Source organism: Miscanthus floridulus, chromosome 5 (assembly GCF_019320115.1).
Source record: "Miscanthus floridulus cultivar M001 chromosome 5, ASM1932011v1, whole genome shotgun sequence".
Classification (NCBI taxonomy): Eukaryota; Viridiplantae; Streptophyta; class Magnoliopsida; order Poales; family Poaceae; genus Miscanthus; species Miscanthus floridulus.
Genome location: NC_089584.1, coordinates 83,542,225 through 83,614,313, shown reverse-complemented (window position 1 = coordinate 83,614,313; position 72,089 = coordinate 83,542,225). Strand labels below are relative to the sequence as shown.

At 44.2% G+C, this 72,089-nt stretch overlaps 1 pseudogene; it reads left to right on the top strand.

Moving 5' to 3' along the window:
- Window positions 1-26,444: 26,444 nt before the first annotated feature.
- LOC136452494 (uncharacterized) lies at window positions 26,445-28,410 on the top strand (annotated as a pseudogene).
- Window positions 28,411-72,089: the final 43,679 nt, after the last annotated feature.

Genomic DNA, 72,089 nt, shown 5'->3' with positions numbered 1-72,089 from the left:
TCTCCCCCTGAGCATTCACCTTGTCGGCAATCTTGTTCGCCGCCATCTTCAAGCGGTCATTCTCCGCGGAAAGGGCTGAGCAGAAAAGAAGAAATGGGTCGGTAAGCAAAGGAAGTCAGGATGACAAAACTAAATGAAGATATCAAACCGGTGATGGCGTCGCAGAATTGTTTCCGCTGGTCCTCCCATTCGGCTTGATCAATGCCGAACTTCTTGGAGACGTCACCTAGTTCCTCCCGGGCTTCATCCCTCTCCTGGCGAAACTTAAGCGCCTCCTCGTGAGAGTATGGATGGTGTGCGTCTGCTGGCTCTGCCGAACCCCAAGGATTGGAGTGGTAAGAGCTTGAGGAGCTGGAAGACCCAGAGGAGCTGGATGATGGAGTTCCCGGTTGAGCTACCGTTACTGGAGGAAGGAGATGGTATTGGCTGGAGCTGATGACCCTTATCCTGATGAATGGGGAAGGAGAAATCGGAATTAAGAGATGAATGAGGAAATTACAAAGGGGGCAAAGAACCGAATCATACCCACGACGCCGGCAGCGCGATGCTCTGCTTCCTTCAGCCTCTCCGTCGGCAGGACGCTTGCCACGGTTGCCGCTGTTCGTCATTTGCTTTGACGGAGGTTAGGGTTTCTTTCTAGAATGAATCGAACGAAGGAAATGGAAGAGACGGATGTGAGAACGCTGAGGCAAAGATGGTGATGAAGGCCAATGGAAGGGGCTATTTATAAGCCGAAGCGAAAGATCGTGGCGAATTCCACGGGGTTGTGGGACGAGAATCCCGAACGGCGGAGTAGGTTTTCTTCCTTTCGGCTGGACCGTTACTGGACTGGGCCAGGCCTGAGTTAAGTCGAACGTCGCTTGAATATCTCCATAATTTATTGGAGCCAACATTATTCGGCTATACCCTCACAGTATTTAGATTGGATTCGTTCGGCTATTGGAAGAGTGGAAACAATCGGCTACATTCTAATCGAGTAATCTAAGGGAGAATGGCCGATTGCTTTTTTCCGAACGAATGAAAATAATTGAACATAAAGTTGTTTAATCAAGGAAAAAAGGGTATCACATTTAGAGTTTGTTACAAGCCTAATGTCTACTGGTTCAGAAGATGATTGATTGCTTCTATGGCCTCAGTCCTGATTCGGCTAACATTATCTAGCACTTTTTGATCTTCATCTTCAGAACTCTGAATGCTGGACAACTTATTTTTGATCTGCTGGTCTTCTTTGATGGTCGAAGCTATCTTTAGTGAAGTTGCTTCTATGTTCTTCGGCAGATTGGCTATATGGGCCCTGTGAGACTGAATTTTGGCATTCAGTTCGGCTAGTTGAGCTTCTAGTCTGATTTTTTCATCTTCCATGGATCTCAGTTCAGGCTCCAAGGTTGCCAAAGAATTTCTCGTGGACTGGATATGAGAGTGAAGATCTTTAATCTCCAGCCTTTTCAAAGATCTATCCTTCTGCAGAGCGGCCCTCGAAGATATGTTCTTGGTTGCCCTTCTCACCATAGCAAAGTGATCATCAAGATGGGCTGCAAATTCTAGGGGAGCCTTAAGAGCAGAAGGGATATCTTGATCAATGAGTTCAAGGAGGTCTTTTATCTGGTCTGCATCCTGAACCAGACTAATGGTATCCTTATTCAGCAGATTAATTACTTCTTTTAGCCGAGTCTGATTCTCCAGTGACAAAGTTTGATGAGAAGTGATCTCTTCACCTTTCTCAGTAATGTAGTCCTCAATAGAGAAGGAGTAACTAGTGGTCGGTTTAGTGATGTTCTTCTAGACAGAGAGGAAGAAAGAAGGTGTTAGCCGATTGGGTAATTTTGCTAAAATATAGTGTGAGACAAGGCATTACCTGTTGGGCTGATTGGTCATCAGGATGGGTTATACCCTGGCTTGCTGGAGGACTTGATTGAAGATTCAGAGGAAACGGATCTGGAGATTGATCAGGAGAAGTTTCCCTTGCCAGTTCATCTAAGATCTCATCTATTCTCAGTAAAGTAAATGATAATGAGCATAAGAGATAGATGTTGTTAAAGAGAAAGGAGAAGAGAATTGATTGAACAATGTTACCTATAGTCTCATCAGGTTTATGAGCCTTTAAATCTTCAGCCTCATGAGTCTCTGAAATTTCTCTATCATGAATTTCTTCATCTTCAGTAGAGATTTCAAGGATTGGTTCTGCAGGTGCTGAGGTATTGCCCAGTGTGGGAATTTCAACTTGTGGCTGCAATAGAAGTAATGGATATAAAGGTAGCCAGGCTTACTGCTAAGTGAAATTGTTGACCTGATAAGAAAAATAAAAGATTCATACCTTAGGAGGTAATCTGGCTTTCTTGGTCCTTGGTTTCTTGGGTAAGGGGAAACTTTCAGGTGTTTTCCTTTTGCTTTTTCCTCTTGAAGATGCAGCAGCTGAAGTAGTAGGAGTTTTCATGAATGCCTTTAAAGGTGCTGAATCCAAAGTTACAGGAGTTTTCATGAATTCCTTTAAGTCTGGAGCATCAAACCTCAGAGCAGGTTTGGGACCAGCCGGATAGTACTGAATTGCTTTGGCAGGGGGAATAAACTCGAGATCCTGTGCATGACCAGATGTTAAAATAAGAAGTGGATTCAAGAGCAAGAAATGATGAGCATAATAAAATTACCTCGCTGTCAGAGGCAAAATCGGGTTGCAAGTTTTTGCATAAAGAATGAACTGATATATTGAAGATATGAGCACGCCATTCTTGCCACCAAGAGACAAAGAAGGGATGAGCAGCATCTATTAGCCCAAATGGAGATGGTTCATATATTGGTAATTCCCATCCTAATTCAAAGACCTTCTTGGCTTCCATTCCTTCTGTTATTACTTCCCTTGATTTTATGATTGTTGAGAAGAGGAATTTTGGAGGCAGTTGGCCGCATCCTAATTGTCTGGCCACCATGTTTGGATAATAGAATTCGTAGGTGGACTGTACTAATCTCCCATGATGAAATTCGGCTGGCAAAGTGCAAGGTTTGATAAAAGAGTTGAAAATCTCTGTGGATTCTTGGCCTGAGCAACCAATTTCATAGCTAAACTTGCAGGGTAGAGTCAGATCTTCATTTTCTCTGTAAGGAAACCAGAGCACATTGCCGAATCCTTTGAAAAATAGCTTGAAGAGATGACCAATGTCTATATCAATGCTTATAGATGCTGCTGCTTCCCCATAAGTCTGGCAAGCCTTAACCTTTGCTGTGCTACCTTCAGCATAGTTAACTGAGGGGAAACTTAGGTTGAGGAGGCTCACAGGGGTTATCTGATGCATATATAGTTGGAGCCACATTTGAATTAGCCACCAGGGACCATTCACACAAGAAATTTCTCCACTTTGGCGCATATGAAGGGTGATCTGATGCATCATATGATAAGCTGACCCTAAAAGATATTTGCCTAATGGGATCTGGGTGCCTGCAGCTAAGTCTTCAGCCATTGCCATGTGATTCAGGGTTGGTTCATTGGATTTTCCACAGAAGATGAATCTGCATAACCACATATTCATGAAAGCTTTCAACTCTTTGTCAGAAACGGTGCCGGATGCATTCATATAGTTCTGGATATGTTTGACCCATCCACATCCGGAACTGACGGCTCTTTGATTACTTTTGCTCTTGTACTTATGAGGATATACTGGCAATGACACATTCAAACCAGTCATCATGAATACGTCGGCTAGAGTGATGGTCATAATACCATGACCAAAGATAAAGGCATTGGTAGCGTCAGACCAAAAATGAGAAGCTGCTATCAGAAGAGAATCATTCCTGGGTGTCTCAGCTAAAGATAACTCCAGACAATGGCTGATGTCCTGACTTTCCCAGTGGCTGCTGCTCTTCTCCAACATTCTCCTGTACCAGTTGCGCCATCCGGTAATTGGGGGAAATGGCCAATTCTTGAATGTGTTTGGCCATCGGTTTGGTGAAGTAATCCCAGACTTGAAAAGAATTCTTTGGGTTTCCTTCTCAATGATTTCAGAAGGGTCAGGATTTCCCATTGGGCCGAGGAAATAGGAATCGGGGTTGGCAGCATGAGGGATCAAAATCTGGCTCTTGTACTCCTTTAGAAAATGATTGAAATCAGAGGGGAGTAAATCAAGAGAGAAGCGGAAGAATGAAATGAAAGTTGCCGAATATAAATAAAGTTTACCTCTGGGATTTCATCCTGGGTCGCCATTGAAGATTTGAAGGAGGTCCGAGGTTGCGCTGAAGGCTTTTCTTGGGCAGCGGCTGCGGTTTTGAACGGTGATGACCTAGGAGGATGAAAGAGCTTGTGGTCAATTTCAGAATAAAACAACTTTTATCCCGAAATTGAGGGGGCATGTGTTAACACTGGATTTTGGTCAATTCTGGAAGATGACAGGTAGGCCCACATGCGGGAAGAAGGGTGTTCGGCAAGCAACGCAAGCGGTCGGCTAAATGCTTGTGCGGTCGGTTATTCTGGAAGGTGGTAACTCCATTCGGGAAAACAGAAGATGGCAGGCAAGACCGATCGGAAAGATGAGAGTTGTATTAATAAAGGAATCTATAAGTTTAGGGTATGGAGTCGTAAGTTTCCAAGTTTGTTTAGAAGTTCCTTTGTAAGTCGTAGTTCTTTGGGACTCACATTTTGTCTAGGGTATAAATATTGACCCTCGACCATTGTAATAAGGGTACACACAACCAAATCAATACAACCGGCCCCGTGCCTACCTTCGAGTCCTTTTGTCGTGTCGTCGAGTTCTTCGAGAGGAGTCATCGATCCGTCGACCTCCGTAAGTTCCGACAACCTTGTTATCATGTCTAGTATCATGCGGTGGATTTAGACGTGATGCAAGTAGTCTTGTTTGTTTTCAATGATCGTGCGGCGGATCTTTGCTTGACAATCAAGAAGTCTTTGCTTATACTTTGTTTATGAGTAGATACCGTGCGGCAGGCGTTTGCTCAATATGCTTAGTGGAAGCAAGACAGTTATCGGCTCTATTAGATTACGGCAAAATCTAAATAGATTCATCAAGTTATCTTGTGTTGCATGTTTTAAATATTTTATATATTTGTAACACACTTCTGCCCAATTTAGATTGATATTGTTCGGCCCTCTTCTGTGATTTTATTCGAGCTTCAATGATTATTACTTTCATAATACCTTTGCAAATAGATAACATGCTCATAATGGCTGAATTATTTTAATCTAGATTGTCACATGTTGTGGGTTCATGCATGTTAATCACGTTTAAGTTTTTGACGAAACTAGGTGTCGTGCGGCAGACGCAGGTTTTAGATTTGGCTTAATCGTGTTTATCTACACGTTCCTTCTTCATGGATCCCAACTCGGCTGGATTGCTGAGCTTGGATATGCATTAACGTATAATCAATTTCACTTGTTCAAACATGTCTTCCCATGCATATACATTCGACAATCGGATCTTTACGTATGTCCATCCTACGATTAGCCGAATGATTTATAAACTTGTTGGCAGACAGCTTCCTATAGCTGTATGTCGTCGTAAGTGGCTTCTGGGCCGTATATGTGGAACTGTCTGGTCTCACCCGACATGTTCCGGTTTGACATTTAACTGTTTTATCCCTTGTTAGTTTCTTTCAGGTCAAACTGACTGGCACGTTCCGGATCACGAAGCACCCGGGCACCCGATTGAAGCTACGCTTTTCGGCTTGCTGTGTGTGCGGCACAGTGCGTCACATTTTGTGTCAACAGTTATGTTGCTATTCATGTGTGCAAATATGATTGTGCCTTATTCTAGAAGGACCATGAAAATGATGATCATTGCCTAGTTTGTGGTGAATCAAGATGGAAAGTGAATAAGGAGGGTAGAAAGAAAGTTCCTCACAAGGTCCTACGTTACTTTCCAATAATTCCACGCCTTCAAAGGCTTTTTATCTCAAAGCAGCGGGCACAGTATGCAAGATGGCACAAGGATAAGAGGGTAGCAGTTGAAAATGAAATGAGACATCCTACTGATGGAGAAGCTTGGAAAGAATTTGATGATACTTTCAAGTCTTTTGCAGATGATCCCCATAGTTTGAGGTTAGCCATTGCTACTGATGGATTTAACCCATTTGGTCAGATGACCAATTCATATAGCATCTGGCCAGTGATAGTGGTTCCGTATAATTTTCCACCATGGATGTGTATGGACCAATCCAATTATATGCTTGCTTTAATTATTCTAGGCAAAAAATCACCAAGCGAAGATTTCCATGTTTTCATGCAGCCTTTGATAGCAGACATGCTTACCCTTTGGGAGGGTGTCTCTACTTATGATGCATATGAAGACAAAGATTTTAGTCTATGTGCAGCGATTCTGTGGGGGGATCAATGACTACCCTGTATTAGGCACCATGTTAGGTAGAACCACTAGGGGTTACTTTGCATGTGTGCACAATGATGAGAATCCATGCTTCGAATGTCTGAGAAACAAAATTGGGTTCATAGGCCATAGATGTTTCCTCCCAAACGACCATCCCTGGAGGAAAAAACAGATCTTTCAATGGCCACCATGAAAATAGAGAGCAGCCAAGGAAATTTAGTACAGATGAGGTTATGGCAAGGTTGGATGAAGTTTCCTATGTTCCAGGCAAGAATCCTGATAAGCAGAAAACAAGAAAACAACGCCGTAATGGAGAACCAGTATGGCATCTCAAGGTTAGCTTGTATGATTTGCCATACTGGTCAAAATTGAAGCTATAGTACAACCTAGATGTTATGCACATAGAGAAAAACATATGTGAAAACATTTTGTCAATACTACTTAATACTCCAAAGAAGATAATGGACACAGTCGCTGCTAGACTAGATTTGGAAGAAGCTAGTAATTCGTCCACAAAGCCCAAAGCTTGTTACGTTCTAATGCCAGAAGCAAAGAAGTTCTTGTTGTTTGTTAGCAATGTTAAATTTCCAGATGGCTATGCCTCTAATATATCAAGATGTGTCAATATGGAGGGAGGAACAATGCATGGGCTAAAAACATATGACTGTCATATACTGCTACAGCATATTTTACCAGCTGGCCTTCGCGGTTTGGTGCGCAAAGATGTATATGAAGTAATTGCTAAATTGGGTAGGTTTTTTAGACAACTTTGCTCGAAAACTCTAAAGGTTGATGCACTACACCAGATGAAGAAAGATATGTAATTATCCTTTACAAACTAGAGAAAATTTATCCTCCTGCATTCTTCGATGTTATGGTTCACCTAGCAGTACACTTACCTAACGAGGCACTCCTTAGGGGACCGGTTCAGTATGGATGGATGTATCCCATTGAGAGAAGATTGGGCACCTTTAAGCATTTCATCCACAATAAAGCAAGACATGAAGGATCTGTTGCAGAGGCATACATTGCCTATGAGTGTATGACCAATGCTCAACATATTTCAGTGAAATTATTACTAAGTTCACTAGGCCTAAAAGAAACTTAGATGGAGCACAGAACATCTCACCCAATGATTTCTCTATTTTTGGTCATGGTATTAACCTATTGGGTGCTTCAAAACTTCATTACCAAGATAATGACTATGATTCCATGGTTTGGTTTGTTCTAAATAATTGTGAAGAGGTTGATGAATACAAAGAGTGAGTAATTGTTGTCATTTCATTTCTATCACCTTTATTCAATATTAGTGTCATAATAAACTATTTAACTTCTTCCTTTGCAGGGCAGAATTGGAACAACAACATGTCAACTATATTGAAAAAATGATGTCAACACAATTCGCTGCATGGTTCGAGAAACATGTGCGTGCAACTTTTACAACTTGGTTGAATCATTTATGATACAATAAATTTTCAAACTCACCAATTCTCTGTGTTTTCCTACAGATTACCAGATTGAAATACGAAGGCACAACAAATGTTGATGAAGACCTGTACTCACTCGCATGTTGGCCGGATAGGCGTGTGCGATCATACACAGCCTGTATAATCAATGGGGTACAGTACCATGCTATGGGTCATGAGGCACATAGGAAAACACAAAACTCCACCATCAAGACTGCAGGTACTCACAATGATGACCCTATTGACTTCTATGGGACAATCATAGACATTATTGAGTTGAATTACACTAAAAACAGCAAAGGAGATAGATCTATTATCTTATTATGGTGTCAATGGTACAATCTTGAGGGAAGGACATACCAAATGAAAGATGATGGTTACTTCAAGAGCATTAACATCGAAGGCCGATGGTATAAGAATGATCTTTTCATTCTAGCCACAGAAGCTTCACAAGTATTTTTCTTGGAAGATACAAAGTTAGGTCCATGTTGGCCAGTGGTACAAGAATTTGGCCATCGACATATATTTGATGTTGAAGAGTCCGACAGAAAACAACCAATCCATGAACAAGTATAGACGAGATGTCAGGAGGCATACCAAGAGGACAATACTTCGTCAGGAGATTGTACAATGGAAGACATTTATCCTGATATGGATTTGTTGCACATGGATAATCAACCAGGCAACCCTATTAGTGCAGACCTTGTCGAGAGCATCCGTCGACATCAACAAACACCTTAAGGTGATTGAAAGCTCTAGTTTGGTTTTGGTAAATTGATGAAACCCTAAGTGCTAACCTAGTTTATCAAGTGATCATGAGATAGGTAGCACATTCCACGTGGTGAAGCAAATGAAGATCATGACATGATGATGGTGATGCCATGGTGATGATCAAGTGCTTGGACTTGAAAAGAAGAAAGAAAAACAAAAGGCTCAAGGCAAAGGTATAAATGGTAGGAGCCATTTGTTTTGGTGATATAGACACTTAGCGAGTGTGATCACATTTAGGTTCGATAGCCGTACTATTAAGAGGGGTGAAACTCGTATCGAAATGCGGTTATCAAAGTGCCACTAGATGCTCTAACTCATTGCATATGCATTTAGGATCTAGTGGAGTGCTAACAACCTTGAAAAATGTTTGTGAAAATATGCGAACACATGTGCACAAGGTGATACACTTGGTGGTTGGCACATTTGAGCAAGGGTTAGGAACTTCACTGGCGGAGTGTCCACTCGTAGAGTGCGGATAGTCCAACGGTGCCACCGGTGCCCTAGACAGAAAAGACGGAGGTCACTGTAAGTGATCGGACGCTGGTCTCAGTTGGACCGACGCGTCTAGTTAGTGGCAGCAGAAAAAGCGTAGCGTCGGTCATCGATCGGACGCTGGCGCTGAAATGACCGGACGTTGGCTGGCTACGTCCGGTCACACTGACATGGTCACACACAGAGGAATTGCCGAGTGACCGGACACTAGGTGTGTCCGGTCGAGCATGACCGGACACGTCCGGTCGTGAAAAGTCATCTCTGGATGCTTACTAGAAACGACCGGACCCTGGGGTTCAGCGTCCGGTCACTTTGAGCTGCAGTGTTCAGTCGTCATATGACCGTTGAGATCGGGCATTCAATAATTGAAGAGAGGGACACGTGGCATGCATCACATGACCGGACGCTAAGGTCCAATGTTCGGTCAATATGACCAGAGTGTCCGGTCACCTCGTGTTGTACCTACTGAAGGGGTACAATAGCTCTATTTCATGGGGGCTTCTATTTAAGCCTCATGGCTAGCTCAAGCTCACTCTCTTGGCCATTTGCATTGACATAGCAACCTTGTGAGCTTAGCCAAAGCCCTCCCACTCATCTCCATCATTGATTCTTCATCTTTGTGAGATTGGGAGTGAATTCAAGTGCATTGCTTGAGTGTTTGCATCTAGAGGCACTTGGTGTTCGTGTTTCGCTATGGGATTCGCTTGTTACTCTTGGTGGTTGCCGCCACCTAGATGGCTTGGAGCAGTAAGGATCGTTGAGTGGAGAGTGGTGATTGTCTCTGGCTCCGATCGTGGTGATTGTGAGGGGTTCTTGACCTTTCCCCGACGGAGAGCCAAAAGGTACTCTAGTGGATTGCTCATGGCTTGTGTGATCCTCATCTTATGTTCGTTGTGTGGCACCCTATCGAGGGTTTGGCGTGTGATGCCAGTTAGCGCGTGAACCTCCAAGTGAGTGAATCGCCACAACGAGGAGTAGCTTGCCGACAAGCAAGTGAACCTCAGTAAAAATCATTGTGTTCATCATTTGATTTAAAGGTGATTGGTCTTCATTGGTATTCATTCTTGTGATTGTTTGGCTCCTTCCTCGACATGGCGGTATAACCTTCTTGCACACTCTCTTTACTTTACCGCAAACTAGTTGTCAAGCTCTTTAGTGTAGCTATTTGTGAGAGCTTGTTAGTTTGGTTAGTGTGGCTCTTTAGTTAGCCTTTGAGAGCACACTAACTTAGTGTAGTGTCATAGCTATTATATGGATAGAAACTATATAAACTAGAATTGTGGTAGGTGGCTTGCTTTTTAGTAGGCTAGCGCAACACTTGCTTCGCCTCATAATTGTCTAACCGGTTTGTTAAGTGTTATTGTAGAAATTTTTAATAGGCTATTCACCCCCTCTCTAGCCATTAGGACCTTTCAAGTGGTATCAGAGCCGAGGTCACCGTGATTTGTGGCTTAACAACCTTCAGTGTAAAAATGGCTTAAATCAACAACACAAAGAAGCCACCCCAATTTGATGGCACAAATTATCCTTATTGGAAGTCAAAGATGACCACACATATCAAGTCAATCAACAGAAAGGTGTGGAAGGTGGTAGAAACTAAAATTGAAATTGGTGATCTGGAGAATCCCACCGCTGCCGAAGAAGTGCTTCTCCAAAACAATGGCATTGCTCTAAGTGCCATTCATGATGCAATTGATGAGAGAACATTTGAGCAAATCAAGAATATTGAGATCGCTCATGAGGCGTGGAAGAAATTGGAGGAATCATTTGAAGGCACTCAAGTCGTGAAGGGTGCAAAGGCATACATTCTCAAAGAGAAGTTTGCAAGCTTCAAGATGAAGGAGGATGAGAGTGTGCCGGAGATGTTTCATAGGCTTCAAGTGCTTGTCAATGATCTCAAAGCACTTGGAGAAGAGGTGAAGGACAAGGACATCTCCCACAAGTTCTTGAGATGTTTGCCTTCAAGATTTGGCACATTGGTCACTATTCTAGTGAGTGGTTTGGACACCATGACACCAAACCAAGTATTGGGAGATATAATGACTGATGATACATATAGAGATGATGATGAGAAGGAAGAAAAGAAGGAGAAAAAGATGAGAAGAAGGATGAGAAGAAGAAGAGCGTGGCATTCAAGGCCACATCATCCAAGGGCAAGGCAAAGCAAGATACATCAAGTGAAGATGATGGCTCATGGGATGATGATGATGATGATGAGAAGATGGCTCTCTTTGTCAAGAAATTTGGCAAGTTCATGATGAAGAAAGGGTACCGTGCTAGAAGAAAGAAATCTTCATCCAAGAACAAGGAAGAGTCAAGAAGGTGCTTCAAATGTGGAAGCAAAGATCATCTTGTTGCTCAATGCCCATACAATAGCGACAATGATGATGACAACAAGAAGAACAAGAAGAAGGACAAGAAGGAAAAGAAAGAGAAGAAGGACAAGATGACCTTCAAGAAGAAGAAGGGTGGTTCATATGTGGTCACTTGGGATAGTGATGCTTCCTCAAGTGATGATGATGATAGTGATGATGACAAGACCACCAAGAAGAAGGCACTTGCAAGCATTGCTATCAATGAGAAGCCTTCTCTCTTCAACACTCCATCATGCTTCATGGCTAAGGCCACTAAGGTACAAACTTGTGATGATGATGGAAGTGGTGATGAACATGATAGTGAAAATGATAGTGATAGTGATGATGATGAACCTACTAAAGATGAATTATTTGACATGCTAGAAGATGCCAAAGAACACTTTGATATTAAGAGAAGGGAATGCAAGAGCTTGAATAAGGAGGTAAAAGCCCTTAAGCAAACCATTGATGAGCTCAAAGCAACTCATGAGAGGCTAAAGGAAGCCCATGAGAGGCTTCGCAAGGCTCACAAAACGCTTGAAAAGGCTCATTCCTCTTTGCTTAATGAGCAAGATAAAAAGAAGCATGTTGAAACTTGCAACATAGGCTTAACTTGCGATATAATTGATGAATTATTATCTATGCCTATCATTGTTGCTCCCACTAACCCTTCTTGTAGTACTTCTACTTCCACCTCATCTAGTAGTGATGGTTTCACTTGTGATACCTCACTAATGGTTGAGAATGAGAACCTCAAGAAGGAGGTCAAGAAGCTCACTCACACCTTAGCTAAAGCCTATGGTGGTGAGGACCGCTTGCTTATGTGCTTGGGTTGCCAAAGAGCTTCTCTCTACAAAGAGGGATTGGGCTATACCCCCAAGAAAGGCAAGGCGGCCTTTGCTCCTCACAAGACTAGTTTTGTGAAGAACAATGGTCAGTTTTGTACTAGTTGCAAGCAAGTTGGTCATAAAGAGCATGAATGCAAAAACAAGAGCAAAAATGCTAATGTATCCTCCATTAAGCTTGATTCTTTCTATATGCTTACCAAGGGTGCAAATGGTGTAAAGGCTAAGTTCATTGGTAAACCATGGATGGGCTCAAAGAAGAAAGCCATTTGGGTACCAAAGAGCTTAGTAACTAACCTTCAAGGACCCAAGCAAGTTTGGGTACCTAAAAAGAATTGATCTTCTTTTGTAGGTCAATTACAAAACTGGAGGAAGATATTGGGTTCTTGATAGTGGGTGCACTCAACACATGACCGGTGATGCAAGAATGTTCAACTCAATCAACACCAATGGCAATGATGGTTATGATAGTATCACATTTGGTGACAATGGCAAAGGCAAAGTCAAAGGGCTTGGTAAGATTGCAATATCCAATGACATGAGCATCTCCAATGTGTTGCTAGTAGAGAGCTTGAACTTCAACTTGCTATCCGTGGCTCAATTGTGTGATCTTAGATTCAAATGCATATTTGGGGTAGATGATGTAGAGATCATAAGTGTAGATGGCTCTAACTTGATCTTCAAAGGCTTTAGATATGAGAATCTATACTTGGTTGATTTCAATGCTAGTGAAGCTAGATTATCCATATGCTTGTTCATTAAGTCTAGCATGGGTTAGTTATGGCATAGAAGGCTTGGTCGTGTTGGAATGAAACAATTGAATAGATTGGTTAAGCATGACTTGGTTAGAGGCTTGAAAGATGTTGTGTTTGAAAAGGATAAGCTTTGTAGCTCTTGTCAAGCCGAAAAACAAGTTGGAAACACCCATCCTAGGAAAAGCATGATGAGCACTAGTAAAGCATTTGAGTTATTGCATATGGACTTGTTTGGGCCAACACAATACACTAGCATTGGTGGAAATAAATATGGCTTTGTGATAGTGGATGATTATACTAGATACACATGGGTATTCTTTCTAATGGACAAAAGTGATGTGTTTGCAACATTCAAATCATTTGTCAAGGGCATTCACAATGAGTTTGAAACAACCATCAAGAGAGTTAGAAGTGACAATGGTAGTGAGTTCAAGAACACTAGAATTGATGAATTGTGTGACAAATTTGAAATTAGACATCAATTCTTGGCCAAGTACACTCCACAATCAAATGGTCTTATTGAGAGGAAAAATAGAACACTCATTGATATGGCAAGGTCTATGCTTTGTGAGTATAATGTTAGTCAATCCTTTTGGGCCGAAGCTATCAACATGGCTTGCTATTGTAGCAACCGCCTCTATTGTCACCCATTGAAAAAGAAGACACCATATAAGCTCTTGAATGGTAGAAAGCCCAACATTGCATATTTTTGGGTCTTTGGTTGCAAATGCTATATCTTGAAGAAAGGCACTAGATTGGGCAAGTTTGACAAGAAATGTGATGAAGGATTCCTACTTGGTTATTCCACTACAAGCAAAGCATATAGAGTTTGGAATTTGGATAGTGGTACTCTTGAGGAAGTTCATGATGTTGAATTTGATGAAACCAAGGTTTCACAAGTAGAGAATGAGAACTTCGAAGATGTTAGAGGCATTCAACTTTCAAATGCTATGAAGAACATGGATGTTGGTGAATTGAGGCCTAGGCAAGTGAATGATGATGAAGATGATCAAGTGCAAGTACTCTCTAACTCAAATGTGCAAGATGATACAAATCAAGCTAGTACAAGTGACTCTCATGATAATGAACAAGATCAAGTGGCTAGTACATCATCTCAACCCAATGATCAAGCAAGTGCAAGCAATCAAGTTCCAATCCTCCAATCAACCAATATTGCTAGGGATCATCCATTAGACACTATCATTGGTGATATTTCAAGAAGTGTGCAAACTAGATCAAGATTGGCTTCATTTTGTGAGCACTTCTCATTTGTGTCATCCATTGAACCAAAGAAGATAGATGAAGCATTAAAGGATGTTGATTGGGTGAATGCTATGCATGAAGAATTGAATAATTTCACAAGAAATCAAGTGTGGGAATTGGTAGAAAGACCAAAGGGACACAATGTAATTGGAACCAAATGGGTCTTTAGAAACAAGCAAGATCAAGATGGGATAGTAGTAAGGAACAAAGCAAGATTGGTAGCACAAGGCTATACACAAGTTGAAGGTCTTGACTTTGGAGAAACATATGCCCTGGTTGCTAGATTGGAAGCAATTAGAATCTTGCTAGCCTATGCTTGTGCCCACAACATCAAGCTCTATCAAATGGATGTCAAGAGTGCATTTCTCAATGGTTACATCAATGAAGAAGTATATGTTGAGTAACCTCCTAGTTTTGAAGATGATAAGATGCCCAACCATGTGTACAAGTTGAAGAAGGCATTGTATGGCTTGAAGCAAGCACCTAGAGCATGGTATGAGAGATTGAGGGACTTTCTACTCTCTAAAGGGTTCATAATGGGCAAGGTTGACACCACTCTTTTCATCAAGAAGATTGGAAAAGACTTGTTTGTGTTGCAAATCTATGTTGATGACATCATATTTGGATCAACAAATCAAGACTTTTGTGATGAGTTTGGAAAGATGATGGCTAGTGAGTTTAAAATGTCCATGATTGGAGAGTTGAGTTACTTCCTTGGTCTTCAAATCAAGCAGTTGAAGAATGGTACATTTGTGAGTCAAGGCAAGTATATCAAGGACATGATCAAGAAGTTTGGCATGAGTGATAGTAAAGCCATTAGCACACCAATGGGAACAAATGGCAACTTGGATAGTGATGTAAGTGGCAATATGGTGGATCAAAAATTGTATCGGTCTATGATTGGAAGCCTACTCTATGTGACCGCATCAAGGCCGGATGTCATGTTTAGTGTATGCATGTGTGCAAGATTTCAAGCCTCACCAAGAGAAACTCATTTGAAGGATACAAAGAGAATATTGAGGTACTTGAAGCATACCCCAAATGTTGGTTTGTGGTATCCCAAAGGAGCAAAGTTTGAGCTAGTTGGTTACTCCGACTCAGATTATGCGGGATGCAAGGTTGAAAGGAAGAGCACCTCAGGCACATGTCAATTGTTGGGAAGATCACTTGTTTCATGGTCATCAAAGAAGCAAAATAGTGTTGCATTATCAACCGCCGAAGCCGAATACATATCCGCCGGTAGTTGTTGTGCACAAATACTTTGGATGAAGGCCACTTTGAGTGATTTTGGAATCAAGTTCAAGAAAGTGCCATTGCTATGTGACAATGATAGTGCAATCAAGTTGACCAACAATCCGGTTCAACATGCAAGAGCAAAGCATATTGATGTCCGCCACCATTTCATAAGAGATCATCAACAAAAAGGGGATATTTGCATTGAGAGTGTAGGCACCGAAGATCAACTTGCCGATATATTCACCAAGCCATTGGATGAGAAAAGGTTTTGCAAGCTAAGGAATGAGTTGAACATATTGGATTTCTCAAATATGTGTTGATGCACCCCCCCCCCCCCACACTTATATGACATGCCTCTCCTTCGAGCAATCCAAGGTAAAAGTTGATTGGCGTGGCATACATCCTTGCTAAGGACATGTTTAGTGCATCTAGGCATCTTTCAATTTTAATAGGCTCATTCATGAAAATCAAATGATTTTGATGATTGTATGGTACCACTATTGCTTCTATGCTTGACTTGATCTAGTGGTAGCATATGACATGCTTGTGGGCTTGTAAACCTAGTGTTTAGTCTAGAAAATGAGCTCTAAGTGTTTAACTCAACATGGTACAAGATAACCCTTATTTGGAGGTGTGAAAAAGCTTGTCATTGGATCAAACCGAGTTAAATATCTTTGACAAATGATCTAGATTGGACCAAATTTTGGAAAAATGGTCATCACCCCATTGATTGACATTAATAATCCTAACCTATCTATAATTTAAGCCTTTGTGGTCATTGATGACAAAGGGGGAGAAATAGTGTACAAAGATAGTGAAAAGACAACAAAGAGGGAGAATTTGACATAGGGGGAGAGATATGATAAAGGAAGGGGATCAATTAAAATTTTAAGCACACAAGTAGGGGGAGCAAGCTCATGAACTTGTATGGTGCATTTGAATGTGCATTTCATATGTTTGCTTGCATGGCACAAGTTTTAAATTTCAATATTCATGCTTGTGTGATGTATGCTAGTTATAGGTTTGAATGGTGAAATGAAAATCTAGCATGCATAAGTTTATCTAGTGATTTCATTTCCAAGTGTTTCCAAGTGGTATCAAGCTAACCATGGTGCTAAGGATGGTATAATGGTGCACTCCGATTGGTATCACGCTTCAAAGGTCCATCTTTTATACCTTAGCATCATTTGGTAGACATTGTCTCCTATATTTCCTATCTAAGCATATGTGCAAGCTATAATCCAAACTCTTAGCACATATGTAGGGGAGCAATTGCTACCATTTGGGGTTCATGAAACTTGTCCATATCCTTTTACAAATGGTAAAAATGCTTGGGCAAGCAACATAGATTCATTTGAATTTTAATTCATATCTTTGTGAAAGGGTTTCCATCAATTACCAAAAAGGGGGAGATTGAAAGCTCTAGTTTGGTTTTGGTAAATTGATGAAACCCTAAGTGCTAACCTAGTTTATCAAGTGATCATGAGATAGGTAGCACATTCCAAGTAGGGAAGCAAATGAAGATCATGACATGATGGTGATGCCATGGTGATGATCAAGTGCTTGGACTTTAAAAGAAGAAAGAGAAAAACAAAAGGCTCAAGGCAAAGGTATAAATGGTAGGAGCCATTTGTTTTGGTGATATAGACACTTAGCGAGTGTGATCACATTTAGGTTCGATAGCCATACTATTAAGAGGGGTGAAACTTGTATCGAAATGCGGTTATCAAAGTGCCACTAGATGATCTAACTCATTGCATATGCATTTAGGATCTAGTGGAGTGCTAACACCCTTGAAAATGTTTGTGAAAATATGCTAACACATGTGCACAAGGTGATACACTTGGTGGTTGGCACATTTGAGCAAGGGTTAGGAACTTCACCGGTAGAGTGTCTGCCCGTAGAGTGCGGACAGTCCAACGGTGCCACCGGCACCCTAGACAGAAAAGACGGAGGTCACTATAAGTGACCGGACGCTGGTCTCGGTTGGACCGGCACGTCCGGTCAGTGGCAGTAGAAAAAGCGCAGCTTCGGTCATCGACCGGACGTTGGCACTGAAATGACCGAATGCTGGCTGGCTGCGTCCGGTCACACTGACATGGTCGCGCATAGAGGAATCACCAAGTGACCGGATGCTAGGTGTGTCCGGTCGAGCATGACCGGACGCGTTCGGTCATGAAAAGTCGTCTCTGGATGCTTACTAGAAATGACCGGACGCTGGGGTTCAGCGTCTGGTCACTTTGAGCTACAACGTCCGGTCATCATATGACCGTTGAGATCAGGCGTTCAGCAATTGAAGAGAGGGACACGTGGCACGCATCACATGACCGGACGCTGAGGTCCAGCGTCCGGTCAATATGACTAGAGCGTCCGGTCACCCCGTGTTGTGCCCAGTGAAGGGGTACAACGGCTCTATTTCATGGGGGCTTCTATTTAAGCCCTATGGCCGGCTCAAGCTCACTCTCTTGGCCATTTGCATTGACATAACAACCTTGTGAGCTTAGCCAAAGCCCTCCCACTCATCTCCATCATTGATTCTTAATCTTTGTGAGATTGGGAGTGAATTCAAGTGCATTGCTTGAGTGTTTGCATCTAGAGGCACTTGGTGTTCGTGTTTCGCTGCGGGATTCGCTTGTTACTTTTGGTGGTTGCCGCCACCTAAATGGCTTAGAGCAGCAAGGATCGTCGAGTGGAGAGTGGTGATTGTCTCCGGCTCCGATCGTGGTGATTGTGAGGGGTTCTTGACCTTTCCCCGGTAGAGAGCCAAAAGGTACTCTAGTGGATTGCTCGTGGCTTGTGTGATCCTCATCTTGTGTTGGTTGTGCGGCACCCTATCGAGGGTTTGGCGTGTGATGCCAATTAGCGTGTGAACCTCCAAGTGAGTGAATCGCCACAACGAGGAGTAGCTTGCCGGTAAGCAAGTGAACCTCGGTAAAAATCATTGTGTTCATCATTTGATTTAGAAGTGATTGGTCTTCATTGGTATTCATTCTTATGATTGTTTGGCTCCTTCCTCGACGTGGCGGTATAACCTTCTTGCTCACTCTCTTTACTTTACCGCAAACTAGTTGTCAAGCTCTTTAGTGTAGCTAGTTGTGAGAGCTTGTTAGTTTGGTTAGTGTGGCTCTTTAGTTAGCCTTTGAGAGCACACTAACTTAGTGTATTGTCATAGCTATTGTGTGGATAGAAACTATATAAACTAGAATTGTGGTAGGTGGCTTGCTTTTTAGTAGGCTAGCGCAACACTTGTTTCGCCTCTTAATTGTCTAACCGGTTTGTTAAGTGTTGTTGTAGAAATTTTTAATAGGCTATTCACCCCCCCCCCTCTAGCCATTAGGACCTTTTAGTGATGAAACAGACGGCGAAGATGAAGATGAAACCTTCCTTGAGTACCATAGTCAAGACGAAGCGAGTATATCAGAAGAAGACAGTGATGATGACTAATCTTTGCATTTCTAGAGCTATTTGTGAACCATGGACTTCTATTAGTGATTCTGTTGTATCTGAATTATGAAATTGTAAAACCTTCTATGCAATGATTATGTTTCAATGTTAAACTTGATTTATGAATTCTATTCTATGCACATTTAACCTATTGGAAGGTACATACAGGCTATATGCTGCCAAAATATCATGGATATGTTATATGTTGTCATGCCGTCAATTGGGGAGATGGGGAGCTAGCTCCAACCAGACGCCGCCCGCCGCGCTCTGCCCAGAGGTCGCCGTGCCGTCAGTTGGAGAGATGTGGAGCTGGCTCTGCCCAGAGGCCGCCCACCGCCGTCTTCAGTTGGGGAAATGGGGAACGAAACTGGTCAACAGAGAGGGGTTAAGGGTCCACCTCCTATTTGAAATAACAAACAGTGACGCTCCACAGCCGTCACATAAAAACAACATGTATCGTCATAAAAACGCCACTATCAACTAGCTCCTGGCGACTTACATTTTGTGACGACACTTGGTACCATTATGTGACAAAAAAAATAGTGTCATCATAAATAGTTCTGGTTGTCTAGATTTTATGATGCTACAGACTTTTGCGTCATATTATGATATATTATATGACAAAAAATTGCCCCGTCATGAGAATTTTTGTCATAGAAAGAAGGATTTTTTGTAGTGGCTTTAAATTCTCGTCTAAACGAATTTTGGTGTTATTTTCTTCTTAATAAAATACCACCTGGTTTTTCCTAAGTTGGTTCATTTTTTTTATATATTTTTGCCAGAGCAAAGGACCATTTGTTTCAATGCTCTTGCAAAGGCAAGACGTACAAATTAGGAAAACATTGAGCATGGGCATGGACTGATGCACCCTAGTCTTCAAACGGTTTCTAGAGAAGTTAAATGTATTGAGATCCATTAACTTATGCGGGATTTTCAGTTAGGTTCATCAACTCTAAAAATGATTTTCAGATCTATAAACTTTTTAAGAGGTTCACCATAGGTCTAATCCCTTTGTTTAGCTCTTAGATCTAACGTGGCCTATAAAGTTAGTAGCCAACATGAAATTTGCAATTAGCCCCTCCTCCCTCTCTTCTTCCTTGCTCCGTTCTCTGAGCGGAAGCGTGAGGTACGCAAGGTGGTGAGCGCAAAAACTGGCAACAAGCGGCACGAGCGCAAGGGATCGGATGGTGGTGTCAGCATCACCTCCCACTACACCACAGCCCCAGAATGGCGATGCACCATTGGTCGCTATAGGTGGATACAGCGACGGACTATCGGTCGGTATAGATCTATGCCGACACTTAACTGCTGCCGCTGAAAGTGGCGTCGGGATAGGGTTATAGCGACCGACATACTTTTAGCGACCGATAGTCTGACGAAATGCTGAAGCAATACCGACCAACAGGCTGATGACATATAGTAGTTTTACCGTCCAACAGTTCAAGGCTAAAGGGATTTATACCAACCAACAATCCAACGCATAGATCACATGATGCAAAAATACATTATTAATCTCACATTGACCAAATTACAATATTCTTTTAGACATGAAACATACAAGGTCACATTCAACATGAGACACAAAATCGAGTCACAATGACAGCTTAGATTTCATTCATGCCAATTGGTATATGTAATAGTCATGCTGGGTTGCACACCTCACAGTAACATGAGACACCAAATTACAGTATTCTTCACAACACACAAGTCTGGCTTGCACACCTCACAGCTAACATGCCCAAGGAGTTCTTTACAAAATGTTACATCATCCAAAGCAACTAGCATCCATCCCCAAGCAGTTCTTTACAAAATGCTATATCATCCAAAGCAACTAACATCCATCGATGTTTCATCTCCATCTCACAAAATGTTTGATCTGCTTGCTGACACAAAATAATCACGTTACATCTAGCGCCTTCCACTTGAAAAATCAAAACATATTTTTAGCTCCAGCTACTAGTGGGTGCTGCCTTATTTTCAGCTCATGTATTATCTGAAATGCAACACAAAGCTGGCCATGCACCACATATACTTATATGTACATATGCAATTGAACAAGCAACTTAACATCTCAAAGATGTGTACACTAACGCCAGTTCCAGCCGCTTCAATGAGTTTTGGGTGCACGCCTCTCCTCCCCTGCTGCAAGAACAGCATAGCACAGGTCAGAAGAGTATGTAAGTTTGTGACCATAACCAATATAAAAAAAGACAAGTCCAGTAACTGAGAACACAAATATATTCTAGATTAAATTTATAGTTTCCTTTCAGTACATCATCAAGATAATATTTTCCTAACTATCCATTTTCTGTTATGAACAGCATATTTGCACAGATTTCCTAATCTATCTACTGCTATTATGAATTAGGCAACATCCATCATCTAACTCCTACCCCCAAGTAAGCAGCAGCTGCAACAGCAAATCCCACCCCACCAGCAGTGGATCAGATCAGGTAAAGAAGGTTTTGTACCTAGATTTCATCTCGTTTGATCTTAACAAGATATATAGTGACAAGCTAGAGTAACAGAAAAAATCAAGATCAGGCTACTGCCAATACCAAACCATCGCTGCCCGCAAAATTATATCATCGTTTACGACATGTGAACTATCAGTCTGTGCAAACAAATATAGATATAAAAAAATTTACAACCAGCAATTGCTGTTAGATGGCATTCACCAATTACATTTAATTCGATCTACTAATACCAAAATTGTTGTTAAAGCTACTTGAAAATAGCTCGCGGTAACCGACTACAATACCGAGTACGTCAGAAGTATATACATAACAGTTAAAAAAGCATATGCACCTGTTGCAACCTTGGCATCCATCTCTCTGATCTTCTGGAGAATGATATCACCAAGTGTATGCTCGGCAGCTTTGTCCTTTGCCATGAAGGCAGCAAGGACCATCTCATCTTGTTGGTCTCCAGTGACCAAAGGCAGCAAATTCACATCTTAGACACAAGCTCATCCACCGTTCAATAATTCAACAACTCAATAGTCGATGAAAAATACACACCTCGCAGGAAATATAGAAGGGCTATAGAAATATCTGTAAAAAAGCTTTTCCTTTCCAAACTTTGTAAGAATTTGCTTCCTAAAATAAGAATTGTGTTTGTCAGATCTACAAACACCAAAAACATGGAAGAAGTTGTCATAGCAGGATCTAAGTGAACACTCTAACTAAAACAGAATTGCAATAGATAGTCGACACTGATGTTCCATGTCAGTATCTGAAGCAATCCAGAAGCTGTCACAAGAGCAGTGGACACTCAAAAGAAGGCATAATTGACTTGTAATCTAAGCAGTCATAAGTGACACTAACGTCAAACTAAATAGTAAGTAGCAGTAAGCCAGTATTTATACCTTCAAAAGTTTTCTGTTTTCAAACAATAGAGTATTTATGCCTTCAAAAGTATTTTGTTTTCAACTAATGTGATCTACTCACAATAATATGCCCAAATTATCTCTGTCCAAATTTGTTTAGATACTTCCTTGTTGAGTGTACCGACATCAATTTCATTGGCTGCTGTCCCCTCCCATTCTCAGTGGCCAACCACACAAAGCACTTGATTTCAGCTAACAACTTGAGCAGTCTAGAAATCTGACATAACTAAATTCAAGAGATGTCTACATATAGCTAAATATCACCCATAAGACCATATATAATCTGTAAAAAAGTGAATATAACCACAATATAAAAAGTCATACCTGGCAGAGGAAAAACAAAGGCAAGCATAACAGAATCCTCGTCAATATGATTTTTTGACTACTGACCATAGAAAACACAAATGTGTTGTTAATTATTAATTATTCTAGTTACCATACATTAGTAGCAACAAAGCTAGGAGCTATCATATTAACAAATCAAGACAAGTGAAATTTGCTAAATCTGTACTTGAATGGTTAATTTGTTAATAACCAGCCATGCCATGCTACCATCAGTTCAACTGCTCACCTCAAACTGACGAGGTCCCGCACTCCTGCAGCCCCAGTTGAAGTTCATACAGATAGATGCGACAATGAGTTAGTTACCTGCTCCTTCATGCTCCCAAAATCAAGCAGCCAGAAGAACGGGGGAAATCCAGATCAGAACTCAGATCTGATGTAAGAAAGAAACACGAGATGCACCTTGTCGCGGTCGCGTTCCTCCGTGGGGCCAGCCTCGGCCAGAGGCCCGCTCCTCCATGAGCTGCCGTTGACCAGAGGCGCGGTCCTGTCCACGGCACCACATCCCGGAGGCCTCCCATCGACCTCCGCCTAGGCGACATCGAAGGCTACCGCCCCAGCTGCGGATCGGGGGTTGCCAGCCAGCGGCGCTGGGAGTTGCACGGCGGCATGGGGCTTGGTGGGCCATGAGGAGCAGGCAGCCGGAGGCATCGCGCACTCACACGCTTCGGCGGCGGAGGAAGACGAAGAGCTGGATTGCGTCGCTCGTTTCGCGAGGCAGGGGACGCCGGCAAAAGTTTTCTTTTTTTCTTTTTTTGGGAAATCGATTGGAGGATGTGAGAATCGAACCTAGGATTGCTCGTTAGGCACGGGAGTAGGGCGGAGGCGGCGCCGGGAGCAGGGCAGACACACGACGGAGCAGAACGCGAATGATTCACGTACCTCCAAAGCAGCAGGAGCAGATGGCAAGTCGCGGTTCTGGACGCCCACCCTGGATCCGTCGGTTCATCCTTGAATCCCGCCCGGCTATAGGATCCAGCAGCCGTCACCTTCGGAAGGGAGGAGTGGTAGACGGCACCGGTAAGATCTCAAGGTCTATGCGGCAGCGCTGGATCGATCTCGATCGTTCGCGGTGGCGCCGGGCGAATCTCGATCTACAGGCGGCGGCGGCGGCGGCGGCGGTGGTGTTGTGGCGAGAGAAGAGACGGAGAGGAGAAGTGTTGGGCGGCGGCTTTGGAAGATTGGGAGAGAGAGAGGGGGGAGTCTGGACGTGGGGGTTAGGGTTGAGGGAGTTGGGTGTTGAGTTGGGCTGCTGGCGTGAAGCCCATCTTTATCTTCCCACCAACGGGCCTTTTTTTCTTTTTCAGAGAGCGCACCACTCTATACCGACCGAAGGTTCGTCCTTTTTGTTTATCTATTCCGACCGACGGTTCAACTATACAGCCAAATATTTATACCGACAGATAGTTCAACGCAAAAGGTACATTTACCAACACTTGATCTGTGGGCCAGCTATACCGACCAACAATTCAACGGTATTAGTGAACTTATAACGACACACGTATGACGCTATATTAGTGTTGTGGTGTAGTGTCCCGCTCGATCGAACCATACCTATATAGTATGCATTTATCTAACCTTCATCTAGGATCATTGCAAGATTAAGTTTCACAATATGATTCACACCAAGTTCACATCACATTTAAAAGAAGTACTTAAGTTTAGGGTGCGTTTGGTTCGAGGATGAAGTTGGATGGGATATAGTGATCCATAGATATAGGGATAAGAATATCCATGATGCATGTTTGGTTGGATGGATGGGACGAGCCATTTTTCTGTTTGGTTAGAAGGATATCCGTTGGATGGGATGAGCCAATTTTCTATTTGGTTGGATGAATGGGGGTGGACAAACTGATGTGGTGACCTCTTGCCCAAACTATTGAGGTTACCCCCTTATACTTGAAACATACACACTGGTACAGAATATATCACAGAACACATGATAGATATCCAAAAAGGTTAACATTCATTACACATTACCATGCACACATTAGCTTTTACAAAATATATAAGAACCCGAGGTGCATTATTTATGGGTTACACAACTGCTACAAAATAGATAATAACCCATAGTGCATTGTTTAAGGCTGTCTCCAATAGGAGACCCATTGCAGAACCCAAACCCAAAATGGGTCTCTAACACAATACATATAGCCTCCAATATAGTACCTATATGGAAGACCCATTTTAGGTGCTAGGAGAGGCATAACCCAAATCTGAGTATCCTCTCTCCTGAAGACCCATTTGCAGAAAGGGTTGTCTTTTGGGTCTTGTTGTTGGAGAAGACAAAAAATAGGTATTGAACCATTTGCCTGTAACGCTACCCAAAGGACGAATGAGTCTTGTATTTTGGGTCACGGTTGTTGGAGACAGTCTAAGGGATACAAGCAAAATAAGTGCAGCAATAGTCATGTGTGCAACAATGCATAGCAACCCTATCTTCAATTTGCAGGTGGGAAGTGCTCAGTGATGAACTTTGCAGCCCAAATTAGCTTGCAGCTGAATGTGAGAGCACAAAATGCTTTAGCTTTGCTTGGATGGTCAACCAAATGCCCATGATAAAATGCTAAATGAGTGTCATCAAAGCCAGGAAGACTGTACACTGCATCTTGTAGTTCATCAGGAAGCTCCTTTTCCTTTCCACCCTTCTCTATGGCACAAGCAAGCCTTTCCCCAACATTTGTCATTGCTACTATCAGTCCATCATCTTCCTTTTCAGATGTCCTGGCTCTTTTACTAGGCCCGGTAGCTGAAGATGTTTCTCCATCATTACCAACAGTAGCAGAATCACCATCCCCACCATCTTCAGGCTGTTCATTATCACCAATTCCAGTTGCTAGTGGCTCATTTGATCCCTTTGCATACTTCCCTGTGGCCACAGTAGCATCAAAGATTGTTGCCATCTCACCATAGTGCTCAATCTTTTCTGAGCCTACGCATGTTAACACAAGTTGTGTCATTCTTCCGTATTTTATTTTCTAAATAATCAATTCTCATTCTATCTCTTATTTCTATTGGCCCATAGGTAATTCCCAGTCTACGGTGACTCCTTTTTCTTTTGCTAAACTGAATGACAATTGCCATCATGGAAAGCAGCATATGTGCTGCAGCCGCATAGATCAACCGCTTGGTCCTCTTGTCCATCACAAAAACTCACGGAAAATTCAGATCTGAGCATAGGAAAACAATATAAGCACATTACAATTCTAGATCTATGCAAATCCATGCATGAACACATTGAATGGCAAATCATCAATATAATGTAAGATCTGTGCTATGTTTGTGGACATTCTTTGGCAAAAGAATAGGGAAGGGAAGGGAAGGGAGAAGGGGAAGAGGGTGTCTCACTTGTCTCCTAGGAAGAGGCCGAGTAGGGGCACTGGGTCACAGGTGACTGTCGGGGAAGGGGCGGAGGAGAGGCAGCTGTCGGCGGGGAAGGGCTGTCGGCGACCGGTGGGGAAGGCACCTGTCGGCGACTGGCGAGGAAGGGTGGAGGAGTGCACTTGACGCCGATGCGAGGGAAGCGAAAGCGAGCGGTGAGGAATGGGACGGTGAGACGAAGCAAGCCTCGCTCGGACGCGGACGTGCGTTGTCAGTAAGAGCATCTCGAGGAGGCTACCTAAACCCACTACCTATTCTATATTTGCGCAGCGAAAAAAAAAAAAAAAAAAAAAAAAAAAAAAAAAAAAAAAACTCCAACATACTACCTACTCCTTTCGTTGGCCCAAGAAATCATCTCTCCTACTACCTGCATCTGTTGCCCCATGCACCTAAAAATCTGTTCGCCGTTTCACCGCACCCGCGCAAGGTCGCGCGACTCGTCCCCCCGCACCGCTAGACCTAGGTCGCCGCCGTCCGCTTCCACCAGCGCCGGAAAGATGAACGGCGCCTCCCCGTGAGCTCACCGGAGCTCCCTCACCGTCGCCGGCCCTCCTCCGCCGTCGTCCTCCCCAGGTCGCCTTCCTCTGCCCCGGCCCGTGCCCTGCTCCCTAGGTCGCCTTCCTCCGCCTTCCCGATCTGCTCCGGTGGACGGCCCCAGCTCGCACCGGCAACCGACCCCAGCTACCACCGGCGGCCGGCCCCAGCTCGGTACCACCACCTCCTCCTCTGTTCCTCTCTGTTTACAAATTTGTGTGTAAATTAGTTCGTTGTGCCTTTTTGAATTAGACCCCAGCTCCCACCGGCGGTAGGGCACCAGCGGACATCCTTCTCCTTGCTGCCTTCCATCCTTCCTGAGCACAAGGTATGAAGCTGTCTGTGAATAATTTCCTATGTGCGAAACTACAAGCTGTCTGTGAATAATTTCCTATGTCAAACTATGGCCACTTGTAGATGGTTTTGTTTGATGACGATGAAGATAACATTATGAACCAATTCTTTGAATCCGATGATGATGCTCTTATGTTGAGCTTGATTGCATTTGATGAGGAAGAGAAGAGAGAAGAAGAGGCGACGTGGATCAGTCCATGGACGCGAGGTGGTTTACAGAGACATTCAAGCTGGCAATTTGAGAATTGTCGCCGACTATTTTGCAGATGTACCGGTGTACAATGAGAAATTTTTAGGAGAAGGTTTCGGATGTCAAGAAATCTGTTTTTGTGGATTGTTGAAGGTGTCGAAGCTCACATTGACTATTTCAGGCAAAGGCCAAATGCTGTAGGGTTACTTGGTGCCACTGCATTGCAGAAAGTTGTTGGTTCAGTCTGTATGCTTGCATATGATGTACAAGCCGATTCAATGGATGAGGTAGTGAGAATAGCAGAAAGCACAATGATTGAGGCCTTCAAGCATTTTGTTACAGCTGTAGTACATGTCTTCGGAGATCAGTACTTGAGACCACCAAATGATGATGACACAAGGAAGCTTTTGGCCTCAAATGAAAGGAGAGGATGGCCGGGTATGTTGGGTTGCATAGATTGTATGCATTGGCGGTGGAAGAATTGTCCTACAGGTTGGAAAGGATATTACGAAGGACATGTTGATGGCCCTACAATGATCCTTGAAGCCGTGGCTTCTCAAGATTTGTGGATTTGGCACTCCTTTTTTGGACTACCGGGCTCGCTCAACGACGTCAATGTACTGCAGTGATCACCACTCTTCCAAAGGTTTACTTTTGGAACTTCTCCTCCTGTTGAGTACTTTGTGAATGGCAAGAAATACACTATGGGATACTACCTAGCTGATGGCATTTATCCTTCATGGGCTACTTTTGTGAAGAGTGTTTGGAACCCACAAGGCAACAAAAAAATTCACTTCACACAAGCACAAGAATCTGTGAGGAAGGATGTAGAGAGAGCATTTGGAGTCTAGGTTTGCCATGGTGAGAGGACCTTGTAGGATGTGGGACAAGGAAACCATTTGGTATATCATGACCGCAGCTGTTATTTTGCACAACATGATCATAGAAAATGAGAGGGGGCCGAGGAAGAGGATTTTGACTATGATCAAGATGGTGGTGAGGTGTTGAGGCCGGAGGATTATCGTCACGACCCACTTGTTTTGAGTGAGGTCTTGCGTATACATAATGAGATTGAAGACCGAATATTTCATGAGCAACTTCGTGATGATTTGATGGAGCATTTGTGGGCACGTCATGGTGTGTCGTAGTGAGATTTAGATTTGTTTGATTACATGGTTGTATGTGAATTTGTTTGATTATCCATGGTTGACCAAAGTATGTCGTCGTACTTTATTTGAACTTTGAAATATCCTACTTTGATTAATTATGTTTGAACTATGTGCTTTACTTGTGGTTGGAATACTTTTGGTTAAATTGTAGAGGAGAAATGAAGGTCATAGAGGGGCAATATGTATTTGTGAGAAAATAAAATAGGTAGTCTGTTTTAGGTAGTACCGCTGGAGATGACAGTAAAAAATAGGTACTCTGAGAATAGGTGGCTACCTAAACATAGAGATAGGTAGTATGTTTTAGATAGTACTGCTGAAGATTTTTAGGGGGCAGGAAATCTAGGATCTTCATGGAATATTCCCTTTTTAATCCAATCCAATCCTTCAACTAAACACTACCCATCCATGGATGATCCCATCCAATCCATTCATATCCCACCAGCCAAACACATCCTTACAATACATTGTTCAACACTTCATAACACAAACTCTCAAACTTTAGCAGAAGTCTTCTACATGAACAACATAGTTTCGACACATGTCCACGGGTGTGTCATTCCCATAGACCTACAAGGCGGTCATCTACCACTCCCAGTCCATAGAGAGGACATGGGTGCATAGAATAAGTCGTACGTGGTTGTCTGCTGAGGAATTCTCGTCAGCAATGCCAATCAGTGTGTTTGTGTGCAGGGAATTAAAAAGGGTGGCACGGGACATAGATTTATATTGGTTCAGGCACGGGGTGCTCTATGTCCAGTGGAGAATCGATCTCTTATGTCATAATATGCTTAAGGATTACAGGGGCGCTAATGTACGTGTTTGTCTAGCTGCATAACCTTAAATTAGATTGTCTGATCTAAAAGTTTTGAAACCACACATTTTCTTAACTTGGCGTAAATGTGAGGTTGTGTCATTATTTGAGGTGCATACAAATTGATCTGAGATGTGCAAACTTCAAAGTTTGACTTGAGTTACATGTTAAATTATGTTTGAGGTGTATCCATTTTAAGATTGATGTAAGGGTCCTCTTTATTAAAATTATTTAAAAATTTTGTGACAAACATATACACCTAAAATGTGCTTACACACTAATTTTTAGATTTTCATGATCACTTGTAGGTATTATTAGAGTAAAATGCATGATCGTTTCAATTACATTTCTTTACACCACTGCACAATACGCAAAACTGTCATGTACACTGCTGAGATTTTTCCAAACAAATTAACAGCCTTTTGACTTATATAAGGAATTCTCGATACATCGTCATTAGTTTGCTGGTAAGCTTTTTAAAAAAAATTGAAAGAAAACTGATCGGAACCAACTGAACTAGTACGTGCGAATCAGAACCTATAACAGCACGACAGCTACAGCAAGGGGCTCATCTGCTTCAGACCACTCATGATGATGCTGTACTACTGTCTACTGAGGCAGCGATCATATATCAGTGCGCTAAATAGGTGACAAATAGCGCAGCGAACATGAGCAGGTACGCGATCGCCTGATCTATCCCCTTTGCGTCAATCACCCGCGCTGTCGCTGCGACGGTCGCCGGCTTCTCCTGTGCTGCCATGGACAGCTGCATGAGCCCGGAGAAGAAGAAGGCTGTGAACAGCAGCACGTACGCCTTCACGGATGCCATTAATTCACAGCTGCTGAAGAAGCTGAAGAAGAATGAAAATGCAAATGCGCCTGGGAAGCTCTGTGATTTGTTTGGATCGAGATGCACAGGAATTGAAGGGCATGCATATATATAGAGGTAGCGGGCAAAGGAGTGACGAACATGAACTCTCGGTGTGCTGATTAGTTTTTGATCAGGACTGAAGGAAAATTCGATTATGAAGAGAAGATGAATCGGTCAGTCTGTGTGTCTGTCTGGCTCGGCAGGATTGACTATCTTGGTCGCCATATAAATGTGCTGAATATTTCCATCTCGGCGGTTTTGTCTACTTTGGAGGATTCGCATGAGTTCAGTTCAGAACATGAGATGGCCGATGACCCGATGTCTCGTGTGCATGTTGTGAATATAATTTTGTTGGTTGAAATCTTCAGTAAATAGCAACGGACAAAGCTGCTGAAAAACGTTGACTGAGCCCTGCCATGACATTCATGTGATCTAGTTTTCGGACAGAATACGTCATGCCTATGTATGTCAATGTCACATACATATTTGAACTGGAGAACCCCCTCCCCCGAGTCGTCCCTAGGGCAACCCGCCGCCACCGCAAGCCCACCGCCCCAGGCTACCTCCGGCCGCCGCTGCCGCTCCAACGAGCGATAGCGGTGGCCCACAACGGTGCCGAAAAAAGGTGGCGTTCGCAGCCACTTGTCCCTACCCTCTCTCTTTTTAGTCACTCTCAGAGCCTCTTTGGTAGGGCTCCTATAGGGGCTTCAGCTCCGGCTCCTGCAGGAGCTGTGCCAAACGTCTGTTTTAAAAAGGGCTCCGCATGGATAGCCGATCAAGAGCCGGAACTATTTTTTGTCTGCGTAGGAGAAGTCTAAAAAACGAGCTTCACGCGGTTTCTTGTTGTGGGTTCACGTCGTCTAATGCGAAGGAGCTGTTTTGCCAAACATTTCCCAGAACGGCTTCAGCTCCTCTAGAGGAGCCAGAGTCGGAGCCATTTTCAGAGGAGCCAGAGCCCTGCCAAACAGGCCCTCAGTCTATGTTTCGTTTGCCAGCGGCTCCTGAGGTCTTTGAAGCTACGTGCGCGACGGATCTGAGATCTCTAGGGCTAGATCCAGCCCTCTCCGTAAGGATCTGCTGCCCACATGCCCAACGCGGTTGTGGCCGGGCTCTGGTACCCGATGACAACGCAGAGGGCCTACGTGCTTGGCTGTGCGCTCAACGGCGCCTGACCAATCGGTCTGGGGCAAGCCAAGTGCCGACGACTGCTCGGTTCGGCCTCTCAGCGGCTAGATCTAAGGGTTGGGCTCTAGATCCACACGGTTCTCTACCCCTGCAACTGGTGGCAGCGAGCAGCGGTGGCGTCTGGATGTGGCCACATGCAAGGTTTGGTCAGCGACGGTGTGGCTTGGGCTTCGCCTAGGTGAGGTGCTAGGCCCAGCCCTTCTGGGTTGGCTCTTGTCAGTTCTCTAACTCAGGTTGCTAAGGAGCGGCTCTCGGTGTGGCTCTACGCCATGCATGAGTTTTGGGTAAAGCTCAAACCGCCTCTCGGACGAACCAATGATGGTGATGCTCCGGGCGTCAATCCGCTCCTTTGAAGCTTCGTTGAAGGATCTCATGTTGTCGTCACTCGTCAGTGTATTGACAGTTCATGTCTCTGAACAAAAGCCCTGCCTTATTAGCTGCTAAGGCTAATCACCGGCTCAGGCGAGTGAAGCGCTCATAGGTCTTGCTGAGCACCCACTAGCCGTGCCGACCACGAGTAGGTGTTGTCCGTCCTATACACTATGTCTGGAGCTAGAAGAAGAAGGGAGAACAGAGCAAGCGCGCATAATACAAGACACTAGCGTTGGTCGAAGCCCTGTCTGTGAGATGGCAAATCTGAACTCTCTTTACTAAGTTGTCGTGTATGTCTATTTATATAACTCTATCTATCTAGTCCTAGTACAGCCCACATGCTGTAACAGTAACTAGATAACACTGGTAGGGCTGACTCTACGCCGGCCACTACATGGCTACAGTGCTGCAGGTAAGCTGTGCGGCGTCTACATCTGCAGCGGCTACAGTATCACAGCAGGGGGCCTTTCGACGCCACCTTCCCTTGCTGTGTTCACACAAGGTAATAGTAGATTAGCTAACAATCTTCCCCTAATCCTACTGCTAACCCTTGTACCCCTTCCATGCCGATCATCTCCTTCAGCTCCATGAGTCAAAGTCGTCCGAGCGGCTTGGTGAGGACGTCCGCGAGTTGCTGACTAGTTTCGACGAACTCGATGACGATCTGCCCCCCATCGACACAGTCCCTGAGGAAGTGGAACTTTACATCGATGTGTTTGCTCCGGTCGTGCAGAACCAGATTCTTCGCGAGGGTGAGGGCGAGGGCGATGGCGATGGCGGGCTGGTTGTCCACCATCAGTGCTGGTGGGTGAGCTTCCACACCGGTCAGCTCGCCCAGCAGCCGGCATAGCCACACAACTTGGCACGTTGCTGTGGCTGCCGCTACGTACTCTGCCTCGCACGTAGATAGCACCACCACCTTCTGTTTTAACGACAGCCATGAAATTGGGGCTGACCCGAGGAAGACGAGCACGCCTGAGGTGCTTCATCATCCATCGATGTCCCCCGCCATGTCTACATCATTGAACACAGTGAGCTGCAGCCTACTCCCGCCGGTCTTTGGGAAGATGATCCCATGATTCACCGTCCCCTTGACGTAGCGCAATAGCCGCTTTACTACAGCCTAGTGATCCTCTCTAGGATCCTCCATGAAGCGACTAACGTAGCACACGGCGAATGCAATGTCCGGCCTCATGTGGACTAGGTAGCGCAGACCACTGACGATGCTCCGGTAGAGTGTTGCATCCACCTTCACCACGGTGCTGGCCTTCGTAAGCTTCAGTCGCTCCTCCATTGGAGTCACGCATGGCTTGCACTCCACCATGCCCTCCTCTCCAACAGCTTGGAGGCATAAGCGCTCCGATCGAGCGTGAGTTCCTCCTTCCCCTGTCTCACCTCGATGCCGAGGTAGTAGGAGAGTGCGCCGAGATCGCTCATTCAAAAACGAGCCGCCATCTCGTGCTTGAAGCTGTTGATGTCCTCCGTGCGCGCGCCGATGACGATTAAGTCATCCACATACATGCCGACCACGAGCTCTTCCTTCCCCCATCGTCGCGTGTAGAGCGCGTGCTCGGTTGCGCATCATTGAAACCCAAGCTCACCTAGCATGGCGTCAAGCTTGGCGTTCCATGCTCGGGGGGCCTGTCGTAGCCCGTAGAGCGTCTTGTGCAGTCAGGGCACCTTGTGCTCCTCTCCCTTGACGGCAAAACCTGGGGGTTGCCTGACGAAGACCGTTTCCGCCAGTTCACCGTTGAGGAAGGCTGATTTAATGTCCAAGTGATGGACGCGCCAGTCCTTTGCTGCTACCAAGGCAAGTAGCAAACGAATCGACTCCATGCGCGCTACTAGCGCAAAGACCTCCTCGAAGTCTATGCCCTCGCGCTGAACAAAGCCCCGGGCGACGAGGCGCGCCTTGTGCTTGACAATGGCACCGAGCTCATCCCTTTTGACCTTGTACACCCACTTCAGGCTGATCGGACGGCATCCTGGAGGTGGATCCATGAGCTACCAAGTCTCGTTTTCCTCGATCGCCTTCATCTCCTCCAGCATCACTCGTCGCTAGTTTCCATCGCGCTCGTCTAGCGCGAACGTGGGTGGTTCTTCCACACTGACGAGTAGCAGCTCTACGTCATTGAGCAGCCTGCCCGCTAGACCTGAGGGACCTGTGCCGCCGACGATGTCGTCCAGCCTGCGGAACCGCACATCCTCACCTTCGTGGTAGGCGTCCACGAACTCAGTGATGTCACTTGGAGGTGAGGCGAACTCGATCGGTGTCGATGGAGTTCCCTGTTCCGCCGGAGTGCCCGGCATAGCACCTGAAGTGCTCGGCACTACTTCTGGACTGCTCATCATAACTCCTGCAGTGTTCGGCCACACTGTAGGAGTGTCCAGCCTCAGTCTTGGAGTGGTTGGCACCACTGCAAGACGTCTTAGCTCCGCCACGAGAGTGCTCGGCACCCGTTCTAAAGTAGTCGCAACCACTGTAGAACCTCCCGGCACCACTCCTGGCATGCTTGGCATCCCTCCAGAAGTGCACGACACTCCTCCCAGAGTGCTCGGCATCCCTCCTGAAGTGCTCGGCACTGCCCTAGGAGTGCTCGACTCTACCACCGGAGTGCTCGGCACCTCTTCCCTAGCATCTCCACCATCATGGATGACCAAGTGCTCGACAATGAAGGTGTTGGTGAAGCCGCCAGCTTCCCCCGTGCTCGGACTGCTCCAGTCCTAAGCCACCTTCTTGTCGAACAAGACATCGCGCGAGACAAGCACTTTGTCTCCGCGTGGGTCGTAGAGCCGGTATGCCTTGGTACCCTCTGCGTAGCCTAGGAACACCATCGGTGTGCTCCTGTCCTCTAGCTTGGTGAGGTTCGGCTTCGTCTTCCTGACGTGGCCGATGCAACTGAATGTCCAGAGGAATGACACGTTCGGCTTGCACCCATACCAAGCTTCGAACGACGTCTTGCCCGTCAGGGCCATGGTCGGAGCACGGTTGAGGATGAACACGGCCGTGGTCACCGCCTCTCCCTAGAACTTTGTCGGCATGCCTTTGGCCTTCATCATGGATCGGGCCATGTCGACCACCGTCTGGTTCTGCCGCTCCACCACGCCATTCTGTTGTGGCGAGTATGGCGCGGTGTGGTGTTGCCCCACACCCTGATCCGCATAGTACGTAGCGAACTCCACCGAAGTGAATTCACCACCGCAATCAGTCCTCAGCACGCGGAGCTTCTTGCCGCTCTCAGCCTCCGTGTGAGTCTTGAACTTCTTGATCGCTGCCGCCGCTTCATCCTTGCTCGTCAGGAGTTGCAGCCACATGTAGCGACTGCAATCGTCCACGAGTAGGAGGAAGTACTGCCAACCACCGCATGTAGCAGGCGTGATCGGCCCACAGAGGTCGTCATGAACGAGCTCGAGAGCTTCCTCCGCGCGATACTTGGCCGCCTTTGGGAAAGGTAGCCTCCTCTGCTTCCCGGCCAGGCAGCTGTCACATATCTTGCCTCTGTGCTTGATGTGAGGTAGCCCTCGGACCATCTTTTCTAGCCAACCAAGCGTGTCAAAGCTGAGATGTCCGAACCGGGCATGCCACATCCACGGTTCCTCGGAGAGCCTTACCGCCAGGCACACCAGCTGCTCTACCTTCAGGTTGAGCAGGTACAGCCGGTTCAGGGATCTCTTCACCTTGGTAAGAAGTCGCTGCTCCTGGTCCCTGATCCTAAGGACGCCGTCCTTGATCAGTACTTTGCTACTGCGCTCATCCAGCTGACCAATGCTGATGATGCTGGAACGCAGCTGCGGGATGTAGTATACATCCGTTAGCGCGCGGTGCTCCACGTTCTGGCATCTGAAGATGATGGTGCCGCACCCTTGGATAGCCACCCTTGAGCCATCACCAAACTTCACCGTACCAGCAACATCGCCGTCGAGCTTGGAGAAGGATTCCTTGGAGTCCGTCATGTGGATGCTGGCACCAGAGTCCAGATAACACCGCTACTCCTGTTCAGCGCCCACACGCCCGAGGTGAACTTGGGCGCGTGGTTCGTCGAGGTTGACGGTCTTCAGGGCCCTCCTAGGTCCTTCCACCATCACCGCCTCTTCCTTCTCCTCGGCCTCGATGTCGTGCAGTGCACAGAACGTCGTCATCAGGATAGTGGCCTCATCCTCATCATCGGCTTACGCCGGATGAGCCTGAGCCTTCTTCTCCTGCTTACGATTTGGGCACTCCCGTGCCCAATGGCCCATCTTCCCGCAACGCCGGCAGGCGTTGGGGTCGACCTGCTTCTCCTTCGAAGAAGCCCTGCCACGGTGCTTGCCCTTGCCACCGCGACTGGAGGAGGCTGCCTTCCCGGAGTTCCTCCGAGCAGCCCACTCCTCTTACGTCAGCAGAAGTTTCCCACTGTCCTTCGTTGCTGTCGCCTGCTCCAGGCACTCATCCATCGCCCGTAGACGGCCTGTCACATCCTCAATTGTGAGGGTGGACAAGTCTAGCATCGTCTCTATGGAGAGAGCGATCCGGATGTACTTTGCGGGAACGGAGTGGAGGTACTTGGAGACCGCCTCCTCTTCGTCGATGGTGACGCCGTGGCTCTTCAGCTTGCTGATGAGCGTCTGCAGGCGGAGGGAGAAGTCCTTCACCGTTTCACCATCCTTGAACTTGAGGATAGTGTACTCCTGCTTCAGAAGCTGGGCCATCGCCTTCTTTGTGCGGTCGGAACCGACGCGCATCGCCGCAATAGCCTCCCACGCCTCCTTAGCCGAGCTCTTCATCCCCAACGGCTCCCTGTACTCCGCCGGTACAGCAGCAAGGATAGCCTCCAACGCTGACATGTCATCCTCCTCATTGTTGGTGCCCTTGTCAATAGCATTCCAGAGCCGTTGGGCTTTGAGCTTGACCTTCATGGTCATCGACCACTTTTCATAGTTGGTGCGAGTCAGCGTCGGCCAACTGGTGCCGCTGACCTCCCGCACCGTGCGAACAACGACCTCCCCTTGTGGCTGGGCAGCCACAGCAATGCCACTGCTGTCGCCCAACTCAGAACCGCCCGTCGTCGCCATCGGTTAGATTGGTGACGGCACTTGTACGGCTCTGATACCACTTGTTGGCCCACAGGATCACCGGCTCAGGCGAGTGAAGCGCTCGTCGGTCTTGCCGAGCACCCGCTAGTGTTGCCGAGCACCCACTAGTCGTGCCGACCACGAGTAGGCGTTGTCCGTCCTACGCACTATGTCTGGAGCTAGAAGAAGAAGGGAGAACAGAGCAAGAACGCACAATACAAGACACCAGCGTTGGCCGAAGCCCTGTCTGTGAGATGGCAAATCTAAACTCTCTTCACTAAGTTGCCGTGTATGTTTATTTATACAACTTTATCTATCTAGTTCTAATACAGCCCACATGCTGTAACAGTAACTAGATAACACTGACAGGGCTGACTTTGCGCTGGTCACTGCATGACTACAGTGCTGCAGGTGAGCCATGCGGCGCCTGCACCTGTAGCGGCTACAGTATCACAGCAGGGGGTCTTTCGGCGCCGCCTTCCCTTGCTGTGTTCACACAAGGTAACAGTAGATTAGCTAACAGTCAATGCATTTAAAATATGGTTTGAATAGTTTTCATTCGAATATTGGCCCTGTTCGTTTCGCTGAAAAAATAAGCCGAAACACTGTTCCGGCTGATTTGTTGTGAGAGAAAAACACTGTACCGACCAAAAAAACAAGTTGAAAAGTACGGATTATAAGAGAAGCGAACAGGGTCATTGTGGAAATTTATCCTAAGTATCTTCAAAACAGGATTACCACAATACAACCAAATCTAAGTTAGCCAAGTCATGCATTATCGATGTTAAATGCAGCTCCCTAAATTAAGATTTAATTAAGTTCAGTAATCAACTAGTTTTCTTAAAAAACAGTGATCAACTAGTTAGTGATCAACTAGTTAGCTCCCTAAATGCAGTTCAGTAATCAACCATGCATGGTATTTGCCTCATATTTCAGCGGTTAGGTTCTTTTTTTTTAATATAGTAAAAAATAATGCAATCTATATCTACTCCCATCATAGATCCTGAAACATGAGTGAGAGAGAGCGACGGAGTGAGAGAGGGCGACGGAGACCACCCCCTCGGCGGTCGCGCTCTCCGTCGGTCTCACGTTGTAGATCAACGGATCGGCTGAGCGACACGAAGGTAAGTTCTTCTGGCAACTTGGAAGAGGAAACTGAGACGGAGGATGAGAACGGCTAATGGAAGAGGTAGCGTTTTCAGAGGGTGCCATCACAAGCTCAACCGCAACGCCACGCACCAACACCTCCACATTTGTTGAATCAGTCAGCGAGCCAGCAACAGTTTGCACCTCAACTTCCGCAGATGACCTCTGGACCGGCGCATCAGCCACCGTCGGTGCAACCAGGGGTGGGGACAGAACAGAAGCAACTGGCTGCCAAGGGACAGCAACAAGGAGGAGGGGAACGTCTACAGATTAATGAGAAAGAAATAGTGTCGACTGAGACTTGGCACAGCAATCGGCGTCTCAAGTTTTGCAGGGTTCCTCTTTGGCTGCTGGGACATTGGAAGTGCAGGCTGAGAACTTGGAGATAATGAAGGCCAGTACTGGTGCTATGGATGTGCAAAGGACAGCTACTACCAAGATGTGTAGGCGATGTGGAGTCAAGGGACACTTGATGTTTGAATGCACAGCGGTGGTCTACTGTGAAATTTGTAGAGTACTGATCATGCTATGATTCATTGTCCCATTCTCAAACAGCCCAAACCGGTAGTACAATTGGTTGGTCAGGCTGCTGATCCACTTGCAAGTTTTTACATTTCTCATACACCTATTCAGCCAGCTAAGAAAGACTCTAGATTGGCTTTAGTCTCTACTATCGGCAAGAACTTCAGAGGAGTAAGTCGTGGCATATTTGAGGGTTTTGGCTCTGATACTTTTGCATGGGAAGTAAAACGCCACAATGGTTTTGAGTTTAAGGTTCTTTTCCCTACGAAAGCTGACCTTACTAAGATGACAAGGTTTAACGCAGAGATGAAGGAAGGGGTGACTCTTAAATTTGAAGAATTTAAGGAAAAAGAGGAATATTTTGGACATGTCTTGCAAGTGGTTTGGATGCGGATCACGAATCTACCAACGATTCTGAGGGAATATGTTATTTTGTGGGCATTAGGAACTCTCTTTGGTGTCACTAAGGAGGTGAACATGGTTACCACAAGAGCTAGCAATTTTGGGCGGTTTGCAGTGGCGGTACTGGAGCCTGATGCAATCCCGACAAAATTGGATGTTCTCATCGGCAACAGATACTTCCAGTTGATTTTTGAGGTTGAACCATTTTCACCAAATATTGGACTCCAGAGCAGAACAAACACTCAAAATGAGGAGATTAAAGATCATGGTTTTGGAACAGCAAAGGACACCGAGATGAAGGAGGCAGAAAATACCAGAGATTCTTTTCCATCAGATGCCAATATTAAAAACATAGAAGCTAGTCATGAGGCCGGAAAGGAAACTCATGAGGCACAAATGATGGAAGATCTTTCAAATGATGATCTGCTAGACGAGGAAAATGACCTTAGTGATGCAGCTTATACCTTTTTAGGGGTTCAGAAAGGGAACTCGGTGGAGGTGAGAAACGTGGCAACACTTGCAGCTTCGGCACCGGCACGTTTGTCGTCTAGGCCAAGTGGGAAATTGGTGAACGCAGTTTCTATGACTCAGAAAATTACACAATCCTCTCGTGCGGAGAAATCAGAGGCTTTGGCAAGTGCAACAATGGGAACAACGCAGTGACCCATAGAAACGTTGCGGGGTACTGAACAAGGCGCGAAGGGATTGGATACACAGGTTGCAGTGGCAAATTCAAAGAAGGTGCATAACTTGGGCCAGCTGACTATGCCGGCTACTGGAACTGCAGCTCGGGAGACGAAGTTTACTCCTCTCAGGCAGCCATCTGGAATGATGGACGAGGAACAGATGGAAATTTCACTTGGGCATTTTTGATGGGCCAACAGAAGGTGACGCACACCACCATGGTGACTCTGATGCAATGTTGGAGGCAGGAATAGCGGCAAATGGTAAAACAAAAAATGATCTGGGGAGTGTGATGAAGATGGCGGTTTTGTCTGATGGAGATCTCACTCCGGTGCGGCGTAGTAAGCGGAATGCGGATGTGGCGAATGTGGACTCGTTCGAGAGGGCAGAAAGAAAAGTTGCTGTCAAGAACCTCGAGGAACCCCAAGGTAATCTAGATGTTCATTCCTTTTGTTCTTTTTCTAACGTTCATATTGAGGAGAACCTAGGAGGAGTGGGCATTAGTTTGGGGAGCAATGATAATTTAATTCTTGGGTCTATTTCTTTAATCAAAGATGTTAAAGCAGAAAGATTGAAAGCACCTAAAACTGTCAACAAACTTGAGAATGAATGTGACTTTGAGGAGGATGAGATCGATTCCGACACCTCCACTATTACTCGACTCTGTGGTGACTTAACGAAGGAGGTGATGGACGATAGTAATGCAGACCTCGATGTGTAGAATTTTTTTTATTTTTAACATTTTTTGTAAACTAATTTTAAATCTAACATGTTTTAATTTTTTCCCCAAAACTAACACTTTTGGCCGCACCTATATCCCTGGCGCGGCGAAACGCCTGTGTCGCGCCATGCATGGTGGCACGGCGAGAGGGGTGATGCGGCGACGATCGGGGCGCTGACCGGTGACGTGGCAGGGCCGGCTAAAAGGGCCGCGGCCCAGTCCCGCCTGCCTGGCCGCCTAGCCGCCGCGCCTGCCCGCCTGCCTGCCCGCCACTCCCAAGTGCTGTCGGCGCCCGACCCTCTATTGCCACCTCCCTCCCTCCCTTCTCTTCCATTCCCTGGCCGCCTCCCTCCCTCCTCGGCCTCGTTCAAGTTAATGACGCACTTTTTATTTTCGTTTAAATGCTGAATTGAAATATTATGAATGGGAGTTAAGGTTAGGAGGAAAATTATGTTTGGGAACTATGGGCTATGGTTTGGAGGAAGATATTAGTTTGATTTTGTCGATGTTAAGGTTAATTATTTAGTTAGAAGTATGTTTACCATATATATTTTGGTTGCTATAAGTGTTGGTTATATTATTTGAGTTGCAATGCAAATGATTATATTTTACATTAATTTACGATGTTTTGATTGATGTTTAATTTAAACCATTTTATTAGATGGAAGACATGTTTCAGGAGTAGTTATGGCGAAAACGGGGTCGTCCTAGAGAATTGTACCCCGACGAGTCTAGTAAAGATACCCCCGTCCCTTCTGGTCTCCCTGTCCCTAATTATGACTGTGGTCGTCCGGCCGACGTGTTTCAATCGAGACATCCAGACACAGTGGCTCGTTGCTTCTACACATGCAGTCGTTTTAATGTAAGTAATTGTTTCCGTATGCTTTTTTCTTCATTTGTATTACTAGGTTACTAATATTTTATTGGAATTTTGTTGTGTAGGCCCATAAGAGGTGTTTTTTCTTTCAGTTGATCGACGGTGTAGACAAGTTTGACCCAGGTACCTTCTTTTCGACGATTAGTGGAGAGGGCGACATCCACGAGAGCACTTCGAGCGGTGGGTTCTACCTCCCCCTAACCCCCCTCCAATGATGGCTAAAGAGAAGCACTTAGCCATAGTTAGACGACTCGAGGAACCTCCTCTATGCGATTGCGGAGATCGAGCTGTGATAAACCCTAAGAATACGTTGGAGTTTGTGTGTCCAAACAAGCATGAAGTAAGTACAAAGTGTTTGTGTTGAAATGTTGAGCTATATGTGTTCATGTACTAATGTCACCTTATTTAGGTATTTTCAATGACGAAGTGTCGTTTCAAGGAGTGGTTGTATGGTCATAAGAACCAATGACCGGAAGAACCGCCAAAGCTTAAGGAAAAGAAGAAAGAAAGGGTAATTTACAAAGCACCTCATGTCATGTGCGAATGTGGTGTTAAATCCAACTATGGCCTAATCCCTTCGGAGCTTGGAATAGGCCATTATTGTGTTCATATGGTTGACTATGATGAGGTTGGTTATTTTTGTGGTAAACATGAAATCGTCTTTTGTTTCTTTTGCTAAGACATATATGATATAATTTTTCGTTTAAACAGAGCACTAGGAAATGCAGGTGGAAATGTTATGATGGTCAAGCTAAGTTCTTAGATGAACTGAAGGAGAGGCAAGTAATTGTACAAAAGAGGGGATATGGACCTGACTACGTCAACCTATTCATTAAACATCACCAAGACAAGATGCGTGAGTTTGCTAGACGGCGCGGTATTCGTAATCCGATCGATGTTGGGCTTGACAAATGGGGATTGGAGAGACGGAGGGTGTTAGAGGAGAGAGCAAGCAAGGAGGCAAGGGAGGAGACAAGAGTATAGATACAGGTCTTGAACGAGCAAGTTGTTGCATTATGTGCCTGTGAGAGCTTGAAAGTCATTTTTTCGTTGCCTGATTTTAAATGTAATATAATCGCATTCTAACTGATTGCATTTTATACATGAAGGGATTGGATGCAGCGAGGACCATGGCAGAGAGGTGGCTCGTGCAAGGTATGAGGAAAAGAAGTTAGATGAGCACAGAACGCGAGCTGGTCGCACCGTTCAATCACCGATTGTGTTGTCTGATGAGGGGGACGAGGATGAGGACGATACTGCCAGACTAAGCGAGCTCATCGCTCTAGCAGAGATGGGCTTGTAGGCGGAGGAGGTTGAGGACGACACTGGCAGACTCAGCGTGCTCATCGCTCTTGCTAAGACAGGCTTGCAGGCGGAGGAGGCTAAGGATGACACTAGCAGACTGAGCAAGCTCATCGCTCTAGCAGAGGTGGGCTTGCAGGCGGAGGAGGATGACGACACGTTCTTCACTCAGGCCGCAGATGAAGCGGAGGCCGCTTACTACAGGCGACACGCAGGTCAGAGCAATGCAGGTGAGCCTAGCCATATGAACGAGGAGGAAGAGAACGTGTTCTTGTCTCAGGCCGCAGATGAAGCGGAGGCCGCTTACTACAGGCGAAAGGCAGATCAGGGCAATGCAGGCGAGGTGGTGGCCACACGCGGTGGGTAGGCGCGGCGGGCGCGGCAGGCAGGCGGGACTGGGCAGCGGCCCTTTTAGCCGGCTCTGCCACGCTACCGATCAGGGCGCGTCACTGTCGCGCCAAGATCAGTGGCACGGCAGACCCTGCCACATCATCAGCCAGCGCCCTAGTCATCGCCACATCACCCCTCTTGCCGCGCCACCATACATGGCGCGGCACAGGCGTTTCGCCGCGCCAGGAAAATAGACGCGGTCAAAAGTGTTAGTTTTGAAAAAAAAAATAAAAACAGTGTTAGATTTAAAATTAGTTTATAAAAAGTGTTAAAAAAATTTGATGTGTACCGGTTAATGTGCCCATCAAGGTGGCAAAGAGTAAAAAGAAATTGAAATTTCTCAATAAGAATACAGCCTTGAGGAAAAAAAACAAAACTCTTATTCTAATGAAGGGTGTATTCTGGAATTGTAGAGGACTGCGTGCGTGACTTAGCTAAACATACATTCTTATACGATGTGGCTACATTCTTATACGATGTGGCTGTAGATAATAAACTTGATTTTATAGCTTTATCAGAAACCAACAAAAATAGTTTCTCGACTCAGTGTCTAGAAAATTTTTTTTGGGGGGGGGGGGCTGATTTTGTGTGGCATTGGCGATGTCCTCAGGGAATGTCCGGGGGAATGCTAACGGGGTAAATCAAGATTTTTTTGAAGTAGAAAGTATTGGGGATGGTGAATTTCATATCAAGTTTATCCTTAAAAATAAAGTGGATGGTTTTTTGTGGGCTCTTTTGTCTGTTTATGGTGCGGCACAAGATGAATATAAAGAACATTTTTTATCTGAGTTAGTATGAGCATGTTCTAATTGTGGGAATCTACCCTTCTTAGTAGGGGGAGATTTCAATATCATCAGAAACCCATCAAAAAAATTCAAGATACAATGATAGATGGCCACTTTTGTTTAACGCTATTATTGAAACCTTAAACATAAGAGAATTGGAGATGACGGAAAGGAAATACACTTGGGCTAACAATGCGGAGGTTCCAACATTTGAAAAGTTGGACCGTATTTTGGTAACAACAGATTGGGAGCAAAAATTTCCGCTAGCCTCTGTCCAGACTTTGACATGAGAGATCTCAGATCACACACCTCTGTTACTAGATGCGGGCGAGGCAATGCTAGGAATTTTAAATTCGAGCTAAGATGGCTGACAAGGGATGATTTTTTTATCTGGTTAAGGGGGTTTGGTAATCTGAGAATAGGGGTCAGTCACCATTGGAATAGTGGTAGAATAAAATTAGAAGGCTGCGACGTTTTCTTAGAGGTTGGGCTAGGAATTTGGTTTCTCAAAATAGAAGAGATAAATCTAATTTGCTAGCTAAGATAGATGTGTTGGATAGAAAGGCAGAGACAATTTTGTTGACATCTCAAGAAGTAGAGCTTAGACATCATCTCAAAGGGCAATTAACTAAGTTGCTGAGAGAGGAGGAAAATTATTGGTTCCAACTATCTAAAGCAACAAAGTTATTAGAAGGGGGTGATAATACTAAGTACTTCCATATGGTGGCAAATGGCAGACACAGGAAAACAAAAATTGTACAATTACAACAGGAAGAATGAACTATTGTTGGGGATGATAATTTGAAAAATTATATTATTGATTACTATAAAGGACTGTTTGGGCCTCATACTCAAAATTCTTTCTCAATGGACGAGACTTTGAGGTATGATATACCTCAGGTATCGGAGGAGGAGAATAAGGTATTGACGGCTCCATTCGGTGAGGAGGAGGTTAAAATGGTCGTCTTTGATATGGAACATAACAAGGCACCTAGTCTGGATGGTTTTCCCGCTGAATTTTACCAATTTTTTTGGGAGATTGTGAGGCCGGATTTAATGAGCCTTTTTTATGAATTCCATGTGGGGAGACTGTCGATTCATAGCCTTAATTTTGGAGTAATCACGTTACTACCGAAGGTTGCTGATGCGGCCCAGATACAACAGTACAGACCCATATGTTTATTAAATGTGAGCTTTAAGATTTTTACGAAGGTGCTAAATAATAGAATTTTGAAGGTGGCAAACAAATTGATAGGACCTTCACAGATAGCCTTTATCCTGGGTTGCTATATCATGGAGGGAGTTGTTATTTTGCATGAAACAATTTATGAACTGCATAGAAAAAAGCAGCATGGAGTGATACTAAAACTTGACTTTGAAAAGGTATACGACAAATTAAAGTGGCATTTTGTGCAACAGGTTCTCAGGATGAAAGGATTCTCATCAACTTGGTGTGAATGGATTTTAAAAGTCATGACTAGAGGGAGTGTTGCAGTAAAAGTCAATGATAATATAGGACATTTCTTTCAAACTAGGAAAGAAGTGCGGCAGGGGGATCCATTATCTCCGATTATGTTTAATATAGTGGTTGATATGCTGGCCGTCCTTATTTCATGAACTAAAGAGACGAGACAAATCCAAGAGGTTGTTCCACATTTGGTAGATGAGGGACTCTCGGTCCTTCAGTATGCATATGGCACTGTCATCTTTATGGACAATGATCTAGAGAGGGCCAAAAACATGAAGCTTTTACTTTGTGCTTTTGAACCATTATCCAGACTCAAGATCAATTTCCATAAAAGTGAGATGTTTTGTTACGGAGCAGCTAGAGCTAGACAAACTGAATATATACAAATTTTTTGGTGTGATATGGGGTCGTATCCCTTTCGATATCTAGGAATTCCTATGCACCATAGAAAACTCATGAATAAGGATTAGAAACATGTCGAAGAAAGATTTCAAAAAATGTTGAACTGTTGGAGAAGTAAGTTGTTGTCAGTGAGAGGGAGGCTGGTTTTGATTAATTCTGTTTTGAGTAGTCTCCCCATATTTATGTTTTCCTTTTTTGAAGTACCTAGAGGGTTATGAAGAAGCTAGATTACTTCATATCACTATTTTTCTGGCAGAGTGATGATCACAAGAAAAAAATATAGGTTGACTAGATGGGAAGTAGTTTGTACTCTGAAAGACTAAGGAGGGTTGGGAGTTTTAAATTTAGATGTCCACAACAAGTGTCTCCTAGTTAAATGGCTTTTCAAGTTGATTAATGGAGATGGGGTCTGGCAACATATACTTAGGAATAAATATATAAGGGATAAAACTTTAACACAGGTTCAATACAAGCCCGGAGATTCTCAGTTTTGGGCTAGCCTCACGAAGGTCAAGAGGGAGTTTCTCTTGCTAGGCAAGTTTGATCTAGGTGATGGGTCTCAAGTGCGATTTTGGGAGGACTCGTGGATAACATCGCGTCCACTAAAATCTATCTTCCTGCACTATATAACATTGTTATGAAAAAAGTGCTTCTGTAAGAACGGTGTTATCCACGACACCGTTAAATGTAGTCTTTAGAAGATCTCTGGTAGGGGTTAATTTACAAGGATGGCACGATGTGGTTGCAATGGTTGTCAATGTACAATTAACAAACCAAAGAGATCGCTTTGTGTGGGGGTTACACCAGAATGGATTATTTTTTGTTAAATCCATGTATAGAGCCTTAGTGACAGCAGAAGTTGTACCTTATAACACTTTTATTTGGAAAATGGAATTATCTCTCAAAATCAAAGTTTTTTTTGGTACTTATACAATGGAGTAATCTTAACAAAGGACAATTTAGTAAGGCTACAGTGGCAAGGAGATAGAAAGTGTTGTTTTTATTCTTCTGATGAGTCTATACAACATCTATTCTTTGATTGTCATTTTGCTAAATTTGTGTGGCAACTGTTCATGTTTCGTTTAATTTATTACCTCTGACTAGTGTTCACAATTTGTTTACAGGCTGATTAGACGGGATAAATAGGAAACTGAAATCTAAGATTCTTGTGGGTGCAAGTGTAATTTGTTGGGTGATTTGGTTAACTCGGAATGATATAATTTTTGACAAGGCCGTAGCACCGTCTTACTTGCAAGTTATCTTCAAGAGGACCTACTTGACTAGGTCTTGGTCCCTATTTCAGAAGGAGGAGGATCACCAATTGATGAAGATGGGATGCAGAAATATTGAGACAACCGCAATGGAGGTGTTTGCAAGACATAGTTAGAGATTTAGTAATAGAATTGCTTTATAGATGTCGAGTTTGGAAGCTTTTCCTTTATTTTCTTTGGTTCAAAACTTTGTGTTTGAGATTGTGTGGACTGCAACGGTTGTGTTTGTAATAAGGAACTGTTCATTGGTCGATGCAGAAGCTAGGATATTAATATATTTCCTTTTCTAAAAAAATATATTATATTTAAGAGCGAACATTTCTTTTCCCTGTCTCCCACTCTATTAGTCTCTTCTCTATCCGTCTGTCACTACTTTTTTCTAACCCTCGATCCGACATCCCTCACTCTCATGCTTCTCATCTTCTTCATCCGTCCATCACTACTTTTTTGTCCATTGATATGTCGTCCCTCTCTTATCCTTCTTGTTTTGAGTTTAAAACGGCAAAACCTTAGTCGAAGCCGCAGCACCCATGTTATAATCAAGCCCCCCTGCCCCCCTCCCTGAGCCTGTTCACGTCGTAGCACGCGTGCGAGTGCCACGCCTTTCACCTTTATTAAAGTCACAGTAGACATCTATTTAAGTGGAACCAATCTCTTGTCAATTTTCGATACATGATTAATTCTTTGATTATACTAGCATTTATTATGGGCATTGGAATTTATATGATTTATTTAGGAGCTTAAGCATTTATACCCATGTTTTGAAGCGAAATGGTGATTTTGCCCTCGTTTTTTTAAACTTTGTGATTTTGCCCCCGTGGTTTTAAAACAAAGAAAGAATTTACCCCTGTTCTGTGAAGTCCCCTAACGGTGTTAACTTTTGGACAAAAGGACAGGTTTACCCATGCGTTTTTATTCTGGTTTTATTTTGATATTTGTGTTTTTACCCCTATTTTCAAATTAACAGTTTAACAATTTTAATATGAATTAGACAGGTTTGCATTGATTAGCAGCAGCAACGGTGTGTTCCCAATTGAAATCTCACACCTGCTCAGCTGTATCATCTCGTTGCGCAGTTACCAAAACCAAATGCAATGGAGTCAGATCATGGACGGCGCGACGGAGTGTCATCGCTGTTTTTGGAGTGTCTAGTGTGATGGGTCATCTCGCTAACCCAAATCGGACTCCCTCGCCAAATGCAGCGGCGCAACTCATCGTCTTCTTGGACGGCGCGACGGGCCTGCAGCTCCTCTTCGCGAAACGGCACAACTTGCAAGCAGTAGAAATTCTCAACTCCAAGCACAAGCGATGCAGACCAAGCTTCGCTTCAGCAATCAGGTCATATTCATAGGTTCCTGACAACTACACGTGTTCCCAAAGCTAATCTCTCCCAAATCCATGAGAAAAAATATTGAATAAACCAATAAAGTATGAGAGTGAATTGGCGAGATCTTGGAAGCCGCCTCGAAAGAGATCGATGCTGGAGGCCTGGAGCTGGCCTTGTGGCCGCAGCTTCAGCCCACCAGCAGTCACAATGCAGCGGCGGCGCTGGGAACAAGATCCAGCTCGGCGCAACTCGGCATCTTCCTGGAAAGTGCGACGGGGCCGCTCCAGCTTCACGCGCTTGAAGACAGGGATATTTGGATGGGTACCATTGCAATTCTTCCAACTCTTCCAACTTTGAGATGTACCATTACAATTCGTGAAATCTAAAATATACCATTGCAACTCTACGTTTCGCTGAACCATACCATTGTCTACGTATGCTAGCAGCTTGGGCCCATTCTCAGACATACGAATACCATACGTATTTTAGTATGGACATTTCTGCCCCTGACTCTATCCTGATAGATCCAGCGCCGCCCCTGTCCCAATCGTGGCACCAGCTCACTCTTCTTCCTCTCCTTCACTCTGTTCCTCTCCCTCTCCTTGACTGTGCCGGCGGCGGCCACCGAAACCCTAACCCTAGCCATCACGTGCTGGAGGCCAGTGGCTCGCCTGAGCCCCGCACGCGCCGCCTGAGCCCTGCACGCCGCGCCGCGCCGCCTGAGCCCGCACACACGCCCGCTGCGTGCCCCGCACGCGCGCCTTGTCGCGGCCGTCGAAGCTCCGTTCAGCCGTCGCGGTCGCCCCACCGCATGCCCGCTGCGTGCCCCGCACGCGCGCCTTGTCGCGGCCGTCAACGCTCCATTCCGCCGTAGCAGTCGCCCCGCCACGTGCCCGCTGCGTGCCCCGCACGCGCGCCTTGTCGCGGCCGCGGTCACGCCACGCTCTCCTCCCTCGACCGCCCCCGCCCGCGGTCTTCTCCCTCGGTTCAGGCGAGGCCAGCCATGGCCGCTCGGTGGAGTTCAAGTCCGAGGAAGCACACTTTGACAGCCTCGAGCTCGACGGGCAGCGGCACAAGGCAGTGCCCCTTTTGCCATGTTCCTCTGGTCAGGATCCAAAGCAAGCAGACAACGACAAAGGGCCCGTGGTTCTTGAAGTGCCCTTACAACATAAAGGTTAGCATTGTTGACATTTTTTAGTGCTATGTGTTGATGTTAAGTCTGATTGGTGCATTATGTTGTGATCATAGGATGATGATACTACCTGTGGCTTCATCCGAAATGAGAAGGAGTATGAGACCTTAGAAGCTGCAGAACGCCAGATGCAGGCTGGGCAGTCAGCTTCAAGTGACTGTTACATAGAATTGAAGGAAGAATTGCAAGAGGTGAAGAAAACACTGGCCATTGTTGTAGCAGAATTGGAAGAGGTGAAGAAAACAGTTGCCATGGTTGTAGGTGAACTTTGGAGACCGAAGGCGTTGGTAGGTGCTGAGACGAAAGCTGAGCCAAAGCCTGAGCCCAAGGCTGAGTCAAAGCAAATTGTGTTGGATTTTTCAGTTTTTATGGGATTTGTAGATCTCCTCATTGGTGTTGTGCTTGCCTATATGTGGAAGTGAAGGGCAAATGTGTGTGTGTGTTAGCTACTTGTATGTCTGTGTCGTCGAATGGAACCTTCAAATCAGTGTCTTGAATTGGATGAAATGAGTTGTTGTGAAATGAATTCTGTTCAGTCCATGTCTCTCTAAATTTCCAATGGAATGAAATGTGCTGTGTTAATTCGATTCCAACCTTGTGTTCTGTGATTTCATGGATGCGCCAAGGACACCCCTCTGCTTTACACTTGGCAATAAACCTTGTTGGATCAGTTTGCAGATCAGCAAACACAAAGCCTTTCTTCACTGCGTAATGTCTGATTGCCTTTCTGAATGCAACAATATCAGGAAACCGCGCTCCCTTGACAATGTTGGGATTCTCTGGATCATGTATCACATGGACCTCGAGTGGATCTGCATCATCAACCTCTGCCTTAAGAGGATCACCTCCTTGAGCAGGACCACCAACAGTTGCATCAGCATTGAAACATGGTGCTCGAGGAGTATGGTTCGTAGCCTGTGCATTGTTAGTGTTCTCATGAGGAGGTACTGGCATGTACATTGACTCATCATCGACGCCCACATACTCCTCGTTATCAAACATGTCTGGCTCTCTGTCAGGCTCTATTTCAGTAACAAAAGGATGCTCTGCTCCTTCATCTAGCTCAGCAATAGGATTGGCAGCAGGGCTAACAGGAGTAGTAGGCTGCTCAACATGATTTGGATTATGGTTCTCATTCATATTTGGCTGCGAATCAGGAGGCAACACACACAGAGGCTCTAGGGCAGCAAATGCATCAACATCTGCGATTTTGGATGGCCAACTATCTAGGGTCAACAATCGAACCCTAGCAGGAAAAAAATCGACAAAAAACACTAGGGTCAGCGTAGCGCAATTCCTCTACCCACTTGCAACCATGCATGGATTGAAGACATAGAAGCAGAGGATCGAGATCCATACCTCTCCTCACTGGCATCCTCCGTCGGGTCAGCCATGGCCGCCGGACGCGCCCTCCGGCGGCGCCAGCACCTTGGCCCGGCCCCAGCTCCTTGGTGCCCGACAAGAGCTGGACTTCGCGGCACAGGACGATGGGGCGAGGGCGGCGACCGGTGTCCTCTTTGCGGCGGCACAGGGCGATGGGGCGAGGCGGCGACCGGCCGTCGCGCGTGCTGTACGGACCGTGAAGGAGAAAAATCGCGAGATGGAGAAAAGGGATCGGTCCACTGGCCAGATCGTAGAGGGTCTATCAGGATGGAGTCAGGGGCAGAAATGTCCATACTAAAATGCGTATGGTACTCGTATGTCTGAGAATGGGCCCAAGCTGCTAGCATACGTAGACAATGGTATGGTTCAGCGAAACGTAGAGTTGCAATGGTATATTTCAGATTTCGCGAATTGTAATGGTACATCTCAAAGTTGGAAGAATTGCAATGGTACCAATCCAAATATCCCTTGAAGATAACCGCGGTCGCCGGCCGGGGGAAGGTCGCCGGGGTCGCGGTGCCTAGGGATGGCCTAGCCACCTCACGTCGTGCCTAGGAGCACTGGCTGCCCTTGCTCTGCTGCGAGGCCATTGGGGGCTGCCGCACGCCGCCGTGCCGCGCGCCGCCGGATGCCCGCCAAAGGGATGCACCGCCGCCAAGGGGAAGGTCGTAGCGTTGAAGACGAACGGGTGAGAGGCCGACCAGAGAAAAAAAAACAATCGAGGTTATTGTTGTACTTTCGCGTGGATTTCTTTTCTTTATTTTATTTTTTTGTGATTTAATCCGATCAAACTTAACACCGTGACAAAACAGGGTTAAACGGAGGCTTCAATCCAAAATCGCGAGGGCAAAATCACAATGTTTAAAAAACAGGAATAAAATCACCATTGGCATGTAGAGTAGGGGTAGAAATACCAAATTTCCATTTATTTAAGGCTAGGCCAAGCCGAGTTAAATTTAACAAAAGATAGCTAGCTCATTATCATTGGCACGAGAACCGCACAATAAATTGTACGTCACATTGCAATGCATGAGTTTGTTTGATTTTTTTTAGCATGAGAGTTTGTTTTCTAGTATATATAAATGGAAGTGTAGATAATAGATAATCTATAAGCTTATTTAAAAAAAATTCTGACCATAAAACATGCTTGAGTACATTTTTTATTAAGAACTACTACTTCATTCCAAATTATGGAGTTGTTTAGTCTTTTCTAGGTTAGTTTTTATATGCATTTAGATATTAGGTATCGATTCAGCTCGAATTCATGTGAAACCGAATCCATATAGTACTATTTACCATATTTTAATTTGAATTCAAATATGAATATGAATATGAATATCATTAGATACAAATACAAAATAGATATCTCGAATTCGGATTCACATTAGGATATTTACTTGTCTTTGAAGATAACATGTAGATTTGCTTAAAAATCAGTATTAGTGTATATAACATATATATCAAGAAATATTTCGGTAATCAAATATATATAATCAATAAAAGTGTACATAAATATTTCAATATACATAAATATTTATCTATAAATATTTTTAAATATATATATAAATTCATTAATATATAAATAAACTAAAGTACTTAAACTAATATGATTATTCATATTAAGCTAATTAAACTTAAAATTTATATATGCTTAATTATATATTACAAGTATCATTAATATAAGTTTTTAGTAGTTTTATATTATCTTAAGTATATGTTTTATAATTATCATAAATTAAACCTAGTAGTTATAATTAGCCATATAGATAACTTTTATATAGTTTAAACAAGTTATATTAAAATAATTATCATTTGCGTTGTTAATTAATCATAAATATAAGTTATAGATGGCACTTTGTTCTTCACAGATATAGATAATGTTGGATAATCACATTTTTTCGAATACTGATCTAGAAGCGGATAGAGAGGAACAAAATAAGATATTTGAATACATCAATTTAACATCCATATTAAAATTGAATATGAATACAGATATCCATATTAACTGCTAAAATGGATACAAATATCGGATCTTTCGAATATTTAGACATTTAGATCTATCTCTATTAGACAATGTATCTAGATACATACTTACGGTATCTAGAGAAACCGAAACACTTACGGAGGGGTAGTTTTAAAATATTTATGTACGAATAAATGCATCAGACAAGATTTATTTCCTTGGGATATGTTAAGAGTAAAATTTCCGAGGGTTCGGTACTTGGGTGCCATCTTGCATATTTACTTTGGGCTTATTGTTTGTTTGAGTTTAAGCTTTTGGTTTAAAACTTGGCTTTCTGGTTATTGGCTTCTTGCTATTGATCTAAACCAGAGAAGCTCAGCTATTCTCAGGATGCTTTTCACCTTTTAATTTATTTCCTCAGAAGCCACCTTTCTAGCCTTTTTCTTGGTAGATTAAGCTCTTAGTTAATTTTCTAGTGCTGCAATAATATTCTACCTCAAAATAAAGTAACACGATTTCCACAAAAGCATATTATGCACCTCTTTCCCGTAGGGTATGGAGTTAAGGCGAACTCATTTTGCACATACATGCACAAACAATAGTATGTCGTATATATACGAGTGATAATTTTCTAAAAAAATAAAATATTTGAAATTATCAGCAGGATACATCATGCAATACAACGAGCTTGTCTGTCGTCTTTAGACCAGACACAAAACTATACTACGATCGAGACACTGATCAGTGAGCGAAATAGGTGACGAAGAGCGCAGCGAACATGAGCAGGTACGCGACAGCCTGATCGATCGCCTTGGCGTCAACTACCACCCGTGCCTTCGCCACGGCGGTCCCCGGCGTCTCCTGTGCTGCCATGGAGAGCTGCATGAGCCCGGAGAAGAAGGCTGTGAACAGCAGCACGTACGCCTTCAGGGCCGCCATCTTCAGTCGCTGTACTAGCTAGAGTTTCTGAAGAGCAGCTTCCTGAACGATGTGTGTCGCAGCTTCTAAACTCTGATCCTTGAATAGCTACGTACTAGTGAAGGATCTGCTCCTATAGCCTAGCTCTGATCTGATGATTGTGGCGATGCAGAGGAATCGGTGGCTATACGTATTTATAGTGGCAGAAGGGCAGGAAAAGCGTGGCGATCGAGCTGCATGCCCTGTTTGATCAGGACCTGTGAGGAGAATTTGAACCTCTGACTCGGTCAATTCGTTTGTCTGGCTCTGCTCGGCAGGATTGACTGCTTGACAGTTGAAACTTGAAACGTGTCGTCTCGCCATATGTGAGGTTTTGGCATGTGCAGCCATCGCATTTTCCAGGCCAATGACGTCTATCTCAGTCATTCATTTTACCAACCTCGTTGGCTCCTTTGCAAGATCTGCGTCGTCAGTTCAGTTCAGACCACCAGATGACTCTTTGATGCCAAGTGGTGAATCACTACCGAAAACAGGGCCTTTGCCGAGTGTCAAAAATCGAACACTCGGCAAAGACCTTCTTTGCCGAGTGTCGTACTCGACAAAGAATTGCACTCGACAAAAGGTTCTTTGTCGAGTGCCGGGCACTCGGTAAAGGACTTCTTTGCCGAGTGCCAGGCTCTCTGCAAAAGCGCGGCACTCGGCATAGACTGTCCCGCATAACGGTGTTCAGCCACGTCCATCTTTGCCGAGTGTCTGCTGTTAGGCACTCGGTAAAGTTTTTTTTTAAATACTTTGCCGAGTGCCCCTAACACGGCGCTCGGCAAAGATTCAATTTTTTTTTTTGAAATGTCTTTGCCGAGTGCCCCTGTGAAGGCACTCGGCAAAGAGGAAATTTCTATAAAAAAAATCAAAATCCTCTTTGCCGAGCGCCTTATTCTTGGCACTCGACAAAGACCCCGAGTGCCATGTCCCGGCTCTCGGCAAATTTTTTTTTTGTTTTTGGCCTCCAATTTTTTTGTGCAGCCCTTTTAGAGTACCAGGAACTCCTTGTTAGAATTTGAGGATTTTTTTGTGGCTTTTTGATATATTTAGTTACTTTATTTCGTTTACTTGAATTTTTTCGAAAAATATAAATTTGAAGTGCATGTGGTACGAATAATGGAATTTAACTGATTCAAAAATGATAGTCATGTTAGTGAGTGTAGTATGAGGCCGTATCCAGGAACGGACCCGAAATTTCGGACATCTTGTTCACGAAACATGACCGCGAACTTGCGTGCAAAGTGTTTTTAAATTCTATAAAAAGCAAACGAAGTCCGAAAATCATGAAACTTGTTGAGATGTCGTGATATCGTATGTGGAGGCTATGATAAAAATTTCAGAAGATTTCGTGCACGTTATCATGTACGATGCTTACAAACCAGTACATCGTGATATCGTATGTGTCACATGTAGAGATGTCCTGATTGACACATACGATATCACGATATCGTATGTAGAGATGTACTGGTTTATAAGCATCGTACGTGACAACGTACATAAATCTTCTGAAATTTTTATCATAGCCTCCACATATAATATCATGACCACTCAACAAGTTTCATGATTTTCGGACTTCATTTGCTTTTTATAGAATTTAAAAACACTTCGCACACAAGTTCGCGATCATGTTTCGTGAACAAAATGTCTGAAATTTCAGGTCCGTTCCTGGATACGGCCTCACACTACACTCAGTAACATGACTATCATTTTTTTGAATCATTAAATTTCATTATTCGTACCACGTGCAGTTCAAATTTATATTTTTCAAAAAAATTCAAGTAAACAAAATAAAGTAACTAAATATATCAAAAAGCTAAAAAAAATATCCCCAAATTCTAACGAGGAGTTCCTGGTACTGTAAAAGGGCTGCACAAAAAAATTTGAAGGCCAAAAACAAAAAAAAACTTTGCCGAACGCCGGGGCATGACACTCGGCAAAGGGGGTCTTTGCCGAGTGCCAAGAATAAGGCGCTCGGCAAAGAGGATTTTGATTTTCTTTTAGAAATGTCCTCTTTGCCGAGTGCCTTCACAGGGGCACTCGGCAAAGACATTTCAAAAAAAAATTGAATCTTTGCCGAGCGTCGTGTCAGGGGGCACTCGTCAAAGTATTTTCCAAAAAAATAAACTTTCCGAGTGTCAGATCTGGGACACTCAGCAAAGAATTTTTTAAAAAAAACCTTCTTTGCCGAGTGCTAGACCATGTGACACTTGACAAAGAGGCGGTTAAAAAAAATAAAAAAACTTTGCCGAGTGCCAGATCGGGGGGCACTCGGCAAAGGGCAGATTTAACCCCGTCGGCTGGGTCGGCCCACACACCCCGCACACACGCCCACACGCACGCGCCACCGCCCGCGCGCCCGCGCCGCCCGACTGCCCGGCCGCCCGTGCACCCGCCAGCCACCAGCCCGCTGCCGACGCCGCGCGCTGCCCGCCGTAGCCCCTCCCCACGCCGCACGCTAGTGTCTACCCCCGCCCCCGCCAGCCCCACCCCCACGCTCGCGTGTGGTCAAGCGTGGCTAGCTCGCCCACGCCGGCCCGCCAACGCCGACGGGTGGACGAGGGGAGGAGGAGGAGGAGGAGGGGGGAGGAGGAGGAGGTGAGGAGGAGGAGGAGGAGGAGGGGAGGAGGAGGAGGAGGAGTAGGAGCCGGCCCTACCCCTAGCCGCGCATTGTGGACCGCTCGCCCCGACGCCGCCCATGCTTGACCCCGTTCCCGACTCCGGCGACCTCGAACCCGACGCCGCCTGCCCCTACCCTCGGCGCCCATTAGGTATGGCCTCTCTCTTGTTGTTGTCGTGGTAGTGATAGTTGTAGTAGTATTAGTTGTAGTAGTGCTAGTGGTAGTAGGTAGTAGTAGTAGAACTAGTGGTAGTAGTAGTAGTAGCAATAGTGGAAGTAGTAGTAGAAGTAGTGGTACTACTTGAATATATTCTTCTGCATGGATTAATATCCAAACTACATGGCTTCTCTTGAGGCATATGTGCTTGTCGGCCATCGTGCCGTTATTTTTGCAGGTTTTGGAAACCTCACCGTGCAGGAGAGGTTCTGCCGAATTTTTTTAAAATGATAGTTTTTTGTTCCATTTTTGTAGAGAAGAGCCTGTCGGAGCTGAGTTGGAGTTCCCGTCACCGTGCCGGTCTGCCTGCACCGCGTCGCCTTGCCACTACACCGACCCGCCACGGCCCCGCTAGCCTGACTCCACCGCCACCCTAGGTATAACCCCTCTTTCTGTATCATGGTTGTAGATCGTGTAACCCAGATAGGCGTCTCCCCTTCGAAAGAGATACGGTTGGAGGTATGCAGATCTTTGCATATCTATGACCGTATCTATTTTGGATTGTCCATGTTTTTTGGACAGCCCGTGGATGCGTAGATGGGTTAGTTTCCATGGTCTGCTCCGGTACAAGATAGAGTTTTGGCATCACCTCTCTGTTGTTCTCTAGATACGCACTCTTCTTTGGCAGGACGTGTATCTAGAGAACAGCGGGGAGGTGTTGCCGAAATTCTATCTCGGATAGGAGTAGAGCATGGAAACTAACCTCATCTACGCATCCGCGGGTGGGATTAGGACCTATCCTCACCTATTAGATAGTAGGAACACCTTGTAGATGCAATTGATGGTTACATTACTCGCTGATACATATGTTAGAGCATGGATGACCGTCAGTGGATGTACACGGGCTGGAGAAGTCAAAGTGATTACACCACGGAATGGATGAACAAGACCGATGTTTTCTTGAATAGTGCATTTGGCAAGGCTGCTAAAGGACATTGCCTAGTTTTGTGTCCCTGCAGCAAATGTAGAAACAGGAGAAGGGTAAACAAGGTGGAAATGGGTAAACATCTTATGAAGAATAGATTTACGCCAGACTACACCCGGTGGGTCCACCATGGTGAAGCCCATCATATGAGAGAGAAGGTGGTGAGACCACGGGTGGAGGCTTTTGATGCTGATGCCGGGGTAGCAGACATGTTAGATGACTTTCACTAAGGACAGTTCGATGAGGGACGTGAGGAGGAGATGGAGGCAGCTGCATAGGCGTTCTATAACATGATGGACTTGGCATAGAAACCCCTTCACGATCGGTCAACGGTGTCTCAACTAGATGCCATTGTACGCTTAATGGGGTTGAAGTCTGAGTTAAACTTGAGTCGAGAAGGCTTCGATAAGATATTGGCCATGATTGGCACCCTACTTCCGAAGGGCCACATTCTGCCAAAGAGCATGTACGAGTCACAGAAACTCCTTCGTGCACTTAAGATGTCATATGAGCAGATACATGCTTGTCCGAAGGGGTGCGTCCTATTTAGGAAAGAACACGAGCATGCAAAGTTTTGTCTAAAGTGTAAATCCTCCAGGTACCTAGAGGTAGACTCTGATGATGGCTAGAAGAGGCAACTTACGATCCCCATAAAAATCCTACGGTACCTTCCGTTCCTACCGAGGATCCAACAGCTATACATGACCGAGGAATCCACGAAATAGATGACATGGCACAAAAATGGCAAATGGTACAATTCTGACAAGATGGTACATTCATCCTATGGTGAAGCTTGGATCCGCTTTAATGACAAACATCGTGACAAAGCAGATGAGGCTCATAATGTACGTGTCGCGCTGGCAACAGATGGGTTCAATCCTTATGGAATGATGGCTGCCCCATACATATGTTGGCCCATCTTCGTTATCCCCCTTAATCTCCCCCCCAGTGTCTCCTTTCAACGACATAATGTATTCTTGTCGTTGATAATTCCTGGACACCTAGGGAGTAATATGGGTGTGTTCATGGAGCCCGTGTTTGATGAATTGGTCCGTGCTTGGGACGAAGGGGTATGGACATACGATCGAGCTACAAAGACAACCTTCAAAATGCACGTTTGGTACCACTACTCCCTGCATGACTTCTGGCGTATGGGATATTCTGCGCCTAGTGTGTTCACGGGAAGTTCCCATGCCCAATATGCAAGGAAGGTGTGAGGTTCATTTGGTTGCAGAAGGGTGGCAAGTATTCATCAGTTCAACAAGACATCAGTCAATTCCTACCTCTTGACCATCCATTCAGACAAGACATCAAGAACTTTACGAAAGGTGTCAAAGTGACAAACCCTGCACCGTGGATGATGACTGGTGCCGAGGTTCATGCTCCGATAGATGCTCTCGTGCCCAATGAAGAAGGTGGTTTTGTAGGATATGGTGAGCAACATATGTGGACTCATATCTCAGGCATGACGAGGCTCCCCTATTTCGATGACCTTCTTCTGCCACATAATATTGATGTAATGCACACTGAAAAGAATGTTACCGAGGCACTTTAGGCAACACTCATGGACACTGAAAAGTCTAAGGACAACCCTAAGGCTAGAGTGGACCTAGCAACGTTGTGCGATAGACCAAATCAAGAGATGCAGCCTCCTAGTTGTGGCAAGACCTAGAGAAGGCCTAAGGTCGATTTCGTCTTGAAAAAGGACCAAAGGAGGGAAGTACTTGAATGGATCAAGACAGCTAATGTTCCCTGATGGGTATGCAGCGAATCTAAAGAGGGGAGTGAACTTAGGCACTCTGCGAGTCAACGGGATGGAGAGTCATGACTACCACATATGGATTGAGCGGCTTCTTCCGGTGATGGTTCGAGGCTATGTCCCGAAGCATGTCTAGCAAGTGCTAGCAGAGTTGAGCGACTTATTCCGCCAGCTTTGTGCCAAGGAGCTCTCTCGGACCATCATTGATGACTTGGAAAAAGCGGCACCCGTGTTGCTCTGTAAGTTGGAGAAGATCTTACCACCCGGCTGCTTCTTGCTGATGCAACATTTGATTGTGCACCTCCCGTATGAGGCACGAATGGGGGGGCCATGTAGAACCGTTGGTGCTATCCAATCAAGAGATGTATGAAGACTCTTCGCAAAAAATATAGAAATAAAGCCAAAATTGAGGCTTCCATTGCAGAGGCATACATTCTAGAGGAGGTGTCAAACTTCATAAAGAAATACTACACTGAGAACATTCCTAGCGTTTATAATCTACCCCTCTCGTTACAATGCTGGCAAAATGAATCGAACCTCAGCCTTTTCCAAGGGCAACTCGGAAGCGCAAGTGCATCGACCACTAAGCAATTGAAAAATGAAGAGTGGCGCAGTATCATGCTATATGTGTTGACCAACCTTGTCGAGGTGCAGCCGTTAATTGGGTAAGTTCTGAACGAACTTGTTTCATTTCACCGTATGTCCTTGTTTCTTCATCCAACCCCCTTGTTTCTCGTTGGTATAGGGAATTTCTTCGTCAATCCTGGCATGGATCAAGGAAACCTACCCCACAAGAAAATGATACCCTTCTTTCATAGGGTGCAGGACCAGAGAGCTCCGATTTCATTTGTTGGTTCAGACAGAAAGCCCAAACTAATGCGCCTATAAGTGACGAGCTGCGACAGGTTGCAAATGGTTGTGCCATTAGGGTCAAGTCATTTATCGGTTATGACATGAATAGATATCGTTTTCACACAGCAAGCTACGAGCAGAGTCGGCCCAATAAAAAAACCACAAACAACGGAGTTGTTACGCCCGGTACTGATAGACTCGACTATTATGGAAGAATTGAAGAAATCTACAAACTATCATTCTATGGTTCCAAACCTCTTGCTCCTGTCATATTCAAATGCCACTGGTTTCATCCTAGAGTAATGAGATGGATCCCTAAGCTTGGGCTAGTCAAGATTCGACAGGATTCCGTCTATCTAGGAAAAGATGTCTACATTGTGGCTCAATAGGCCAGTCTAGGTTTATTATACGTCATACGCGTGCAAAGACGCCGAGCATCTTAAGGGTTGGTCTATTGTGCACAAGGTATCGCCACACGGTAAACTACCTGTCCCAAACGATGAAGATTACAACTTTCAACCCAAACACATATGATGGAGAGTTCTATCAAGAAGAGGGGCTACAAGGGAGGTTTGACATAGACTTAACCGAAGAGATAGGAATGGAAGTAGACAATGAAAGGGATGATGACGAGGATGCTGGAGACGAGGTGCGAAATCTAAAGGACATACAAATGCTTGAGCGATTACGTTTAGGCAATGATAATGAAGACAACATTCCTCCTTCGGATAGTGTTGATGAGTTGGACAATGTTGATAGTGATGACGAGACCTATGATCCAGCTAATCTCAATCATGAAGATTATTTCTAATACATGTAATACTATGTTTTTTGTAATTATGTTTTATTCATTTTTGCATATATTTCTAATACATGTATTACTATGTTTTTTTATAATTATGTTTTGTTCATTTTTGCACCTATTTCTAATTACGTCTTGTTTTTCTTTTTTATTGCTAGGTGATTGAACAAAGATGGTGGGCGACCGTCATAGGTCCTATGAACTTCGATTTACCAAAGACCATGCCGGCTGTAGGAGGAAGGCGGAGGGGGCGGCGGAGGGATCAGGACAGGAGGAGGAGGAGGACCGCCAGCCGCAGGAGGGGGCCGTCTCCTCCCACGCCGCGTGAGGAGGAGCTGGAGGAGGAGGTGGCGCCCGTGGACGAGTCGGACGAGAAGCTGGTTCGGCAGACGGACGAGGAGGAGGGGCCGCACGAGGACAACGAGTGGGAGGCGGCAGGCACGGGTTCTGCTTCCTCCGACTCCTCTTCGAGTGTCTACTAGCGAGGTCACGCGAGCCTCCCACATGTTCCACTTCCTCACCAACTCCCAGTGATTCGCCCCGAAGGGTAAAAGTAAGTAACTTTATATGTTATCACCACTACTTCATATGATATGATGAAAAAACTAATAATTTTTCTTAATCACTTGTGCAGGAACTGGGTGATTGTGTCGGGTGGTAGCGCATGGCTAGTCAACGGCATCCTGGGTCTTCTGTGCAGGCAACAGTTCCCCGACATTGTCACGTACCAAGAAAGACGCAAGAGAGATGCAGCTGACCCGGGAGCAGTACCTTGAGGTAAATGAAGAACATCAATATTGATTCGTTTTGATATTAAGTTGGTTGAATTTGATCTTCTTATATGTCCAATACTTGATAACGTGTAGATGATTCCCTAGTGGTGCCAAGCGTATCCCGAGTGTTGGACGATGATGGTGGAGAGGTGGTTCACGGAGGAGTACCTCAAGATGCACAGGGATGCTCGGGACCGTATTCATTTATCTATTGTGACGCTCAGTTCTGCCTGATTTCTAATCATCGTGCTGTCTTTCTCGCAGTCGGCATCACATAGTGGCCAGGCTTGCTCGGACTTCCAGGCATGGTGTATGGCCCACAAGGGCAAGGCGACGTTCGACGTCTCCTTCAACCTGGAGGACCCGCCCAAGGCATACACGAACCCGAGCATCCACTCTGGTATCTGTGAGTACACTGAGGTGACGAGGTCGCTCCATGGGTCAGACCACGATCCGAGCACCCAGGACTTCGATGGAGAGGCCGTCATGAGGGCGGGGCAAGGCAAGAAGCATGGGCGGTTCTGGCTTGGCGACGGCGTCATCGACACGGCCTCTACTCCCTCTCTCTCCCAGATCTGAGCACGGAGCATAAGCAAGAGCCCGGCCATGCGCACACGGGCGACAGCTGCACAGCACCGGGTCGACGCACTCGAGGTTATTCCTATTTTACTCATCATACATTGATCTTTACACACCTTAATTAGCTTTGCATTACTGAAACATTAGAGTGAAATATTGCAGGCCCGGCTGGAACAAGAAATGAGGCAATGTCAGGAGCTGGAGGCCGGGCAGCAGAGGATGGTGGCTCAACTGGAGGCCGAGCGGGCCGAGTGGCAGGCCCAGGCGTAGAGGCTGACGGACATTACGGAGTTCCTACAAGGGCTTGGGCAATGTGTGGGCTTCTCTCTACTAGCTGGGCTGTTGGTTCCACCTTCGCCTCCGCGTCCTGCAGCTGCAACTACTCCTGTAAGTATGAAAGTTTTTTACTTTCGCTTGTGCTTTGCTTGTATGGCCTCTACCTTTCTAGATTAGCTATCCAAATAATCTTGTCTCACATGCAATCTTTTCTCCTTTGTGCAGTCTCCATCTGACGGTGGTTCGAATAATCCACCTCATGCACCTCCGAATGATAGAGCTGGGCCTTCACCACAGTCGCAGTGGCCGAGATGAGTGCACGTTGTATTTTTTTCATTTGTTGTTCAGTTGGTGATGGACTTATGATATACTTGTGATGCACTTGTCGACTTTGATAGACTTGTGATGGACTTGTGGATTTATTTGGATGGACTTGAGCACTTATTATTATATATGTGATATATATTGTGATGGATGTGATATGTGCGGATGAATGTGTGGATGAATGAGATATATATGTGATGGATGAGATATATATGTGATGAATGAGATATATATGTGATGAATGAGATATATATGTGATATATGTTTGTATAAATTTATTTGTCATGATGGACTGTAAAAAATTTAAAAATTATCGTTTTGGGACACTTTGCCGAGTGTTGCACTCGGCAAAGGACCCCGTTGTCAAGTGTCATGGTCACAACACTCGGCAAAGCTAGAAAAATGGGTGCTCGGAAAACCATTAAAGAATTTTTTTAAAAAAAAAATCAAACTTTGCCGAGTGCCGGCCAGAGGACACTCGGCAAAGATTTTTTTTAAAAAAAATTCAAACTTTGCCGAGCGCCAGCCAGGGGGCACTCGGCAAAGAATTTTTAGAAAAAAAATAAAACATCTTTGCCGAGGGCCGGATAGAGGGCACTCGGCAAAGAATTTTTTTTAAAAAAAATAAAAATCTTTACCGAGTGCCTGCAGGGTTGGCACTCGGCAAAGCGATCGTCAACGGGGCCGACGCCGTTACGGTCGCTTTTCTTTGCCGAGTGCCCCCGGGGCTCTCGGCAAAGCCTTTACCGAGTGCCCGATAAAATACACTCGACAAAGAAGGCTTTACCGATCAATTTTTTGCCATGTGTTTTTTGTCGAGTGCCGTACTCGGCAAAGACTTTGCCGAGTACCTGGCACTCAACAAAGAACCTAAATCCAGTAGTGAATGGAATCGTCCCTTTCTTACCTTGTACGTAGAAACCTTCAGGGAGCGGCGGCGCTAGAAAACTGCACTGCATGGCAACATTGACCGGACCCTGTGCAGGATTTGAGGCCCTAGGACAACAGGAGCCATTAACAACGAACGATTATTACCGCTTGTGAATGTGTACGCGGGACCGGAGAAGCATTTTAAAAATATTTATTTGTAGTATATATTTGGCTACCATATTATACAGATATATATACTAGGGCATAGGATGGTTAGTTACTGGAGCCTTGTCATGTGTTATGCTACAACATATTTTTACTCGGAAGAAGCTAGCTGAGCTGGTTGAGGCCGTGGATGTATGTCAAAAGCATCTAGATTGAAGTTCTTGTCTAGAAGAACTTTGGTGTCTATTTTCTTCTTAATAAAATACCACTTGATCCCTCCTAATTTCATCTATTTTTTAATATTATATTTTTACTCGAACAAAGAACCGTTTGCTTCTAAGCTCTTTGTACAAAAGTAAGTATCTTCAAGAGTCTTTTTAAAATTTATTCTCTAAATCATCACTTTGAATTATTTGAGTAAAAATCATTTTCTATATTTTTATACCCTTTAGTAGCTTCTCTATATCTTGTGTACGTTCTAGAGAGTCGTTCTCGTTCTCCATCTTTAGCTAGTGAGAAATTCGGAATAGAGAATGTCTATATTTAGATATGCAATTAAAGATGTTGCTGAAAAGTATGTTTTTACTAAAATCTCTATTCTTGTAAAAATTAGGAATAATATAAAGAGTCTTTTGGAGTTGTTCTAAGAAGCATAAATTAGAGAAAATGTTGCACATGCACTGATGTAAACACCCTTGTCTTCAATTGTTTTCAAGAATTAATTAGAGAGTAGATAAAATTTAGTGGAATGATGAGAATGTTATTCTGTAAATTAAATTCAACTGGACCTATGTTAGCCTGCCTACTACTGAACCACACAATCTCTTGTCAATTTTTCATACAGGATTAAATCCTTTATTATACTAGAATTTATTATGGGCATTGGAATTTATTTTATTTAAGATTGGGCAAAGCCAAATTAAATTCAACAAAAGATAGCTAGCTCATTATCAGAACCACACAATAAATTATAGGTCCCATTGCAATGCATCAATATGTTTGCTAGTATATATAAATAGAAGTGTAGATAATAGATAATCTATAAGCTTAATTTTTTTAAATCTGACAATAAAACATGCTTGAGTACATCTTTTATTAAGAACTACTACTCCATTCCAAATTATTAGCCGGTTATTGTTTTCTAGGTATATACCTTTTGCTATGTATTTAGATGCTAGCAATGGATTCAGATCGGATTCACGTGAAACCAAATCCGTATGTCACTATTTACCATATTTTAATTCGAATTCAAATACAAAACAGATATCTTGAATTGGGATTCCCAATATCTACTTGCCTTTGAAGATATCATGTAGATTTGCTTAAAAATCAATATTATTGTAGATAACATATATATTAATAAATATTTTAATAATAAAATATATATATAAATCAATAAATGTGTACATAAATATTTATCTATAAATAATTTTAAATATATAAAATTCATTAATATATAAATAAACTAAAGTACTTAAAATTAATATGATTAATCATATTAAAGTTAACTAAACTTAAATTTTATATATCCTTAAATGTATATTAAAAGTATCATTAATATAACTTTTAATAGTTTTATATCATCTTAAGTATAAGTTTTGTAATTATCATAAATTAAACTTAATAGTTATAATTAGCCACAGAGATAACTTTAATATAATTTAAGCTTGTTATATTAAAATAATTACCATTTGCATTGTTTAGTTATAAATATAAGTTCTAGATGGCACTTTGTTCTTCACAGATGCAGATAATGTTGGATATTCATTTTTTTAATACGGGTCTAGAAGTGAATAGAGAAGAATCACAAAATTGGATTCAAATACATCCGTTTAGCATCCATATTAAAATTGAATATAAATAGGAATATCCATATTGACTCTAAAACGGATACGAATATTGGATCATCTGAATATTTAGACATCCGGATTCATCCCTATTAGATATACACGAGAAAAAAACAGAATATACTTACAATGTAGAATGGCGGGGATACTTTTTAAAACATTTATGTGTCAATAGATGTATTAGACAAGATCTGTTTCCTAGGGATATGTTAAGAGTAAGGGAGAGAGGAAAGGGTCGGTACGTGGGTGCCATCTTGCATATTTAGTTTGGGCTTGTTCATTTGAGTTGCAGTTGGTCTAAAACTTGACTTTCTGGTTATTGGCTTCTTGTTATTGACTTTTGTAATAAATTTTAAACTTCTTAGCACACCAAAAATGAGAAAAGTTATTCTCAGCTTGCTTATCTTTTAATTTATTTATTTCCTCATAACCTATGTTTCTAGCTTTTCAAAAGCCAGCTCAATAACTGAACTGTTTCTTTCAGTTTTTGACTCAGCAGAAAGCTGAAATAAACAGACCCTTTATGTTCTAGTAGAGCATTCGTCTTGCATGCTTGATGCGCCTGAAGTGTTCAAGCCATCATTTTTGCGCTGTTCATCAAACTATTTGTCTGATGAAATGCTAGTTAATTTAGCTATTTTTGCTGCCTCTATATCTTGACTCAGTGCTGGGTGCTACCAGAGCCAACTTTCATATGAAATTCGTATGATTGTACGTTGTCTTGTGCGAATATTTCTACATTTAAATTGGGCAAGTTGAACTGAAATGTGAAAAATATGTTATGGCCACTTTGTCTGTAGATTAATTAAGCTCTTAGTTAACTTTCTAGTGCATGCAACTTAATAATATTCTACCTCAAAATAAAGTAACACTATTTACACAAAAGCATACATGCAAAAACAATAATATATGTCGTATATATAACTGAGAATTTTCTCATAAGAAATTAAAATATTTTGAACTTATCAGCAGGAGCAGGATACATCATCATGGACGCATAAATAAACTGTACGGAGTATCTAAAAAAATAGACAGCAAACTGATACATGAATGCAGTCAGGAGCACCCGGAACGACGACCGGCATTACGTACAGATCCAACGAGCATGTCTGTCTTTAGGCCAGACACATAAACTAGCTATACTACCCGATCGAGACACCGATAGATCAGTGAGCGAAATAGGTGACGAAGAGCGCAGCGAACATGAGCAGGTACGCGACAGCCTGATCGATCGCCTTGGCATCAACTACCACCCGTGCCGTCGCCACGGCGGTCCCTGGCTTTTCCTGTGCTGCCATGGAGAGCTGCATGAGCCCGGAGAAGAAGAAGGCCGTGAACAGCAGCACGTACGCCTTCAGGGCCGCCATCTTCTGTCGCTGTACTAGCTAGAGTTTTTGAAGCTGCCTCTGCCTGAAAGATGTGTATCGCAGCTTCGATACTCTGATCCTAGCTTGAATAGCTACTAGTGAAGAATGTACTCCTATAGCTAGGCTGTCTGATGCTTGTGGCGATGCAGAAGAATCGGTGGCTATACGTATTTATAGTGGCAGAAGGGCAGGAAAATTAAGCGTGGCGATCGAGCTGCATGCTCTGTTTGATCAAGGACTTGCGAGGAGAATTTGAGCTTTGAGTCGGTCAATTCGTTTAATTGTCTGGCTCGGCAGGATTGACTTGACAGTTGAAACATCTCGTACGTACGTGTCGATCGTCATATATGTGCTGAGGTTTTGGCATGTGCAACCATGCATCTGCGTCAGTTCAGTTCAGACCATGAGATGACTCTTTGGATGCCAAGCCGTGAATGGAATCGCCCTTGTAGGAGTACGTAGAAACCTTCAGGGAGCGGCGGCGCTAGAAAACTCTAGTACGAGTACATGACAACATTGACCGGGACTTTGCAGGCCATGCGATCTGGTTCACGATTTGAGGGCCCAGGACAACAAGAGCCATTGACAGCAAACGATTATTACCGTTGTGAGTGTAGGGATTTTATTACACGGGAGAAGCATTTTGAAAGTATTTGTCGTATATATATTTGGATACCATATATACAGATATATATTAGGCCGGGGATAGGATGGTTAGTTGCTGGAGCCTTGTCATCATGTTTACAATACCAGCATTCTTCACTAGTAGCTATTACAAGTTGTTCCTGAAGCATTCTCTCCATCGATGTCTTTGTTCTGGCGGAGTTTATCGGGATACCAGCATTCTTCAAAAAAAGGTGTTGTCGGGATACCAGCATTCTTCAAAAAAAAAGGTGTTGTCGCTGACCTGGGAGTGTACCTGGCCCTAGGAGAGCCAAAGGACCTTGGAAACAATATTAACACTAGTCATTGGTTCATGCCGATCAGCAACAGGTTCTTCTCGCATAGTTTCCATAGCTTCCTATGAAATTCAGGCAGTAAATATTAGGTTACAGGTAGTGGAAGAGAAATTTAATTGAAAACCCAAGAGATTAGTTCATAACAAGTAACGTATGTTTCATATTGATATGGATTACATAAGCACAACGCACAGGTACTGATATGGATTACATACGGTGAAATTTAAGCAGAAAACATTAGGTTATAGATATAGATTACATAAGCACAATGCATGGGTACCATATTGATTGGTGCAAAATTACAACTTCAAAATTAAATGATGATGTCAAATTTAGGCTCCTGTCACTATTGCTTCTATTAACAGTGCACATGAGTTTCTGTTTATACAAAGACAAGAGTAACAATAAAACGCAACCATCACTTATAAATGATTGCAGCTGTACAATATTGGAGCGAGATCCAATACCCTGGTGGTATTTCACTCTTGCACGATTTTTCTTGTTCTTCTAAGATCCATGTGTCAACTCTCCTGGTCATGTTGATTTTACTCTCTTGGACTGCCTTCCTCTAGGACTCATATCAGTGCTGTCTTTTGCCCTATTGGCGGAGCCTCCTCTATGGCTTCTTCGAATTGGACGCTGAAATTGGAGAAACAAATTTTAGCAACAAGCATGTACAAATTGAATTGTTATCCATACAGCAAAACATTCCATTGCTATCTACCCCCACCCCGCACCCTCCCTATAGCAGAACCGACCACTTTATAAGAGCACAAGTACAATGACAGTCTACAAGCGATCGCACTGTCATACTTGATCCTATATAAACCCGGTAGTCCGTCGAGTACCGCAAAGGGTCTCGATTCAACTAACATATAACCAAGATCATACATGATTCAACATACATGTCATATGTTACATAAAGTTCACAAATATAGTTCATCCATTAGAGTACGAATTAAAGTTATTACTGTAACACCCTAGGTGTTAGCCTTGCATAAATTGACTTGCATTGCATGAGCATGAGCATAGAGCATTCATATTTAAGCTCTTACAATTGAAACATATGAAACATGCTTGGTATTTTATGTTTCTTTGTATATATGCGTATGATCATGAGTGAATACATGTAAATGGTTGATGTGAGTCACTAAAATATCTTAGCTACACTTAGGATGACTAGTGAAACAGTGTTCATGAAGATCACTTAGCATGATCAAGTACTGAAGTGAGGCTATGCATGTGGACCTAGGAAGCTTTATGTGTAACCAATATATGAAATATTTGTGTGACCTTATAAATAGCTTAAACATGTTTAGAGTGTCATTATGAACAACTTTGGTATTCATGGTTAAGGCTAAATTGGTCACTAAGTCATAGTTCAAGTACAAGTCATCATTTGAATGTGATAGGTTTGACCAAGTTTGAACTATATGATAGAGACCTTGCATGGGTGTGGTCACTAAAGCAAAGTTGTAGTATTTGATAGGGGGAACAACTTTTATTTTTGGGTTATAGACTACTTTGGCTCCTAACATGCTTGAATTAGGCTCACAAGATTCAATAATTCACTATTTTCAACACTTGGCAAAATTTTTCTAAGTCAGTTAACTGACAGTGTTGACGCAGCCAGCTTTGAGATGAATTTACTCACTAACCATTTCGATTTGGGTCTTGATCGTTTAAGAAGAATTGTAGCTGGTACATAGAGCTACAACTTTGATTTAGCTTGTGCGCGCTAATGCTCCATGGATTAGGAGATAGAGCTTCAAATCTCACTGTCAAGCTCGGGTTCAGGCCCTGATGGACACCGCGCCGCGCTCTGTCATGGCCGACCATGGACAGAGCATGGCCGCCACGTGGCCACCGTTGGCCGACGCCTGGCCACGATGCCGCGCACTGGCAGCCCTTATCTGCACCGCACCGTGCTCCATTTCCACTCACTCATGTCCGCTCTCTCACTCTCCAGTGCTAGCCCTGCCTCTCGCCGTGGAACCAAGCGACGCCGCCGAGCACAGCACCACCTCCATCGTCGCCTCGCGTGCGCTCCACCGCACCGCCATCACTTCCATCTCGCCCATAGCTGTGCCACGTCCACCTCCACCGCCTCGACGTATTTGCAACGTCAAAAGAGCTTCGGTGAGGGCGTATTCGCCATTTCCCTCTCGACGGAGATCTCGGCTGCCATGGCTGCCTTCACGGCGAACTCGCCACCGCTTGGCTCACGCGCGCGCTGCTTCCTGTTATTTGCGTTAGTGCTTGGTTAGGATGGGTGTTGGCTCATGTTATGGTGTTCCCGCCGTTAGTGGTCTCGCTGGCGCGGAACACGGTGACCCACACCACCGCGCTCTCACCTCCGCGCCACCGCGCTGTGGCCGGAACTCGTCGGAGCCTTTCGTCGGGCTTATGAAGTAGAAATAGCTTCACTAGGTCACCACGGATCTCGTGCGCCCCTCGGCTAGCTTCGTCATGGCCGGTGATGGCCGACGCACCACAGAGCAGCATCGCCGTGCCGCCATGGCTGGCGACGAGCATGCTCCGCCACACCTGCACAACCACCACCTAGGTTAGTAGACGCGCGTTGCTCTGAAGAACACGTCGGTCCACTTGTCTTCGCCGGAGGACTCACCAGCGATGAACTCTGGCCGCACGGCGTCGAGCAGCGCCGCCTGCCCTGTTTTGTCTCGCTGACGCGTGGGGTCAACTGACATGCGGGTCCCAGTTGACAGTGACTGTAGAGCTGTAGGATAGTTCATTTATTTCCTGTTTTGTGTGCAACTTTGAAAAATAATAAGTGGAGCTGTAGAGATCTAAATGTTGTGAACCAAATTTTGTAGTGTTCCTTAGGAAGTGTAGTATTTTAAAAAAATATAATATTAGAACTTGTAGTAGAATTTTTGGAAGAATTAAATGGAAACTTGAAATGTGTTTTTAAATGAATGCAAAATTGTTTAATTTATATCTAGAGTTTCTGTGCTCCAAAAAATTATGAAATTTATATGGTGAGCTTTTCTTGATAAGTATAAGCTCTGGTAAAAATTTGAGGGTCAGTGCATGAATAGATTTTTTATTATAGATTTTCCTTTTATAATTAGGTGATCCTTGTGTAAATTGTTATAAATTATTTATGAATTCAATGCTCATGAACTTTATTGGAGGTTGTCCTAGTACCTTGTGGATGCTAAGAAAAATATAAAATCTATTGCTTGACACTTTTCACTATGATTTTCTATTTATGTTATTTTAAGCCTTTATGCCTTGTTATTTTTGTATAGGATATTTTACTTGGTAAAATAGCATGAAACTTTTACAGTAGTCTATTGGTAGCACTAGTAAGCCACTGTAAATTTCTGAGAATTTATGATGCACATTTGGTATATGTTTATTATTCAACCTATGTATCTTAGTAAATTGATAAAGGCATTTAAATAAATAGTTTGGGCATGGCTATTATGTTTTCTTTAGTGTATTTGATGTCCTTGTACTGTTGGTATGACTGGTGAGATCAAATTTGGAATGGCTATATGCAATAGAAATATCGTTGCTTTATAATTCGGATGAGAAGAGTTTTCGGACAGATTCTGTGGTTTGGTATGTTGCATAGTAAGAATGATGTTTGCTATAAAAATGGTTAATAACAAAGTTGTAGGTAACTTCTTCATATATCTTGTGTCAAAATGTCAAGACAATAGGCCAAAGAGTTTAGGAGTTATAACTATTTAAATTTAGTATTCCGAAATGCTCGCTCTCTGAAATTTCTGGACAGCACTGGATTGATTGTCTATTTTAGTTAAGATAGATTGTGAATTAGTTTTTGGTGATTGAATAAGAGTTGTAGACAATCGTATAAGCTTTCCAGAAAGTCTAAGATCACAGCATTTGGATAAGTAGAACTTTAGTTATGAGTAAAACAAGTAGCTGCTATTTTATGGTATAGTAAATGAATTGTTGAAGTGTTTGATTAAGTAATCAAGAAGAGTTATGCACATACTCAGTAAAGCGTGATGCACTTCTTATTACTTTAACCCCATGCTATTAAGAATACTTACAAGAATCCATTCATCATGTATCAGCATACTATACTTGTCAACATGTATGCATTCGCAATATCTTATGCCATACTCATGCATCTAGGATCGACAGAGGAGATAACGTTGCTGGAGTTCAATGAAGGAGAGGAAGGGGACCAGCAGGAGATTCCTCAAGCCATAGCTCCCAAAGGCGAGGAGCAGACCCCAGAAGAGCTTTCGGAGTGCCCTGACCACCGCCCCACTTCCTTTCTGAAAGGCAAGCCCCGGAGCATTCTAAGTCTCCCTATATTTTACAAAATATTACCCGAGTCCTTTATGATTGATGCATTAGGT